General features: G+C 48.9%; 1 long non-coding RNA gene and 3 pseudogenes across 1 annotated transcript; 1 reads left to right on the top strand and 3 right to left on the bottom strand.

Annotated features, from left to right (window-relative positions):
- Positions 1–3,187: 3,187 nt before the first annotated feature.
- On the top strand, positions 3,188–6,556 carry LOC144173380 (uncharacterized). Its single transcript, XR_013323241.1, has 3 exons — positions 3,188–4,028; positions 5,234–5,328; positions 5,414–6,556. It is a non-coding gene; the product is annotated as an uncharacterized LOC144173380 (long non-coding RNA).
- A 41,780-nt stretch (positions 6,557–48,336) lies between these two features.
- LOC144175003 (uncharacterized) lies at positions 48,337–50,464 on the bottom strand (annotated as a pseudogene).
- Positions 50,465–50,625: 161 nt separating this feature from the next.
- On the bottom strand, positions 50,626–53,887 carry LOC144175370 (uncharacterized; annotated as a pseudogene).
- An 11,076-nt stretch (positions 53,888–64,963) lies between these two features.
- Positions 64,964–66,125, bottom strand: LOC144175000 (uncharacterized; annotated as a pseudogene).
- Between the last annotated feature and the right edge of the window lie 5,964 nt (positions 66,126–72,089).

Genomic DNA, 72,089 nt, shown 5'->3' with positions numbered 1-72,089 from the left:
GGAACGAGCGCACGATTCTCCCCACGCGGCTGCGAGTTCGCCGCCGATACCAACTGCAGCCCTGCAGCTACGTACACCGCGAAAGGGCAAGGCCAGGCCGCACACATGCGGCCAGGTCATTCGTTCGCTTTTCCAGCCTGTGTCCATGGTGTCTACAGAGATGAAAAAGCCGAAAGAGCTGGCCCGTAGCAGACGGCAGTCTGAGGGAGCGCAATAGCGGAAGTACGTCACCGCTGAGGAGCGGAGCATCATGGGAGGGGAGGCCAACAGCGAAGAAACAGTTGAAAGGAGGAGGAAATACGGCGCGACGATAATTCGCGGTTTTTGATTTACGATTTCTCAGCTAATACTCATCGCTTTAACAAAATTCTTGCAGGAGGAGATTGCTAATACATTGCTTTATTTGGTTACATGTACATCCATGCATCGGCGGAAGGCATTTCAGGACCCCTTTAAGGTTCTCTCCCACACATCCTATGGTTCCGACAAAGAACTCTTGCTTCGCTTGTATACTGCTTTGGTTGGGTCTCGTTTGGACTATGGCAGTGTGGTGTATGGGTCGGCGACTAAGACAGCCTTGCGAATTCTTGACCCAGTTCTACACCTGGGCCTCCGTCTTTCGTCGGGTGCTTTTCGCACTAGCCCTGCTGAGAGTCTTTATGTTGAGTGTAATAAGTGGAGCCTTGAGAACCAACGAACATACATGGACTTGCTTTATGCTTTTAAAATTTCATCGCTCAATAATCATCCTTTTTATCCTGTCTTTAACGACACATCCACATCTCTGCTCTTTGTAAATCGCCCATCCGTTCCTCTGCCCTTTTCACTTAGAGTGAAAGAGCGAGCCTCGGATCTCAGTGCTTTGTTTTTGGATGTGTACAGGTCATCCTTTTCAAACAGTTTACCGCCTTGGCAAGTTCGTCCTGTGTCGTGCGACCTTTCTTTTATGAAACTTGACAAAAATCGGGTACCGCAGGCTGCAATACTGCAGCACTTTCTGTCTCTGCAGTTTAAATACCCACTTGCAGAATTTTACAGTGACGCGTCTAAAACCTCCACTATGGTCTCCTGCGCTGCTCATGGTCCGAATTTCTGTGCAGCCAGAACCATGAGCGTCCACACGACAATTTTTTCAGCAGAGGCGTATGGGATTTTGCTGATTGTACGGCACATACTTGAAAATCAAATTCCAAAGTCTATCATCTACACAGATTCCTTGAGTGTTGTTCGCGCACTGTCATCGCATACACCCCCCAAAAACCACATAGTTAATCTTGTATTTAACACTATCATGTCTGTGTATGCAAAGAAGCATCAGCTGCTCCTCTGCTGGGTTCCAGGACACGCTGGGATCGCTGGGAATGAGTTGGCAGATGAGAGGGCTGCTGCTGCTGCACTCAGGAACACTGTAGACATAACAACCGTACCCTACACAGACCTCAAGCCACACATAAGACAACACCTGCGGAGAACATGGCAAACACACTGGGACGAACAGACAGACAACAAACTACACGTAATAAAGCCACACTTGGGACGGTACACAGCTGACTCACGCAACAGACACACGGAAGTCGCCTTGGGTAGGCTGCGGATAGGGCACACCCATGCGACGCACTCGTATCTGCTGACGGGATCTTCTAGACCCCAGTGCAGCAGGTGCGGAGATGCCCTATCCGTGGTGCACATACTAATCACATGCAAGGCACTTCACACAACACGACGCAAACACTTCCCACAGCTATACAGACTACACGTCCCACCACACCCAGCGTTTTTCCTCTCTGATGATCCCATGTTTTCTTCAAGTGCGTTTTTAAATATTTAGAAGAAGTTCAATTTTTAGACCTCATTTCATACCACGCGTGATCACTCCCTGGCCCTATACACCAGCCATGCTCATTGTCGTTTTGTGATTTTACTTTTGTTTTCGCTGACTGTTCGTAGTTTTTAAGGTTTCACCCCTCATATATGACTATTGTTTTGGCGCTCTTTGCCCTAGTTGGCCTTGCGCCATAAACATCCAACCATCATCATCATCATCATTATCATAAGAATTCTGTCGTCCCATGCCATGACGCAGTGCCTACCTGACAGGGCGTCGTGGGTGAACGTTTAGCCAGCCGCAGCGCCTGAGATATCTGTGTTTTGATGCCGATAAAGCTCTGCAAACCGCCTCCAGCACGGGTGCCTCTGCTCGAAGCGGCACTGCAATTTTACTGGCGCCTGTTTTTTTTTTCGCAGCAATTGATATCCACGCATTGCCGCAATTAAAATCTACGCAGGTTCAAATCGCGATCTGTTTCGGAGCCGACCCGACTGTTGCCATCGCGACATGCCGCCCCAGCCATAGATATGATAGACGTGGTAAGCGTCGCAAGATGTTAAATCCTGGTTAGAGATAAGGCTCTTTCGGCAATGTTAAATTAAAGTTGTGCAAAAATGTCGCGCGATGGTTAGTTTTGCATATTTTAAGCAAATTTTAAAATATATCAGCTTGAAACATCAATTCTTCGGAGTAGATATTCGGCCGCCGGCAGCCGGCCTACCCGCTCGAGTGGAAGTTTGCCGGCAGTCTCCCCTTATTAGCTTGCTGCGGTCACATGATTAGTGCCGGCATGCTGTATGAGAACGCGCTTTGCCGGCAGACAGCTGGCCAGTTTTCTTTCGCGAGCTGCCGTGGAGCGAAGAGTGCCGGTCTTCCGCGCTGTAAGCTGTTATTAGCCGGCAGCTTTCTTGACAGTTTTCTGTAGGAGCTGCCTAATTATTTGGCGGCTGCTTGCCTCAGCCGCGGCGCATCAATGTTCCGTCAGGTGAAGGGTGCAGGCCTTTTACGCTAGGGTAATTATTTGCCGGCAGCTTGGTTTAACTAAAGGTCATATTCTAGACCCAATTTTAATGCGCTGTGGCGGCGCAAATAACTGAAATAAGCCACCCGGCCGTGCTCTCACGGCAAATAATTATTCTGACACGAAATGCCGGCACTCTTTGCTCGCGAAGGACACCTTCCGTGACAGTACGACCGCGTGGGTTATTTCGGTCATTTGCGCCTTCACAACGCATTTAAAATGGACCTAGAATAGGACCTTTACTTAAACTAAGCTGCCGGCAAATAATTATATCCTAGCGCAAAAGGCCTGCACCCTTCACCTGACAGAAGATCTCTGCCGTGGCTAAACGAAGCAGCTGGCAAATAATTAGGCAGCTCGCGACAGAAAACTGCCGGTGAGATCGCAACCGGACAGCGGCCGAATATCGACTCCCTTAATTTTTCCAGGCATGCCAGCGTTGACCTTTTCCTTATTGTCTTAACTGTCCCTTTACAGCTGATAAAAATATTTCATCATTATCACTCACGGGATCACTTTTGTCTTTAATTTCAAAACTGGAGGCTAGTTCCCGCACAAGTTTGAGTAAACGCCAGTTTACCTAAATGTGAAAAACTTTAAGGCTGCCTGGTTGCAAGCGAACTTAATGCATTGTGCCTGTTTGCAGCCTTTACGATTGTACGATTCGTGAAGAGTAATGAAGTGTAGGCTGTGCCGTCATCGTGGGGAGAGAAGGAAGGAAGTGGAAGGGTTGGCTTGTGAGTCCATCTGATGACGATGATGTGGGTTAGGATGCCTGGTTGAGAACAAATTTTACATTCTAAGGGGTATTTAGTTGGATAAAGGTGGTGCAGCCAGGCCGGGTGAGGCAAAGTGTTTGTGTGAATTCTACTGAGAGTAGTTTATTCGTGTTTGAGTAGGTTAGAATGAATAGGGGAGGGATTGCCTAAGGGCGCGGTAATGCTGCCTGATTGATGTCTTGGAAGGTGACCAGGGGTGGAGTGTACAAATCGCCCTCGGTAGCCTTGCAAAAACGGCCGTGGGCCTGCTGGTGGGCATATAGTCGCTGCCCACCAGTGAGGAATGAGCTAGAGTCCAAAGAAAACCAATGTTCGAGTGGAGTGATCATGGCTCAGTAGTTGGAGGGCTTTTGGGACCACTTTACCCAACAAGAAGCTACAACAGGCAGCCTGGGAATCCGTGAGTATGATCGGTGACGTAGTTTGGGTGATTGCCAGAGGAACAGTGAGTTCTCGGCGACCCAGGAGGAGGGGGTGTTAAGGGAGGCGCAAGTAATGAACTTATGTTGTGTAGTCGCCACTTCCAGGTGCCGAGACGGGGTGGGGTACGAACTTGCATCCGTGTACGCGATGTCATGGTGTTTTCCATATACCCGTTGGTGGGCTTCGCTACGAGCGAGACATTGACCTCAGTGAAGTGTGGGATGCATGTTCTTGAGTAAAGGATAAACTTTAATGCGTTGCCGCCAGTGGTGAGGATTACTGCTCGTTAAAGCCCATTAGTGGAATTTTGTTTCATTGCTGAGGCATAGCCTGCACGGCTAAGACGGCTAAGAGTTGAACTCCCTACGTCTACAGTGGCACTGAATATGCACCACCGTGTCTTTGTTTATAGGTCGCGCTGGGGTAGCCGTTTAGGGTAGCCGTGAGCAGAGTTGTGCTGTCATTTATACTGATATGTTTTGACTGTTTCACTGGAGCGAGACCTAGGCCATAAAACATAAAGTAGCTGTCCCTCTCCGTACATCTGCAACTGGTCTGCATTGCGCGTCTTTGTATTGTTTTACCCATGCAGCTGACAGGAAGCTCATCATGAAGGAGCTTGCTTACGTACGGCAGCAAAATGAGCAAACTTTTTTGAACCGATGGTGCGAGAGGCCTCACCTGAACATGGACTACTGGAGCTTTCCCCTGAAGTGTGATGAAGATTTAGAAAGACTGGAGGACAGCCTTCAGGAAAACAAGGACCTCGAACGCAGCCTGGCAGGCCATTCTAAAGGTGTTTGAAGTTCCCGCCTCACTTGCTGTTTATTTTCATATCAAGCGACTTGCAGGCTTAGGTGGCATACCCGTTGGCCATGCTGTGGGGCTCAGTTGCGGTTCTTAGTTGTAGACGAATTGACGGCGAACTTCAGCTACTCGGGCCAGAAAAACAAGGCTTGTGCCGCCTCGTCAGAGGTTAGTCAATAGGTAGTTTGGGCTGTCAAGCCTGCAGTGTTAAATGAAATAGCACGTGCCATGCTTGCTGCTTCAGCTTGCCCTGGTTCAACTTTTTATGATCTCATTGCAACTGCACAGTTTAGTTAAATTTATCTGGTAACGTACAAGAGGCCGTAAAAAAAGGAATGTTCTCTGAATTATGCGTGCGTGTACAATTCTTTCTAGGAGGCTGTGAGAGCAAATATGCAAACACGAGGAGCCATGGACGCAGAAATGAAGACAGTCATCATGATCCAGCTCAAGAATGCAAAGGCGCGAACGTAAGACCCACATTGACTAACACATAACACGGTATTTTAAACGGATTGCACATCTAGGCGTCTTTATTGGATTTTTTTTCTGCAGTTCATCCAGACAACCTGAACAGCTGAAGGTACGACCAGTACAGCGCAGCTAAGGAAAGTGCAAGAAACGGGAAAGGCGTCGTCGACAGAAAGGTCCCAGAGGATTTGCCCCTCATCAGTGCAGAGAAGAGCACCCCTGTATCTGTTGTGGTTGTTGAGGATATTTTTTTTCAAGCATGTATGAACCATAAAGTTTTGGCATTTAAGATGGGTTCACTACTACTGGTGATATTTGCTAGTCGTGCTGCACATGGCTTTTTCTTTGTTTAGAAAAATTGTGCATTGTTTTCTTTTTTTTCAACCATGTATGAACCATGTGTATTGAAGAAAAGCGTTTGCATTTAAGATATGTTCACTTCCGCTGGTGATGCTTTGTTAGTCATACTGCACGTGGTGATGCTTTGTTAGTCATACTGCACGTGGCTTTTTATTTGGAAGGAAGTATTTAACACTGCTGGCTCCAGGCGACCACTGGTATTCTGCCTAGTAATTTCGTGGTACATTTTTACAATGTGATCTATCAGATAAACGCAGTTCAATTGTTTCACTTTCCTAAGTTGGTATCATTTTTTGTAGAACAAGCGCTTGCGTCTGATTGTTTCAGTTTAAAAACAAATGTACAAAGTTGTGGGCCTGGTGGTACAATTTTCTTCTATTTATATTTTTTCGTGAAAGTTTTATTTGTGCTGCATACTTGCTTTCAAATAATCATACACAACTGTACAAGTTGTGGACGTGATGGTGAGAGTTTGTTGCGTGTGCCTTTTTTGTAGTGTTTTATTTGTGCTTCATTCGCACCTTCCAATATCCATAAGCAAGTTCACACAGTTATGGACCTGATTTTACAAGTTTCTTGCATTGATTTCTTTTGTTTTTGTTTTCAGAGTTCTGTTTGCCCTCCATTCTTTCTTTGAAAATAAGAAAGTGTAGAGTTCTGGACTTGTTGCTACAAGTTTCTTGCATTGCTCTTTTTTTTGTTCAATGTTTTATTTGCACAGAATTCTTTCTTTCGTATGACCACTGTAATGTTTTTATATAAGATGCTTCTGGCTGCTGGAAAGGACGCTTTCACCGCATTGTGTTCTGAATTGTAACCGTATTTTTCTCCTCAGTACATTACCCCCATGGCTTGGTCTCAATAAAATGTTTGCTCGAGCCAAATGGCTTTTAATTGCGAATGCATGCAGCAAAGCCGCTGCATTCGCCCCCAGCATCACCTCCGGGGGAGGGGGGTATGGGAGCCGTATTTTATACGTCTAAAAAGCGGCTTTAAATATCCCAAGAAAGGGATTCTTAGCATCTTTCTAAGGCCCTTTTCTAGACCAGAATTATAAGAACGTCTTCTAACCCTCTAAAATGCGGATTTAAAGGTCACATTAACAGACTTATACAGCTCTTGTAAAATCCCACTTCTAAACCGATTTTCGAGGATGTTTTAAAGAGAGTAAATAAATCGTCTAGAAATAGTAATACCCGCTGGACATTAGACGTGATTTAAGACCTTTCGAAAACGTCGCGAATGCGTGATCGGATTGTCTGGGATGTTTGCAAGCCGTTTCTTTCGTCCTGAAAAATCGCGGTAGTAGAAGACTTTAAGCTCTTTTGTGCTACCTGGGTAAAGCCACACTTGGGACGGTACACAACTGACTCACACAACAGACACACGGAAGTCGCCTTGGGTAGGCTGCGGATAGGGCACACCTATGCAACGCACTCGTATCTGCTGACGGGATCTCCTAGACCCCAGTGCGGCAGGTGCGGAGAGGCCCTATCCGTAGTGCACATACTAATCACATGCAAGGAACTTCACACAACACGACACAAACACTTCAGAGAACTCTACAGACAACACATTCCCCTACATCCATCGTTTTTCCTAGGTGACGATGCCATTGTTTCCGTCAAACGTGTGTTTGAGTATTTGTCAGAAGTCAAGTTTTTAAACCTCATTTCCTATCACGCATCATGAAATCTGGCCCTTTACACCAGCCATCCTCACTGTCTTTTATTGATTTTACTTTTGTTCTTGCTTACTGATTTCAGTGTCTAAGTTCTCACCTCTCATATTTAACCACTGTTTTGGCGCTCTTTGCCCTAGTTGGCCTTGCACCATTAACATCCAACCATCATCATCATCATACTCGCATCTTGACTTGGCTATTGGTTCCGCAGTTCTCTTTCCATGTCTTGAGTGGGGTGTGGGCACGGACCCATATGGTAGTGACCATTTCCCCACTTCATTAACGTATATAGGTATAGGCCCGAGCCGTGCATCTTCCCATAAAAGGTTTAATGAATCAAAAGCAAACTGGAGCACATTCACACAAACATCTCAACTACACCACACATCCATAAAACACCTACACGTGGAGGAAGCCGCCCAACTCGTCACGGCGCACATCCTCGACGCCGCCGTAAAGTCCATTCCCCAGGCCTCCAGTGGGTCCCGCACCCGAAGGAGGCCCTGGTGGAACGAGGACTGCAGGCGGGCGCGAGAGGCCCAGAACAAGGCGTGGGGTGTCCTTCGCTGGTACCCCACGTCAGATAACGTCATTTCTTTTAAACGGGCAAAGGCTCTTGGGAAGCGAGTGCGTCTTGAGGCGAAAAGGGAGAGTTGGCGCACCTTCCTCACTTCCATCAACTCATACACTGACACACACAAAGTCTGGACACGAATACGAAAACTAAAAAGACAACAGACACACAGCCTGCTCCTGGTTAGTACAACAGGGGACACACTGGAAGACCAGGCTTACACACTTGCACAACACTTCGAACACGTGTCCAGTTCAGCACACTACACAAACACTTTCCCCGCACGGGGCACCTTGAGTATTCATGGTGACGGTGAGCAGCGACACCGCGGACCCCGAGCTCCCAACATAAGCCGTGTCCAACCGTGGCGATGTGTTTAAAGGTGAAGGGTAGAAGCCGTAAACGGTGGCCGTCGGAGCCTTGGTCAAGCTCCGGCCGATGGGCTCCCTGCCTGTCTACCAGGCAGGGAGCTCCGGGACCTCTTTGACTACCAGTTTAAGGTCAAAGGAGAAAGTACCCCCGTCTCCCTGCTTTCCAATGTATCATATGGCATTTTCCAAACCCCCCCCCCCAGACGTGATCGGCCCCCGAAAAGGGGCCGCACCGAAGTTTCCTTTCCGCCACTTCCTGACTTGAGTCCTCCGAAACCGAATAACTATCCTCGCTTCATCGTGATGGAATCTGTAGACCAATCAAAACCTCTTGCTTCACAGTCTGTATTTCTCATTTCAAAGTTTCTTGACGGTATTGTAGGAGGGTCGTATAAGGCCAAAAAACATCGAACCGGTGAAATTCTTGTCGAGGTCAGTAGCCAGGATCAGGCCAAAAAACTTCTTGCTCAAACCAGCATCGCCGATCTGCCAATCAGAGTCACGCCCCACCGCAGCCTAAACAGCTCCCAGGGCGTGATTTCCGACTATGACCTACTGAATGAAACTGAAGCCGACTTGCTGGAGGGCCTTCGTGGCCAGGGCGTAACAGCGGTCAGGCGAATAACTATACGAAGAGATGATAAACACATACCAACAAAGCACCTCATCCTAACGTTTGACAGGTCGAGCCTTCCGGAATATATCAATGCAGGTTTCGTGCGATGTCCAGTCCGGCCTTACATCCCGAACCCGCGGCGCTGTTTCAAGTGCCAACGGTTCGGGCACGGCACGAACTCCTGTCGCGGCCGACTTACCTGCGCGAAATGCGCCCAGCACGACCACGCGTCCGAAAATTGTAACGCGCAGCAGTCTCTTTGTATAAACTGCCAAGGTCCACACGCGGCCTACTCCAGGACATGTGAAAAATTTCAACTCGAAAAGAAAATCATAAACATCGAGGTAACCGAAAACATCACCTTCTCAGAGGCGCGGAAGAGGTTCGCCTCCTTCCCTCTGGGCAGGTACGCCGACGCAGCTCGCCGGGGGGCGGAGCGGCGTCTGGTTTCGGCGGGGACCCAGTACCGCGAGTCGGACTTGGTCCCGCCCCCGCCCCCTCCTGGGTTGCCTCTGGCAGCCCAACCCGCCTCCGCACCGCTCGCTGAGCCAGCAGCGGTTGTGGTGGCAACCTCTTCCGTCGGGACCGGTGCCGCTCCCGTCCGTGCCTCCCCATCGTCCAGTGCGTTGGAGGGTGCCATGGACACCACGAGCCCCGCACCGGCTCCCACCGCCACCACACCGCCCGTGCTACTTCTGGTGCCTCCGACACCACCGGCGGTGGCGGCTCAAACGAAGGGCCCCCGAAGGGGGGCCAAGTCCGGGGGGCCCGGTTCGACGGGCACACCCAGGACATCAGACGACGAGATGGACGTCGTGCCGTTCTTGCCTGCAACGCAGCGCAAGGAGTGGCCTCCGACGTCCAAGCCTTCAGATAGGCCGCCCAAAAAGCCCAATCCAAGAGTCACAGCCCCGAAAGACGACACATAAACATACACACTCCAGTAGCTCTCACACTAAATAATGGGAAGAGAAAATACTGTTCAATGGAACTGCAGAGGCCTTCTGAATAATCTTGACGACGTGTATGAGATTCTGCATACCAATCAGCCAAGTGTAATGTGTGTTCAGGAAACACATTTGAATTCTAAACACACAAATTTCTTGAATAGTTACCTGGTATACAGGAAAGACAGGGATGGCTGCACACACTCTTCTGGCGGTGTGGCCATAATCGTCCGGAAATCCTTAGCATGCCACCCTGTTACCTTGAACACTATCCTTGAGGCTGTAGCAATACGCACAATAATATTCAATAGATTGATAACGGTGTGCTCCATATACATTCCTCCTGATTATGCACTTTCTAGCTCTGACTTCGAGGCGCTGTTCAAACAGCTGCCCGAACCATACATCCTAACAGGCGACCTTATTGCGCAAAACTCTCTTTGAGGCTCCTCCAGAAGAGATGCCCGAGGTCGCCTGATAGAGAAATTCCTTGCATCTTCAGGAACATGCCTTTTCAATGAAAAACGGCCTACATACCATAACTTAGGACACAATACATACTCACATCTTGACTTGGCTATTGGTTCTGCAATTCTCTTTCCATGTCTTGAGTGGGGCGTGGGCACGGACCCGTATGGTAGTGACCACTTCCCCACTTCACTAACGTATATAGGTAGAGGCCCAAGCAGTCCATCTTCCCAGAACAGGTTCAATGAAGCAAGAGCTAACTGGAATGCATTTACAGACATCCAAACTACACCCCACATCCATAGGACACCTACACCTTGAAGAAGCTACCCATCTCACGGCGCACATCCTCGACGCCGCAGAAAAGTCTATTCCCCACGCCTCTGGTGCCCCTCGCAACCAGAGGAGGCCGTGGTGGAATGACGACTGTAGGCGGACGCGAGAGGCCCAGAACAAGGCGTGGGGCATCCTTCGTCGGTACCCCACGTCGGGAAACCTCCTCTTGTTCAAACGGGCCAAGGCATTAGGAAAACGTGTGCGCCGGGAAGCAAAACGAGTGAGTTGGCGTACATTCATAACATCAATAAACTCCTACACAGACACACGGAAAGTATGGACACGAATACGCAAACTCAAGGGACAACAAACACACAGCCTGCCTCTGGTCAGCACTACAGGGGACACACTCGAAGACCAGGCTGACACACTCGCACAACACTTCCAACACGTTTCTAGTTCAGCACACTACACAAACACTTTCATGAAACACAAACAAACGGCCGAAAAGAAGCCTATACTAGATAACAATAGGTCAACATCTTCTTATTACTCAGAGTTTTCACTGCATGAGCTGAGGGCTGCTTTGAGCACGTGTAAACCCTCAGCTCCAGGCCCAGACAACATCACATACACAATGATACAACACCTGCACGCAGACACTCTTCTAACACTGTTACACCTATATAACAAGATTTGGCTTTCGGGGCACATTCCAAACTCTTGGAAGGAGGCTATAGTTGTAGCTTTCCTGAAGGAGGGAAAGGACCCGTCGTCCCCCTCAAGTTACCGTCCTATTGCCCTGACGAGCTGCCTGTGCAAGCTCTTCGAGAAGATGATAAATCGCAGGCTCGTGTACTTCCTTGAGTACAACGGTCTTCTCGAGAGCTGCCAAGCAGGCTTCAGGGCAGGGCGATCCACGAATGATCAACTTGTAGCCCTTGAATCGTATATTAAGGATGCCTTCGTGCATAAACAGTATTGCGTAACTGTGTTTTTCGACCTCGAGAAGGCCTACGACACCGCTTGGCGCTACGGGATCCTCAGTGACCTGAAGTCATTCGGTGTCTCGGGTAACATGTTAAACAGTCTTGTCAGTTACCTGTCAGAAAGAACGTTTCGAGTGAGAGTCGGTGGTGCATTCTCAAGGGTTCACGTACAAGAAAATGGCGTGCCACAAGGTGGTGTGTTAAGCTGCACTCTCTTCATAGTAAAAATGAACTCTCTTGGTAAGGCACTACCACCCACAATCTCTTATTCCATGTATGTAGATGACGTCCAGATATCCTATAAATCATGTAATATGTCAATCTGCGAACGTCAAGTCCAGCTTGGTGTCAAGAAACTTGCCGGCTGGGCAGACAAGAATGGGTTTAAATTGAATCCTGCAAAAAGCTCCTGCGTTGTGTTCTCCAGAAAGCGCGGGGTCCATCCGGACCCAGACATTACTCTTATCCTTTTCAAACATCCTTTTCAAACAGACATTAAACTGTTTGAAAAGGATGACCTGTACACATCCAAAAACAAAGCACTGAGATCCGAGGCTCGCTCTTTCACTCTAAGTGAAAAGGGCAGAGGAACGGATGGGCGATTTACAAAGAGCAGAGATGTGGATGTGTCGTTAAAGACAGGATAAAAAGGATGACTAAAAATGAAAGGATTTATGCGTAAGTCCGTCTTTTGTCCACGTGCTTGCCTTCAAGATTTTTGTTGTCGGTATCGGTAATTGTCGCAAAAGCATCCTTGTCTGTAGCAGGTGTATCCTTATGCTCGTCGTGCTTTTCATCTTTCGTTCTGGCGTTTGATGCTACCTCGCCGCTGGCCTCGGCCTCGTCATTTTTTGCTGAAACGATGTCCTGATCCTCAATGGATTCTTCATAAACGTTTGTGGATGAGTTTCCCAAGATGTTGGTATCGGTCGTCTTTTTGCCTTCTGGTAGGCACAAGATTCTCTTCCTGGGGTGTTCATGTTACCCATCGTGGTAAGCGGAATGTGGTCTTTCACTGGCACCTTGGAGTTGTTGCAGGGCTCCATTCCAAGGCTCACGTTATCTTTGTTCAAGGATGTGGGCGTCGTGATGTCTGAAAAGTGGTAGGACCCGTCCTCACTTCGTTCTCTGGGCGGGGTAGGTGTGAGCGCCACCACATGCGGCTGCTTCTCCGCCAGACGTCTTGATTGCAACCGGGAGAGCGAAGAACGGTGAATGGTGCTCCTCACATTCATGTCGTCGAGCTGCTGAGTTGTGCCCTGGGGATGCTGCAGAAGGACCTCGTCGCCAACGCAGCTGTTGACCGACGGGGGACGGTGGCATTCCTGGAACAACTACAACTACAACTACAACTACAACTACAACTACAACTACATCCTGCGGCTGGCACGAAGGCGGCAGCTGTCTTACTGTGGGCTTGTTGAAAGACAGCTGCCGCCTTCGTGCCATCCTGCGGCTGGCACGAAGGCGGCAGCTGTCTTACTGTGGGCTTGTTGAAAGACAGCTGCCGCCTTCGTGCCATCCTGCGGCTGGCACGAAGGCCGCAGCTGTCTTACTGTGGGCTTGTTGAAAGACAGCTGCCGCCTTCGTGCCAGCCGCAGGATGGCACGAAGGCGGCAGCTGTCTTACTGTGGGCTTGTTGAAAGACAGCTGCCGCCTTCGTGCCATCCTGCGGCTGGCACGAAGGCGGCAGCTGTCTTACTGTGGGCTTGTTGAAAGACAGCTGCCGCCTTCGTGCCATCCTGCGGCTGGCACTGCGGCGTAGCTGTCTTACTGTGGGCTTGTTGAAAGACAGCTGCCGCCTTCGTGCCATCCTGCGGCTGGCACTGCGGCGTAGCTGTCTTTCAACAAGCCCACAGTAAGACAGCTGCCGCCTTCGTGCCATCCTGCGGCTGGCACTGCGGCGTAGCTGTCTTTCAACAAGCCCACAGTAAGACAGCTGCCGCCTTCGTGCCATCCTGCGGCTGGCACTGCGGCGTAGCTGTCTTTCAACAAGCCCACAGTAAGACAGCTGCCGCCTTCGTGCCATCCTGCGGCTGGCACTGCGGCGTAGCTGTCTTTCTTCCGAAGCATAATCAGTCCGCGCTTCATGAGCTGCGCTTTTTTTTCTCGACTATTGTGTTTCTATTTGCTTTCGTGTTTGTGTTCCTATTCTTGCCACTGTTAAGCCAGGTTTCCCGTTGTAAATTTGATGTGCATAATAAAAACAACTACACAGAGGGACCCCTTGATTTGTTTCTGAATTGTTTTGCAAGTCCCGTAATTGCTTCGCAAAATTGATGCATTTTGTTTATTGTGCCTCGCGGTCCGATTTTCGTTTTATAGATGCATTGTACAGGAAATTATTTAACGAGTGCGCATTAAATAAATGAGTAACGTTAAATAAATTCCTGTTAAAGGGCATGTATAAAGCAGAAATCGGGCAGCGAGGCATCTTATAAAATAGGCATTGGTCATAAAGACTGGCCACAAAGCCAAAAATGTGCATGAGAATTCACGGGGTGCACCCATAGGCATTATCATGGCAACATACTTTGCCAAGATTTGTTCAATATTGGCCTTCCAGAGCTTGGCCATTTGTTGGCTTGTCAACTTTCCCAAGCGCCAGCAAATAATGGCGGCCAAAGTATTGCCAAGCTAGGACACATTGATTGGCCACTGATGATTTGCCGTGCTTGGGCTTGGCAATTTCTGCTGTTTGGGAACGTCTTGTAAACAGTGAGGTTCGTACGTCTTCTAGTCATCTTAGTAAAGATGACTTATCAACATCTCACGGAGCTCAAGACGTCGGAGATCTTGCACAATTGTCCTGTAGATATCTCTCTTAAGACATCTTTGAGACATAAAAAATAGACGTCTTATAGCTAACTCGCATAGTGCAAGATGTCTAAGACCTTGCAAGACCATGGTGGACATCTATAAGACGTTTTGTGTTCAGTGGGCTTTTAGGGCTCCAAAATTGTGCTGGGCAAGGTAGTGTAATTAAGTTACTGAGTAGTTACTACAACATATTTTACTTATTTCTTGCCTAAATATTTAGCGCGTGGGCAAATTCTATTTTGCAATAGGCAGTTTTAGCATATCGATACCGTGTTTGCGTTACCGTTTACCGTGTTGGTGCACAGCGCGAGAGTTACCGCGAACGGTAACTTACTGGCACAGGCTTCACCGTCACCAGCGGCTTCCGGTAACACGGTAAAGGGTAAAGAAAACGTGTCGGAAGGACCCTTTAAACCTAGTCGAGTTAGAGACTCTACTACGTTTAAAGGGTCCTTCCGACACGTTTTCTTTTTAAGCTCTACAGGTGATGGCTATATTGCCAAAGCAACTACAGTTATTGTGAACGCTTCACCCGAAAATTGAAATATTCCAGCTACTTTAAACAAAAGCAAATAGATATCAGCAAAAAAAAATATGCGTGATCAGATGTCGCTACTTGCGCCGCGGCGGCCGAAATACGCAAACCGCAAACGGTGTGCCGTTTTCAGCGGCAAACGGAAACTCCCGCTCCCGGTAACACGGTAAACGCTGACGCAAACACGGTAACGATATGCTAAAACGCTATTACAGACGGATAACTACCTAAATGTGTGGTTTTGCTTTTCCACGCACTGCGTGCCCGCTTATGTATTACCCGTAAAAATTACACGCAAGAGAAAACGGCTTGGGGTACGTGTTCTTAACGCCTGGATGAAAAATATGTGCGAACCGTTTCCTCCGAGGAAAAATTTCAGCTGTAGACTTCAATGGCCATTCTTCTACAGACATTTGCATATAAAGTGACCGTTAGCGACGTACACATTAAAATGGATCGTACCACCATGGCTTGGCCCTTTCACGCTTTCATAAAATAAGTTTTTTCTGTAGTTAGTTAAGATTTGGTAATAATATTTCGCGATATATTTTTCCTGCAAATAAAACAGTATACCTGTACTACCCCTAATAAATTAATAGTTGCATTTGTTAAAACCCCAACTTCATTCTTGAGAAGAGCTGCGGGCGCTACAGACTGGCACTGCGACCGCGGAAAGGTTCTATTTTGTTAATTCTCGCTCTTTCTTTTTTTTGTGTGCGTTGCATATAAGTGCATTCGTTTATGCAACCGTACGGACTGGCACCATCACCGCTGCCGCGGCGTACGCATGCGAGTAACACGTTCCAGACCGCGCTCGACCAACGCAGAAGCAGACAGAAGGTGTGCTGTACCGGGTCGAACGTAACGCAGCAACCTACGTGTTGTTTTTTAATTGGCGCCGCGTATCGTAAAACGGACCATTGCAAAAAGGTTGCAGGTTCATAGGGCGTCTTCATACTTTGGCTCCGCCAGCCGTAACGTTTTTTTACGGTGAAATACGTTTGACGTAACTTCAATTTAATTTTCAGGTTACGGCGGGCGCAAGTTTCTGACTTTCGGTTACGTCGAACGTAACTCAAAACATGAGGTAAAATACAGTCGGACGCAACTTTAATTTTAAAAATCGCACGCCTCGGTTCGAGTCACCTGAGTCAAAACTGGGTGCGTCATTCCGGGAAGGGGCTAAATGGGAAAATACGAAACGGGAAGGGCGTTTGTTACCGGGTTGAAGCGGCAGGGAACAAACGAGAAGGTTCAAATGGGGACGGGTTCAAATGGGAACAGGGGAAATGGGAAAGGCGAAGAGCTCTGATTCTCATCGTTTTTTCGCGTTCGTTGTCATCTGCATGCAATTTTCTGCAGCCAGAGCACCGGACCGGAGCTCGCCGGAACATCAAGAGCGCTCGAATAAATTAATTAAAGGACTCGTTTTGGGGACGCAGCGTGCGCTGACGCTTCGTCAGCTGTTACATCTCGCTCTATCCCGCTTCCGTGTGCTGCCACAACAGAAACCCTGCCTGACGACGCCCCCGTGGACACGCTACCAGATGGATATTCGGGACAGCCTGGAGCGGTGATCCTTGAAGACAAGCATGATGGAGGTGTTTATGTTGACAGCAGATCGGCGTCAACCTTGTTGACTACAGAAAAAGTTAAGTGGAAGAGGAAGGAAAGCGACCTCATGAGTCAAATTGTGCGACTAAACCGCTGCAACAGCTGAGAGAGGATTCCTTCAGTGCGGACCTTTCGTACATACGGCAAAAGGCCGCTGAAAACGTGTCTTCCGCATTATTCTTGCTTGAACAAGTAAGGAATTTTAAGAAAGTAAGGCCGACATGGTCCGAGGAAACAACTTGTCGCTGTGTTGTTCTCAGCCCCATATATCTACAAAGGCATATGAACGTATACGAGGTGAAGCACTTCTGAGGCTGCACTGCAGAAGTGCTCAGTCCGGGCTTATCTGCATCCAAAGTGGCGATATGGGCTTCACAAAACTGGTTGCAGCTCGCCTTAAGACTGAGGCAGAAATCCTAAGCAAGGGTGTAGCCCGAAAGAAGCCATTCCCGTTTGACCCCTTCCCGTTTGAACCCATTTCCGAAACGCCCTTCCCGCTTGACCCGTCCCGTGTGCGCCAGTTCCCGAAACGACCTTCCCGTTCAGCTGGTTGGCTGCCTAATAGTCTTACTATGATGTCTTCTCGCTGAACGTCTGAAAGGCCCTTAGAGGTAGTATTCCCGCGACAATTTTAAGTTTCTCTAGTAAAGAAAATTTAGGCTAGAGACGACCCTGCGCTGCTTAAGTTCTTGAAGGTTTGCCCTACTATGCAAACTGAGTACGCCAGAGTGACGGGAATAAACAGAATCAATAAAACGCAAAGCTAAGTTTATATTTTTCGCCGCTTCTCATGACGGCGATTTTTTATAGCCAGATGTGGCATATGTATCCAGATACATAGGGTTACTTTATTTTTATACATCTTTTTATCTTTTATGGACGATGCTATATGTACTACGTAGTGGAGCCCCACCGGAAATTGCTATACGCACTACCCGTATAGCGCCATCTATGAGGCTTTGTCAGAAACACTCCCGAGCTTGCTTGGTGGCGGGCTGACGCGACCTTCGTACGAACGGCAAAGTACCTGCGTACCTGGCTTCGGCCACAGCAAAGTTTGCGCTGTAGTCATGGGCGTGAAATATATTAAGGCTGCCCACAGGGCCGTTTACGACACGTTTGAGCATTAATCGAGGCAGGAACAGAAATTACGCGGGCAGTCGGTGCATAACATACGGTGTTGATCAACATATCGTATTGTGTCGGGCCGCCCGAGTCATTTTTTTTATTTTACTTTTGAGTTTTGTGTAATCAAGTATGTATCTATAGTAGCCTCAAGCTGTCTATTCCTGGGTATCGTCAACTCTCTAAATAATATCCCACGGCGGCTTTATTCGCCTTAATAAGATTCTGAGATCCTGAGTGCCTCTTAGCGCGATGTGGTTTCGGCGGCGCACAAAACACCAATTATAATTGACTACGCAGCAGTTAACTAAAGCATGTTCTACAAGAACTCTTGAGTACAAATGGGGGAACGTGCACCTGTGCTTTCAACTCGTATGTGTTCGTACACCTTGCCTCGAGCTGTTAAAGTTTGCTTTTCCGCATGGCTGTTAAGCTGTGCAAGAAAGTCACCGGGGCTAAACGTGATGGTAAGAAACGCTTCTGATGTAAATCAGCTAATCGATAGTGTTTGCGAAACTCTTGACACATTCTTTTGCAGTGTGACCTTTAAACGTTTCACATCCCTCCTCCCACTCAGCTTTATTTTGGCAAATAAAGGCGCTTTCAACATGCAGACACAGGAAAAGGAAACCGGAAGATGTATAGAACTTTTATCCTGCATTCTTTCACGTGCATGTCACATGCTAGCAGTGCCGTTTGTCCAACACGGTTTACGTTGTGCATTGAAGCAGTTTCTTACCAAGCTCCAAAGACTCGCCTAGGCAATTTCACATCACGAATGGCAAAAAAAAAAATATCTGTAAATTAATTATGTGGAAGCAATGCCCATTTCTTCATTATTGACATTTTCTAGTTTATCAGAGCTGCTGCAGCCAAACATTGTTATTTTTAAAGTAGAAAATACAGAAAGGCCATTTCTAAGCAGAAGGAAATATATATTGATTAGCGTCTGCATTGTTGAATTGTATGTTTTCCAACTGGCAGGGCAACTGCTATTATTTCTATGCCACACAAGATGCCCATGATTTTGCTCAAGTATGTGGACTCTTAGGTGGTTACATGCTGATAAAAGAAATCTGTGCTACCTTCATTCACACCCTGCAACTCGTCCGTGCCCAATGGTGAGCATGCAGCTAGGGTGCACGTGTGACGCTTAGCACGATAAAATTCAGGCGACGTCAGCTCAATTGTACTGAGAGTATGTCTACTCCAGAATGCTTAAATAACTGAATCAATTATGAAAAACAGTCAACTCAAAACAACCTGAAAGAAAAGAAGCACCACCTACCCTAAAAGAAAAAGAAGACAAGAAGAAACGGGTTAACTATTTTACATTGTTTTCAAGTTATCCAAAAATAAGTCTGCATGCAAAAGGTCCAAGAAAGGCTGTTGTTTCTTACACTTTCAAGAAGACATCAACACTGCTATTGTTTTACAATATGAAGTAAATTTTTATTACACCACATCCTCAGCTTCAATTGAAGTTGTCCTTTCTGGGTGACCTGTAAAACCAAAGGTGAAATACAATTAGCAATACGGCTATGTTGCTTGTATACGATAGAAAAAAGCACAAAAACAAACATGGCAAAACCCAGGACCTTTGTTATGTTTTGTTCATTTTGTGCTATTTTTGTCTTACTGGCACAATTTGAATTCTTGAAACCAACTTTCGTGAAAAACCTATTGAGCACAATTTTCCATAACAACCATTACTACATTAAATGGCTGCACAATACTTTTTGCCTGAATGTAAATGTGGCTAAGAAATTTATTATTTTGAAGCAGCCAGTTTTTATGGCCAGTCACAGAAAATGGGAGCAGATGCCGTTGGTGCAGGGCTGCATGCGACCACACCGTGTGAAGTGTTGTGCAATTTTTTTGCAAATCTGTTAGCCCGACAGGAACCACACCGCATGCAGAAGCTGTCGTAGTTTTGTTATAAATTGACGTGAACCTTTTTTCTCCTCACTTAGAACTGATCTTTTTTTGCTGTTTGGTCCCGTTTCCAGTAAGAACTACATTTTTTTTTAGGAAAAAGAAACTGCCACCCAAATAAAACCAGTACTTCTGAGTCAAAAGAGCAATGCACAAGATTAGAATCATACTACACAATGGGAACATATACATGGTGCCCCCCCATCTTCACGCTACCCCAGCACTTGCACCCTCCCCCATGCCCTCTCCCTATTCTTGCCCGAAACAATGGATTTGCCCCCTCAAGATAAAATTCTGCAGACGCCCATGCTAATACATACGGAACCAGTAAAGTGTGCAGCTGGTCGAATTGGTTCTCAATGCATAAATACAAGGCTGCTTCAAAGAGAAACAAGGCATTGGTGCCTTCCTGGTCTGTTCCACCACTTTCACTACAACCTGGAACGATGTTTTGGCCCTGAGAAAGATTCAGTACACTAATTATACGGCACTAGAAAGCGGATACAAGCGTCATCACTGACTCCCCCCATCTCCTATCATTAGCTTCACACTTGTTGATTAAAAAAGTGCTTGTCCTTATGCGTTATCCCACTTGTAACAATGCATAAGGGAAACGCGCTGAAGGTATCCAATACGCGTTCGCACCGTTCAGTTGCTCGGGCCGGCTGAAGGAACCACGCGACATGCATGCATGCATGCTCGCGCATCGGGTGTAAAGGTTGGTGACGGAAATATAAGCTCGGTGGTCGAGGCGGGTCTACAACTTCAACATCAGTAAAGCAAGCGTTACGGGACAAACCAATGAGGCCAGAAATACCGGTAGCATTTCGGCTGGCGTACCCGCAAATTTTCCCGCCATTTTTTCGCGGGGCTACCATGGTTGCCAGACCAGGACTGCCCTCTGTTGATTAGCTCGCATCATCCGTAAAGGCCACGGATCTGTCAGCCCGCTCTGGGTATACTAACCCCTGCGCGCTCGCGCCGCGGGCTCGGGCTCGAGCCTGGTTTTTTTTTTTCGCTTCGGCCCCATGGTTGCCAGACCAGGCACTTTACGGACTGCCTTTACGGGCCCCATACGTTTGTAGTACCTCCCGTGGGGACGAAGCGCGGGCTCGGGCTCGAGCCCGAGCCCGCGCGGCGAGCGCGCAGGGGTTAGTACACCCAGAGCGGGCTGACAGATCCGTGGCCTTTACGGATGATGCGAGCTAATCAACAGAGGGCAGTCCTGGTCTGGCAACCATGGTAGCCCCGCGAAAAAATGGCGGGAAAATTTGCGGGTACGCCAGCCGAAATGCTACCGAAATACCTACCTTCAGACTGGGCAAGCCGTCTTCGAACCACTGCGGCGTGTTGACGGCGCGATCGGGAAGTTACCACGCCAGCTTGGCCCTGGCGCGAATCGTGTGCATCAGCCCGGCCCACGATTCGACTTGCGCTTTATTACCGTGATATGTCGCAACGAGATTGGCGGGGTCGATCCATCCATGGATCGGTCAAAAGCGACGAAAAGCAGCCATGTCGACCGGCCGAACGCTTGAGACCGCGCAAAAACAGTAAAAACAAAAAAAAAGTGCTTCTGACAGCGTCCATAGATGGCGCTATATCGGTAGTGCGCATAGCAATTTCCGGTGAGACTTAACTTTTTCTTCCTCCATGGTAGTACATATAGCATCGTCCATCTTTTATAGTTTTCATCTGTTTCTTTTCGACATTGATGTACACTTGCGCTATTATAACGATTACATGTTAGTCCGCCAAATATGATTTCTTTCAATGTGAGGGTGTTTTTGCGATTTTATATTTGTGCTTCCGTGGCGCTTTTCTGGGCTTTTTTATTTTATCATTTTTTGGCTTGTTAGTTTAAAAGACTTGTTTGTTAATTTAAAAGATTTGTTTATTAATTTGTTAATTGTTACTTTGTTTGTTAGGCTTTGTTAATTTAAAAGATTTGTTAATTGGCATGACGAATTGTAACCAAATGTCGTCGTCTCTAGATTCAAAAAGTGAAGCCCAGGTTTGAAAAGCAGTCAATTGAGGACTCTGGATGTACTGAGCATGCTATCGCAGCGGCTGTGAACAAACGGAAATAAATAAAAAAGAATATGAAACTGTTTTTATAACGTTTCATAAACTGGGTACGTTATTCCGGGAAGGGGCTAAACGGGAAAATGTGAAACGGGAAGGTTCTTTCGCCCCGGGTTGAAATTGGAAGGAACAAACGGGAAGATTAAAATGGGAACGGGTTCAAACGGGAACGGGCCAAGTGGGAAAGGGCAAAACGGGAAGGTCGTATTGCGCCGGGTTGAAACGGGACGGAACAAGCGGGAAGGGTGAAATGGGAATGGGTTCAAACGGGAACCTCCCGTTGCGGCTCCACGTGCCGAGAGGGGAGACGGAAATGTCCTTCCAAGGCCCCCTTCGCGGTAAGTTAGGCGTCCTCAGTGGGCAGACCGTTGAGAACAATGTGGCCTCGCAGCTGCTGCACGCGGTGCTGCACAACGTTTATAGATACTTTTGGTGCTGCACGCAGCTCCAGAAATTCACTGTACGTTCGGAACCATACAGTCAATACAGTTGATATAAGGCAGCGTCTTCTGCCACGCGCGTGGCACCAGCCACGCCCCCCTGGCAACGGCTGCTGCCACGCGTGACGTCATAATGACGTCATAACATTAATAATTGTCATTATTTTGTGTATTGTAGTCCGAAATACACATTTTTTTTTATCTGCAGTACAAAATAACGCACCATTGAACTGATAAAACTTTTCTAAACAAACAATTTTTGTTCTTGCGGGAGCAGCCGGCGATGCTGCTGCTGCTGCCAGCTGCCGTTTCGCGTACATGGAGTCGCGTATCCGAAAGCGTGACGAAGCTCCGATTTTCTCGGGCCGACAACGTAGATAAACCGGAGTTCATATTGTTAGAAGCACTATCTGAAAACGTGAGAAAGTTACTTGTGATTATGTATTGCGTGGGGACCCAGCCAGCCTTTCCAGACCGCAGCAAAATAGCCGCTCTCGAGTAATGTTGACCTGTGACCGCTTGGTTATGCTTGGTGTACGCCGATGGTACCTGCGTACAGTTTCAGCGTACGTGAGACGACATCGCACAGCCGACTGGCCCCGTTCGACCAAGCTACGTTCCACACAAGAAAAGACACCGTCCGAGCGTAATTCTGTGAACCTTCCGACGCATGTCGGCGCGGCGGCATCTGCTATCAACAGTTTGCACCACGGCAAGTTTAGAATGCTTAAATGGGCGACCTGAAATCGCGGTGTGTGTTCTCGAAATGAAGACAACTTAGCAGCGCCAAAAGATAATCAGAATGTACAGTGCCGAGGATGAAGGGTAGTGGCGGCAACTGTTTTTTACTAGGCACATGTGCGCATTACAATTACAGACAATTGCGCCAAGAATAGGAGAGGTAATCTTTGGTGTCCCCACACATGTACCACGTACGTACCACTACAGTAGATCTCCTCTTCTGAAATATTAGGAAGGAAAACTTCCGAAAATCGGGAACTTCTTATTTTTTAGTGGGCGAAATTGTAGCTTAAAATTTGTTTTACACCCACGATACGTTTTATGAGCAGAAAAGTCTTGTGAGCATGCGCCACAAGCATCATAATTGCGTGATATTCAGCGCTTAAAAAGATTTCGTAGTAGAAACCAAAGATTTCGTATTAGAATACATGATTCTACGACAGTTTAGGACCTGCGACCTTCAAAAGGTAGACTAGCTAGACGCTTCATCTCATAGCCACTGCACTGGTATAACTTTCACGTCTCACCGTACCGTGGTGTACGCTATGTTGGCCAGACTTGACTGAGTCCCTCATGCAAAGGAAGTTAATTCAAGACACCCAGACGATAGGGTCAGAGAGGCTGTACAGACGGTAATAGGAAGGGTGTACGCTTGGCCGGCCATCATGTCTAATACACCTACATGCACTCCAGCATATGAAAACCTATGGGTTCTGCACAGGCTCAATAAGCAACGTCAAAGAGAATCTTAAGATGTGCTTGGAACGTGAAAGCATCTACGGATTGTTTGTGTAAACAGGTATAAGCAGCGAGCATGCTGCAAATGTAATTGATAGGCAAACATCAAGGCTGTCATGGGGCGAATTTAACAAAAAGAAATGGTGAAAAAGATCCCAATTTCAAACTACATTGATGTTATATGTGCATGCACTATAAACACAGTCATCAGTATGTTAACTGTACGTAAACACTCAAGTGATATGATCAAACGGAACTAGAGGCCCCACTACAATCGCCCAGTTATGTTTCTTTGCAGTGGAATAGGTCGGTATCTGTTAGTCGCACAAACAAGATTCTCTGATGGCATGGAGAAATAGCTGGAAAGTGGCTATGGAGCTCCAGCTGCTTTACACATTTTCTGTAATACCAGTTATTTGTTTGAAGTTTGCAATAAAATTGATGTCATTTGTTAGTCTTTTTAATTAATGAACAAAACTTTTCGTGGCCACAACACAGTGGTCGATAAACAAATGCTCACTTTCTTTGGTGGCTTGTAACGATTCACTAGAATTTCACATGGCCAACCTAAGGAATCCATGGCTCGTACACTGCAGGGTAGTGCTAGTCTCCAAAAACATTTGACAGGACGACTGGAAACTAGCGCGGCCCACACGCTCCATAGGTGGAAACCAGTAGCCCACCCACAGTGCCATAAAACAGCCAATGGAGTGAGTCTCTGCTAAATATTAAGCAGGTTCAAAGGGTAGGTCCGCATTGATAGATTTTATGCCATCGTTCACAGTGCGTAGATGAACTATTTAATGGGCACAATAGTCATTTTTGTTATTTCGGACAGTTCTTGAAGGGCTGCCTAAATGTTCTTTAACAAAACAAAAAGTGAAAGCTCTCAGTTAGGGATTTTAAAAACATTGTTTAGCCTCTCCAGCAATTGTCCCAGCCTGAAGGAACTCGGCTGACAGTTGGTGCCGACTGTCGTCCTCGCTTGCTAGCTCCCTGACCAAGCACATGAATGCAGTGACTAACAAAGATGGTGACCAAAGTGAGAAGAGAAGGTGGATCCTGTACAACAGCCCTTGATCATCTAAACACCAGAAAAAAGCGCCGATGACTCACAGGCCACGACTAGGGCGTTAAAATATCTTTTGACATACATTTACAGGGCATTTACAACCTTTTATAAAAAAAAATCTTATGATTACACACGGTCCCTCCATAGAAGGGGTTTGTTTCAGACAAGGTCGTTGAAATTTGTTATTAGTAACAACATAAACTCATCATTGGTCCCTTTCATTCAGCACACTTACGGGCTTCGTTTAAAACTTCGCTGTTTCTATTTCACGTATAAATGAACTGCTTATGCAATATTCTCTTATTTACCTATGTTTGAAGTAAACTGTGTTATACCGTAAAATGTGATGTGCCGAGTGCATGCAGGTGTAACATTCTTCAATGGGACATGCAGAACATGAAGCTCAGTGCTGATAAACTTAAATTAGGGAAAATAAAGCGTCCCATGTTGCTTCTTCATTTTTGTAACTATTCTCTCTACCAAATACCTTGGTGATAACTCAACTAAGCTCACCTTTACCCGAGGCCTTTATAATTATTTTGCTCTGCAATTATACATTCTCAGCTGGAGCATGCCTGCTGAATTCAGGCCCCAACCACGCTTTGCTATTTCACATTTGCAGCTGTATGAGATGTTGTTCTTTAGGTTCCAATGATTTCCAACAGGCCTCTTAACTAGTATCAAAACCATTTTATACCTTTAATTGCTATTTATAGCAAACAGTATTATATCATTTTTCATAACACATTTTGTTATAACCTCATTCAATGATTTTGTTACCCCGCCAGCCTGGTTCATAAATCTTTGCGTGAACATGCTTGTCTTGCAGCTAATCTGCAGTAACAGACACCACACATTTTGGCTTTGCAGCGTAGCTTTGGTGTCCGCAAAAAGGAATCTTTTTCTTGGCTCGTCTGCAGCGCTTCGTAGAAAAAGATCACTTGCTGGTTTGGCTTTCCCGCAGGACTCTAGTGTAGTGCAAGAGAGTATTGCTTGCTTATTCCTTTTTTGTCGATGTTTTAATGCTGTGCATCTTCCAGAAGAACCCTGGCATTTTGTTTAGAAATGGAGCTTCACACCACAAACAGTGCACAGAAAGTAGAGCTACTCACTTTTTGCATAGACACGGAAGTTTGGCAGATCACTTGTCATTGACAAGCAAGTGTTTGATTTCTGGCTTAAGGTGCAACGCTGGGATAGTTTACTAGTTGGGGGGAAAAAACGCAGCGCTGATAAATGGTACTGAAGTACTAGGAAAGGTGCCGTGATCAACATGGTTTCCATGTGTTGGCAGCTTTTTGGTCCAGTGTTTTTCATGAATATTTGCCAGGGGGCCGTAACATGGCCTGCTGTTGTGTGACGAAAATGTCAACAGTGAAGCACTTATCAATGCTCACATGCTGCTCATTGATACCAGAGCAAAAGTACGTTCAGCAGTCATTTTATTGTTAAAGCCACCCATAATCCATACACCTTCCAGCTGTACTGCAACTTTCACAAACACCGACAGACATTCACATCCACGCATGTGGCCTTGGCTCCAGTTCTTGCACAAGGTATTAAGAAGTACTCTCAGGAGTGGGCAATGTCACGCTTGACACCAACCATTACCCTGAAGTTGTACTTGATGAACCATTTTTTAACCCTGTTGGCTTAAAGGATTGTTTAAGTGCCCGTTTTGTGGAAGAAAAATAAACAGCTAATGGGCACACAACACACACCCCGCGAATGTGTTTTCTATCAGCTGGCTTCTGACGAGACTTGCATCATTGTGAAGAAATATGGGACATTTTATAATGCCCCTTACCACTAAGTAAATTCACTTGAGCAATTTTCCAAAACAGTTTACACAGTGCGGAGTTAAAAAGCAATAGAATGTGAAACGTCCCCTCACAATTGGAAACTCTTCCTGTTCACTACCCCAAAGGCTTGGACAGTAGACGCTTAAGCACGCTTCACCAGTTGCGAATACAAGCATTAGTGTCAAGTTGAACTCCGCAGAGTGCTTGGGATGGGCCACTTGGAATTTGTGCATAGACTGCAAGCCTCCGAGATAAGCTCTCATCCTCATTAGCCCATCCTGCTGAGAGTGAATTAAAGTATTGTGGCTGGTTTTGTTCAGTTCCAACCAAGCCAAACACAAGAGTAAAGAAGGAACGAGCCTATCAAAATACATACTCAAAGCAGATGCAGGAGGCAGTTTTGTTGCCTAACCAGGTTAGAGGAGGCGAAAGGTACTGGAGCGAAGGAAAGGGAAATAAAAGCCAAGCAGTAATTTTAAGCCTTGCTTATCATTTCACTTTCTAAGTTGAAAGCACAATGGTACTCTAAGCAACAAATCTGAGCATATATGAACAATAACTGAACTGTCACTTGTTAACCTTATGCACACCATAATTTTAAAGGACTATTAGCAGAAGTTCCAAACTTGGCTCACACGGCGATTTTATCGGCTGCACTTCTCCCATGCTCGCACAGTTGGAGCTTGAGCCTCCTTGCACAAGAAGCCAGCCAGTCAGCCAATGGTTTCAGTGGTATCTTGAGTAGATATCTTTGGACGGGCAGTTGGGCTGCACCCACGGAAGTGAAGCTGCGCTCCCTGCACGGATTCTGCAGCACCGCATGCACAGATCGTTTCTGCGGAATAGTCAGGATACATTTCTCGGCGATAGTACTACTGCCCCAGGGGAAAAATTGCAGAAGCTACATGCGAGGTCGGATTGCGTTCGATGATGCCGTGCGCTACCTGACGACACTCCATTCGTGCACACGCTCACTACGTCGCTCGCGTTGGCATGTCATCAAAGACAGCTACCTCGTTAGCCACGGCGCGACGCGATGGAAAATAGTGATCCCCACGTTTTATAATTGAGCCACCACTCCAGAATTAGAACACAAGGCTTGGCATGGGAGAAGCGAGGCACAAGTAGACAACAAATGCAGGCGCGTAAAGCCGATAACACGCGAACTGCAAAACAACGTGAAGCTTACAAAATATTAAACAATACTACAGTTATAGGAGCCGCTCTTTCCAGCCCCTACAGGTGGCGCTGCGGAAAACAGCAATGGCGGACGAGACGGTGATCGGGCCTTCGTAGCAGCATGTGCCCCAGCATCAATAGCGGCCTAAATGAAACTTCGCCGTTCCGCTTGAAACAACTACTTTCTTGAAACATTAACACATGCATACGTTGCCGATTGCGAGACAACATTCGATTCGTTTCAGGGTGTCTGCTGCGGTGTAAAAAGCGCTGCATGCGAGGCAATCCGCTGTGCATGGCTCAGGCCTAACTGAAGTGGTTTGAGAACAATACCGCCTCATTGGGCAAACAACCTAATACATAATGTGCAACGCTAAATTTTGGGAGATTATTGCAGTGTAAGTCGCCGAAGTGCACGTTTTACTTAGGCGTGTTCATTTTGCTGTGTACATACTAAGCAGAAGCCCATGCGCACAATGCGCGGGCGATATGTGCGTATTGCGGTGTTTTTCTTAGATGTCCTAAAACCTAGTTGTGACTTTGGGCAGTAAAACCGCGAAGACGAGGCTCCTATTACGTCGTATCAAGTGGTATACAAACGAACATGCTAGCATTATATATGTAAAAAAAAAGGTAAGCGTACGTGTGATATTGAAGCGTACATGAAAATACAGGCAGTACTTTACAGGTGCGCTTTTGGCTTGTGATAATTAGAGAAACCTCCTGGCTGTAAGTACGTTATGTTGATTTGACTGCCGGTAAGATTTTTAAGTGCGTGAATGCTTATAACCAAAACCAAAACGGGGGCTACAAAATGCATTCAAGAGCTCGTATTTGAACTACCAGATGAGGTTACTATATTGTCATTGCTAAAACATCTCGCTTCGACATATATATGTATTTTTTCAGTCATTCATCAATAAACGCATCCCCACATTTGCTTCTCGCCTTCGCGTGCAAAAACGTTTCATTTGTTTCTTTAGTGAAAATGAAAGCAAGCGGATTGGACAGCCTCTGCTGCTTATATGTTTGAAAGCAGTGGAATGGAGCCAATTTAAGCTCATATAAGCGAAGATTGGTTGACACATTATGCGGCAGTGACTTTAAATAGTATCCGAAAAAGGCGATCACAAGGTTGTACAAAGTTCCTACAAAATCGGCGCCCTCACAGCAAATAACCAATAAATGTGTTAGCCATAATTCAGGAAAGAATAATTTAGGCACCACGCACGCATGTGTGGGTCCGAAAGACTTCCGTTTTTCTCCGCAGCAGACGCCGATGAGGCCTAAAACTCTTTCATTTACCTGCAGCTTCTATAGCTTCAAGAAAGTTGAGAGAATATAAACGCGCGTTCTGCCTGTATTTCCCGGTTATTTACACGGCATTGTCGATTACTATACTTGCGATTACTATTTTCCTTTCGCTTCTGCGAGGCTGCAAGGGTGCCGCCGGCCGCCTCCGCCGGAGCGTCCGGTCCGCCCATGGAGGAAGGAAAAAAAATTCCGCGCGGCGTCACTAGCGTCGCTGGAAAGAGCGAATAGGAGCATGTAAAAAGCGGGGCGAAGCAGCGTGCAGAAAACAATGCGTTAGGCTTACCAAGACGTGCAACAGCAAGTTCACAAAAAATACTCAATCTAAATAATTACAAGCACACCTCCCAACAAGAAAAAAGCGCCCTGAGGCAGCCGCTGTACAGGGAGATAAGGACGTAACGATGCGTCAGGCCTGCCATTCGAACCACGGGCGGAGAACATCGGGACACAAGACGTGAACACCCGGCTGCCGTCGTCGTCGTGCACAAAAAAGCGGCATGATCAAATAACGTAAATATGACGTTTGTTTTGTGACGTCACGGGAAGTCACGTGATTACCTTAGCTTGACGTCACTTCTGCGTGGCAGCAGCCGTTACCAGGGGGGCGCAGCTCGTGCCACGCGCGTGGCAGGAGACTTAACCTTGATATAATTAGCATGGAGGAAAGAATACTTTTCTTTTTGGAGCTAAAAATATGACAATTTTGTTTTTAACTAAGTGTCATTTCAATTTCCAAATTATCAAAGTAAACTTTGAAGACATAATTCTTATTTTTAACAAAGTTTCAATCCGCCACCAGCTTGCCACCGACTAGATGACCACAGCGCCATCGCGCCACTGCGGCCGAATCAGCCGAGTCAACACAACAACAACAAGTGACTTTTCCCGGCGTTTTCGGCATGGGTGCTTGCATTCTTTCCTCCATGGGTGCTTGTGAGGCGCCGGGGTGTTTGTTTAATTATGGGTTTACAAAGCCATATTTAGTTAACGCCACTCCCCAGTGGTAACTTTACGTGTAACTAGAATATTCTAGTTCATTGCAGTAGTCTATGATGAGAGCATAGGTAGAGTATGAATTCGTTGGGAGCTTCCTACAGCACGCTATCTGCCTCGGAGATGGCGACACCGTGATGGCGACAACGAGGAGGTAAACAAATTTTTCCACGTTGTCGTAATTCTGTTTTGGTATATGAAAAGGCGCTATCAGCATAAATGACGTTCACGGCAGCTTTGCCGTTTACTCGAGGGCGGAAATTTCTAGCGACTAGCTTTAGAATGTTGTGGAAAGAGCGCAGATACGACAAACACCGGACTACCGAAGGTGCGGCGACATCAGAGTTTTAGCAGTCCGTCTCTTCGTTCCTTCCCGACTGCGCATGCGCAGTCACTTCAGCGGAACGAATGCGGAAGTTCCCAGTTTGGGCCTACCTGTTCTGTGGTTTGGGTTCCGGTACGGACGGTACATACGGAATGCTAAAACTATTATTTTTCATGACTTCACGTCAGATGTCCTTGAGCTGTTGTCAGAACGCGAAAATATTTTATCAAGTGAAGATACACTCTGGGTTCCAGTCGGCACACTGGTTATTCAGCTTCTTTGTATGCCATCGACGCTATTTTCGTGGGAATTTGTCACGTGTCAGCGCTGAACAAAGCTGCTTTTGCTCGTATGCATGTTGAATTGCCACCTACTATTATACTTGTTTGATGTCACCGCACTTTTCTTGTTGGAAAAGACAATCACTCACAAGTTCTTGAGTTTAGGCAGGTTTTGGTTTTGTGCACCTTCAGATATTCAACTGTTTTTCCCCCCGCGTTCGTTGACAAGAGGCGCCCGAGGAGGAAATTGGGTTGGTGAAGGCGCTTATCAAAAATTCAACACGAATAAACATTATACTGTTCGCAATGACAGTGGAGTCTTCATGATCTTAGCCCACGTCAGAGATTTGTGACCAGCAAAGTGAACTGAAATGTTATGTTTTCGTCCTGACAGCCACTGGCTGTTCACGACCCTGCCTGTACTATTATAAGCAATATGAAAGGGAACACAGGGACGTGTAGAAAACACTCTCAGACCCAGCTATGACTGATAGGCAGTGGCCGCCGTCGGAAACAGAGTGGAAAGGGAGAGGCTGTTCTTGCAACTGTTCCCATTCCCGCCGTGCGCCAAATCGGCTGTCCGACGATACCATACCATCGGTGAAAGGACGCAAGCTGCTGCTTTGTAAAAATGTCAGTGTGGTGGGATTGCCTACAGTAAATGGAAGAGCGCCCTCCTTTCCCCCTTTGGTTTTCACAGTGCCATCCGCGTAAAGTTCCGAGTCTGTTTCAAGGCTGTTCGCCACGCGTTCCTGTGTTCCCTTTCATATTGCTCACAATAGTACATAATTAATGTCTTTGTGTTCTCTTATAATAAGGGCCTTGAGCTAAGCTTGGCACGAGGTCGCGGGTTTGATACCCGGCCGCGGTGGCTGCTTTTCTGATGGAGGCAAAAAGCAAAAACACCCGTGTGTACGAGATTTCGGCGCACGTTAAAGATCCCCAGGTGGTCAAAATTAATCCGGAGTCCTCCACTACGGTGCACCTTATCGCCAACGTTGCGTCGGCGCGTTAAACCCTACAATCAATCAATCAATTGAGCTAAGCTTGGGATCACGCTAGCTTAGTTTGTTCAGCAGGTGCTACTTTTCTTTTGCTAAATATGTATTTCTTGATTTTTGTTTGCAGAATATTGAGCTAGTCGTCGCCAAACTACAGGGGGACCTGGCAGTGTTCAAGTACCAGCAGCCCAGACCTTGGGCGATGGCATCAAACTTGGGTGCGGTGAGAAAGCATGCTCTGCTAACATGGTAATGAAAACAGCTGAGAGGAAAAAGCCTTCAGTTTGGCACCATCGAATACAGATGTGCTGTATTACAGAGCTTCTTGTCATCACATTGGGAAGAGCTTCAAAGCCTTTCACCAGTATGTAGGCATGTGGGTGTGTGACCTGGCCTGTGTTGTTTTGTTTAATTGTGGACAATCATGCACCATGATCATTTTGTTTCCCAGTCTCATTGTAACAAGCAATTTTTTGTTCATGTATTGTATGGTTACTGGTGGCAAAATTAGTCATGGATTCACTGCTGCATGTTCATCTTTGAATAATAAGCTTTTCCTCATTACAAGGGCAGTGAAGTTAATTAATGACAGTCTCATTTGTTGCTTCATTACAAACTTTAACTCGCATGGTTCATTACTTGCCGATCTAGAGGAAGTTACAAGAGCATTTGTTTGTAACGGGTAGCAGAAGAGAAAATGCCATGCTGTGTTAAAAGCTGCCACACCAACTACCGTTGGGACATCAGGCGGGTTTGAGACGTGCCTTCGTGGCATCTTAATGACCAAAATCTAGCCTTGTTGTTCGTTCAGCTCTGTGTGAGCTAACAAAAAGCTGGTATAAATTATGTATACAAATCAAACAGGCTAACATCTCTGAGGGTTTGCCATTACTGAAGTCGGCAAACTGGAGGGGAGAGGATTAGAAAAAAAAAAGCTTGTGTAAGATGGTCTACACATTGTAACTTTATTGCTGTAAGCTCATCAGGCAATGTTAACAAACTTTTTTCAGTGTCTCTTCAAGTCTAGTTTTGCAAAAACTTGTTTCAGTGTCCCGTCAAGTCTAGTTTTGCTTTGCGTGCTTCAAAGAATTTCATGTCTGAGGCTTGTATTAGATCTTGCCTCACAGCCCTCTTCTACAAGGTGGACTCGCTTCTTGGCTGGCGTTCTAAATAACAAGATTTGGTCCTTCAAGTACTTGCAGCGTAGCTCCAACACAATTTATTACAGTCGTTTGCGCCCGGTATGCCCTTACATGTTTATATTGATGGATGTACTTGCCAAGAACCTGTTGGTTTGTGTACGGAATGAGCACTAGAGGTAGTGAAAGGCACGCTGGGCGACGTTGCAGTCCTAGTACATAATGTTGCATAGCTGCAGTGCCTAAAAGCTGTCACCAACTTGGGAAAGCTTGAATTTTTGAGGAATTCTTCAGTCTGCGGAAAGTTGCGAAATGTCCGAATTATCGAAGGAGCAAAAGTGCTGGTTGACTGGCCCTTTCTGAGGTTCTAAATCTCAACAAGCTTGCTGCTTGAAACTTTTATTCATGTGCAGGTGCCACTTTGCCCTTCTTTTAATTGTATTATCGCAGGACATCGGCCTCTCTAAGTACGCACGACGTCACAATGTGCTGTCATGATCACGGTGTGCTTCTCATAGTGATCAGTTATGCGCGGCCCTGCTTCTCAAGGAGAGACTGTGGGCTCATCTCATGACTTCTTATGAGTGTATAAGGGGACAGGAAAGTGAAATGACTGTTGCCTGCATTAACCATACCGATCATGGTCTGTATTTTCGTGTGAGCAGGCAGTGACGAGTTCTCTTTTCACTCTTTCCCAGCATTTATCCACCAGCATGTTGGCTCGTGTTTACATCAGTGAGGAGGGGATTTTAATTGTAGGCAGAGATAATCTTTCTTCGATTTCCCGTGCGTATTGCCACTTTCAGCTGGGATGGGAAATTTTATGGTCAGTTGGGAGGCTGTTTTTCCTTTCATGACGTGGTTCGTGTCTACGCTGCTGCTGATATGTGGGCTTCTTCTCTTTGACCCCAGGTGGCCACTGTGATTGTTGGCGACATCCTGAATGACTCAAAGGTGAGAACCCTGTCCTCCTCTTCAGCTGACGGTCGAGAGAAACCGTAACTGCAGCTTCCAAAGTCTGTTTTTGTGCAGCTAGCGTAGGAGGGACTGGCGTGTTCAGCGGCAGTTGTTTTTAAACTCTGCCTACAGATAGACCCGCTGAGCATATCGCTGCTTGGATCGTGACAGGCCTAGCAACAGACGAGCTTAGATTTGTGATATTGTTGGTTAATTTATCCAGATCTTGCATTATGCATTAGCAGTTATTGGTCTCACCTTGGAGGGCCCTCTTAAGCCAAAGCTCATTGTGTATGTTGTGTGACACCGTACTGTGAAAAGTCAATGCTGAAACAAGTGCAAGCAGTGTTTAGCAAGATGGTTAGGCCTTTTTGGGACTGGGGTGCCTTGGTTCCCCTACAATGTAAGCATGAAGACAGTCTATTGTGGCTGGTCGAACTGTTGGCATCACTTGCCTGCGCTATTACAAATGTCTGATGACTGCATTCAGGCTGAGGGATTATTTCGTGTGGGATATCCTGCTAACGGCACGCGAAATGTCTCCGACTTGGGTTAAGTCAATAGAGGAGGTCGGGCTATGGAATTGGACCCACTGTAACAAAAAAGACGAGCTTTTATGTATTTGGAAAAAGTATCACGGTGGTTGCTAACCGGTCTTTCTGACTTCCATCATTTCAACAGCTGGACTACCGTGCAATAGCAGTAAAAAGCATGTTTTTTTTTTGTTCCCCAGGTTTGTCATTTCAAATGTCAAACTCTCAGCGCTTCGTGGGGACGCTGCTCTTCCGCTAGCATTGTAACAATAGCGACGGCCAGCCGCTTTCGGCAATTCTTTTGTGAGACCACAGAATCTCAAGACTGGGCTGTTGTAGTCGGTCCCTTAGTTCCGTCTAATTTTGTCACTTGAATGCTAATTTGCAGCTAACACACTGATGACCGTTTTTAGTGCTGGCCACTTCTGCATCACTTCTGCCCTTATTGCATCGAAAATTTGAAAGCTTTTGAGTGTTTCTGGCATATTTTTGGTTAAAAAGCGTATTTCGAGGCTGGAATGTAGCTTAGCGAGTCACCTAGGGCTAGTTCTTCTAAGTTGAACAGAGTTGTATTTTGTCATCATGGCTACTTTATTTTCCCCATAGTGGTTCTTTTTGTAAAGTGCTTTCTGTTCCCTGAGGTTTAGCATAAAGAAAAAAAATCAAATCGGGATGGATCTGCATCCGTGATCTGTGGACTCTTGAGAAGCATTTTTTTTTTTTGTTTTTGACCGAAAGAGCTTTGAATAGGGCTTTCTGTAAGAGCCACCAGCAAAAGTACACCACCGCACATCTGGCTTTAGAATTATTCAGTTGTTGTGCATCATGGCCTTTAAAGAAACCTGCTGTCAATTCTAGGCATTAGAAAAAGAGTGAAACGGTGTTTTGGAGAAAATCCGTTCAACAGATGCTCCACTGTCGTCGAGCCAACCAGTTTTGCAGTGACGTGAACAACTTCTTTCCTTGTTGTAATGGCCGCCTAAGCACTGTTCCTGGTGGCTGTTTCGCTAGCTACTGCTATGGTGTTGCACGGCTTTGATGGGTGCATTTTGGTGTCGCATGAGACACCTGTTTAACGTTAACTTGACTGTTGGTGTTATAATAACCTTCTTTTGTTAGGTCTCGATTTTTGTAGGTCATGACTTCTTATAAACCATGCCCTCTGGACTTGTGAGTGCTTTGACTTATACAGTGTGATCAGATTGTGCAGAGAGAATGGTGGCAAGGAAACTGCGAATTTCGACTCGCTTGTCTTGTGGGAAAACGAAGTGATTGCGCAGTGGTATGTTGGCTCTCTGAGCTTCCGTTTTGTCGTATAAAGCGGGGACACCCCCTTTAGCTGGGTGAATATTGGCCATCCGAGGCTTTTAAGGGGGGACGCGGGTCTTAGAATGGTCCAAAATCGCGAAAATACGCATTTTGGGAAAAACACATTTTTGAAGTATTTGTACCTTCAAGCACCTACTCTAAAAGTTTCATCGCTGAATTTGATCGGGAATAATCTCAAAAACGACTTTGAAAACGCAGCGGGAGCCGCAAAACGCCAAAAAACGGGCTAAAAAAGCTTGAACTTCGCGCGCGCGCCACACTCGAAGCAGACTGCCGGCGGCGGCCATCTTGGGCTCGCTTTGTAGCTGATTTCTTCGTGCGTATTTTGCGCCAACTCAAAATGGCGTCGCATGAGGAGAACGAGCGGTACCGCCGATTTACCGAAGGTCGTTTCGGAGCCGCTGATTGGCAGGAGCAGGCGCGCTCGAGTCGAGCCCCCCGTTCCGCGTCTCTGATTGGCCGGCGCCGTTGAGCCGCCATTTTTTTTTTCGTTTTGTTTTTGCAGGCGCGCGTTCGGGGCCGCAGTATTTTCAATTCGGGTGTGTTTTCTCTGCCGTTAGTGACTGCAATTCTGTCACAACGTCTTTACGTCTCGTGCCGCAATGCCTGGAGACCTTTACCTCAAGGAACTACGCGCTGCAAGCGTACGGAAACACGATGGAAGACGCCGTAGACGGCGGTGCCGAGATCGCCTGTCACGTACGAATCTGGTCCGAAAAGCGCCGCGTGAAAACGTCCGGATTTAGTTAGCTGTTGTGCTTTGGTCTCATTTGTGAAAAACAAAGTTGGCAGCACAATATGTTTGTGCTTTTCTTTAGTTTGCATAGACATTGAAGGAAGTGCAAAGTAGGAACTACCGTACTTGAAGTTCAGCAAAAAGTGCAGTTTTCCAGCGCTGTTTACAAAAGTTTTTCATTACTTGCATAGAGCCTTCCTGATTATTTTTGTGGTACGGTCGCATACTTGTTTTTTTTTTTCTTGAGGAACAGAGTGACACGGCGCTTTTTATATTGGGCTATGCTGTAGCAAGAGTTAGAAATTAAAGATGCCTTTCTCTTATTTTGCGATGTCATGCTCTGCCTGAGTGTTTCACTATCAGGCTTTTGACCTAGGATGATAAGACTGGTATCATTTAAGTATTAGATCTAGCAGGTGATGCTGTTTTTATCACTCTGGTATCCATCGCCAACTTGTCTAGCAGGTGATGCTGTTTTTATAACTCTGGTATCCATCACCAAATTGAAGTCCACCTGCAGCTCTACAGTTTATTTTGTGAGGTCACGCTCTTCCTTGCGGGGTGTTTCCTTATCTTACTCTTGAGCCAGGATAACAAGACTGGTATAGTTTCGTTTGTATTGAATTGGTCTAGCAGCTGATGCTATTTGCATCATAAGCATTGATCTCCAAAGTGCATTTCACCTACAGCCTTGCTGTAGATTTGAGATGCATTGCAGGACAATCTAGTTCTGGGTGGCTGCTGTGCTTTAGTCTCATTGGTAGCGCAAAAATAACAACAGCACATGGTATTAGTGCCTTTCTGTATTCTGTAAAGACACAGAGAAAAGGTGAATGAGGATGTACAGTTTCTGAGGTGTAACAGTAGAAAATTTAATTTTCCTTTGCAATTTGTACGGTATTCGTGTGAATTTACGTCAATCTTTTCAGAGTTATTTTTGTGTTACAGTCACATACTTGGTATGCTTTTCTTCGTGAAGAATAGAGCTACAAAATGATGCTATTTATATTGTTGTAGCTATGCTGTAGCAAAAGTTACCGTGATCTGAAACTTCAAATGCAATTTTCTCAGTTTCTTTTTTTGCAAGACCAAGCTCTGCCTTACGGGGGTTTTTGTAATGTTGCTCTTGGGCTAGGATGACAAGACTGGTACCATTGTATTTGTACTGAATTGATCTAGGGGGTGATGCTATTTTGATTGCTCTGTCATTGTTTACCTATTTGCAGAAATTAATAAAAATGAGGCAATTTTATACGAATTGCTGATATCAAATGTTAACCTCTTTCATGCTTTGCAAAAGTCTTCAAAATTAATAAAAATAGCATAGCCCCCCAGAGTAGACCTTTGACATTATGTCCGTATAAATCATCATTGAGTTTGCTAAAGCGAAATTGCTCTAAACCCCCGTAAGAAATGCCTCAATAAATAAATTTCAAAGTGTTGTATTTTTTGAAAAAATGAAGCTATGTCAAAACCAATTACATATTTGAAATCAGTGTAAAAAACTGCTTAAGACTGCCAATTTTCATCTAGCTGGCCCTAATAATAAAAAAAATTGTCTAAAGACCCACCTCCCCCCTTAAGAGAAACCCGGTGAGAATAAGCCATTCCTTGCCCATTTCGTCACTGCAGCGTATTGCAGTCATTGGAATGGATTCTCTTGTGCACAAGTTTGCTGTAGCTCTGTTGAAGCAACTTCGTGGTGTAATTCCGGCTTTTTTACCTGCGCCGTTGTTGTAATAACGGAGGCTAAGATAAGCTCATGGTTGAAAACAATAAAAAACCTAATACAGGGATGGGATTTCAAAATTTTATTAATTTTTCGTTGATACACGCTGCACAAAGGTATAGTTTTGAAATCGCAAATTAAAACTGTGGAGGGGACCTGTTGTTAACAAGTGTGAATATAGTTATCCAAAATAATTGAGACAGTAAACGTATGGGTCATTCTAACGGAACCAGTCAAATATGCAAGCAACCTGCCGCGGTGGCTCAGTGGCTAAGGTGTTGCGCTGCTGAGCACGAGGTCGCGGGTTTGATTCCCGGCCACCGCGGCCGCTTTTCTGATGGAGGTGAAAAGCAAAAACGCTCGTGTGTATGAGATTTCGGCGCACGTTAAAGATCCCTAGGTGGCCAAAATTAATCCGGAGCCCTCCACAACGGCACGCCTCATTGCCTGCGTTGCGTCGGCGCGTTAAACGCTACAATCAATCAATCAAATATGCAAGCACTGCAGGAGAAGTTATGCAATAAAGGCTTCAAATGAATGGGTTTAACAGCTCTGATTCAACGGAATCCGTCAAAATTCGCCTTTCCCGTGGAGCATCGGCCAGCGGCATTGACGCCGCAACCAAAACCACGTGTGCCCGATTGCGAAGGACCTTTAAAAATCCCCTCCCCCCCTCCCCCCATGGCAGAGGAAAGAAACTCGAAAGCGAAAATGATGAAATACCTCCTCTTTTACTCTTTGGATGTTGTTAGTTGTCCAGAAGCGCTCGGAGAGCACCAAAATTTGATTTTGTATTCTTTGATAGCATACTATCGATGGGAATAGGCGTGGTCATGGAAATGTTGTCTTTCGTTACTCCGGAAGAATGGCCGATTTTGAGTGCTTCCACAAAACATTTTTTTTTTCTCTTGAGCTACGTGACACATTTAGTATTGTTATGCATGAAATTGTAGCTTATAGATTTCTCTTTCAAACACATGACAGCAGTTTTGTGAGAGGGGCAATTATTTACTGTTCATTGGTCGAATAAACGGGGATTTTTGACTGCGACAATATATATGGGCAATTTTACTCACCCTAAAAATTATTTGGGAATTCTAAGATGTACAAGTTGTTTCAATGTTGCTAAGCTATGATTCAATGTATATATCAATGCTGTACACCAAGTTTTGGATTTTTGTGGGCCCGTCAACCAAAAGGCCTTGACGGCCGTGCCACTCTGCGAAGCCACTTGAGAGTAAGTCGGTTTCTCTAAAATATGCATCCAAGCATATTTGCTTGCGTTCTCACACAAAATATTTATTACCTCAGTGGTTAAAAAAAATAAAGAAAGAAAATCCAGCGCTCCTGAGAAGCGTTGCACGTCGCTTGGCAGCGCTAATCTGACACAAGCGTCAGGCTACCTTGAAGGTGATAATGCAATACGGCGCAGTGCATTCGGCAAAATATCCCTGCCGCACATTGTCCAGACCCTAGACATAAAAGTAAAACCGCAGCCGTCAGATAGGAAGCATGTTCTGTTTATAAATACAGCGTGAAGTCAAAACTAAAAACTAACCTTACCTTGCAGCACCTGCTGAAGTCTGACGCTGTTGAATGGGGGCGTCTTTATCAGGACTAAAATATGACGAATCCACATTGTTGCAGGAGTCATCACTGCTGCTGGGGTAAAAAAAATCAGCAGCAGCGGCGGCCAGTGTCACTGAAACAGCTGTGTGCCTTTGCGGAGCGCACAGCGAAACGGGACGCCATTTTCTCCCTAATCGCTGCTACAGTGGGTTCATATTTCACTCCCGGCGCCGTCTAGGCACGCAGAATGTAAACAAACACTGATAAAATCGAAAAAGGCGTTGTCAATAGATACATCAGATGGCATTAGTTGTCTGCAAGGCACCGTTTCTAGCTTTTGCCGGACGTTTGAAATCACCGGAACTCCGTGTCCGATGGCGTATGGCACGGTAACGAAAAAGTTAAGTAGTGTACACGGGGAAAAAAGAACAACTACTCTGAAAAATTGTTGAGGAAGAAAGATCTTAACTACTGGAAAAGGAACATTGAGAACGAGACATTTTAACGGCTATTGGTAATGCATTCTGTTAGAAAAATAGAAAAATGTGATTTCTTGCTGATCCAGAAATGCTTACTAGTCGGAGGTTTCCGTGTGAAGCATGGTGGGGCTTTTGCATCCTTCACAGCATTATTTTACTATGCGGGGTTTCGATGGAATGCCACTGCGAGGGGCAGTGTCGTTCCGTCCTGCTCCTTGCGTGAGTGAAGAGGGAATGCGGGAGCAGAGTCGTAATCCTGTTCCCCATTGTGGATGTCGACGGAGGCACGAGTGGGGATCGGGGACCTGTGAAAAACAGCCCCAGCAGCGCTTCCAGTGTTCCAGGAGCATTGCTGAGTAACCGAAGGGGGTTGTGCGGGCATGCAGGTGGACACCATCTCATTCTACACACACCGGAGGCAGCCTGGCCACCCTGGTGGCACAGCCCGGCCACCAGGGTGGCTTCCGGCCTCCAGTAGGGCGGCACCTACATCAAGGCAGTCCACAGCCGCAGTGGTTTCCCCACAGATGGCACGACGCCAAGGCAAGCGGTTTTGACCCCCTTTTGCACGGGACCGTACGGTAATCGGTTACAGACAAGGTTGGGAAGGCTCACACCTCGTGTCGAAGGTGGCGTATCGAGCGAATCGTTATTGAGTTGGTTACAAGAGTGTCTGTTGATGATACGGGCCGTGTAATGTCTACATCACGATCGGCTGCATAAATAGCGACCCGTGCATGCGTCCCTCTCCTACGGGGCTACGCGGTCCAAGAAATGCAGCGACGTTGACGGCGCGCCTCACCAGGTGGCGCCGGGTTTAATCCCCAACTTTATATCGGTGGCTAGTTACTACGACAGTGGAACGCGCGAGATCGTGTAAACCCCATGCCTTTGCAAACATCAGCTGTTTTTTAACACGAGTATTTTATGCCTGGGTACACCAAGATTTTAGTCGCGTCATTTCCGTCACGGAAGTGAAGTCGCCAGAAAAAAAGCTATTGACACTGCAGCGCCCAGATTCGAGCCCATGCCTCTCGAGCCCTCTCGCCGCAACGGGAGGTACGTGGCACTCCACCGACTGTGCCATATGAGTCGAGACGGGACCAGGTCTACAAGCTGGCGCTGTTCCCATGACCGTTGTGTTTCGAGCTGCTGTTTCTGTGCATGTCATTTTTGGTTTTGTTGTCCCGGAATGAACCGGTTATATATATATATATTTTTTTGCTTCGTTTGGCGGGGTCAGGCTCGTAAACCCTTCGCACATGAAGGAGGTTCCTTTAGGATTCAACTGCTCCTGTGGAGGCACCTTTCACTTTCGTGCTTTACCGTAGAATCAACCACAATTTTATTCTTTTCTCCCTGCCCAACTGTATATAGAGGACAGCTACCTCAATCGAAACAACCCATCTGAAAATTTGCTTGGTTGCTGAAGCGACGTTTGCTCCTCCACTCCGGCAGATCTTTCACCTAAAAAAGCACACAAAGTGCTACAAAGGTATTACAGATGGATCACAAAAAATACAACTCCATTAAACACAAGTGTGTATAACGGTCCAAGTTTACTTAACGTATTTTCCGGTCTATAAGTCGCACCCCCCTCAAAATGACAGTTTTTCCAAAAAAAAGTACCGTATTTACTCGCGTAATGAACGCACTTTTTTTTAGGCAAAACTTAAGCAAAGTTAGGGGTGCGTTTATTACGCGGGGTATATTTTCAGAAACATTTTTCGGGATGATCAAAAAAGGCAGTAATCCTAAAAAAAATGCATTAGACAACCTACCTTTTGCAGGAAATATACACAATTTGCACACAGACACCGTTTTATTGCACGTCACTCATCGTTTCTGGACGCTCACTCTTCGTCTGAGTCGCTGGACCCGTCGTCCAGGTCGCTGGCCGCTTCCGCGTCTTGCTCCCACAACTGGTCGTCCTCGCTGCCGTCCAGTGCGTTTGCGATGCCGGTCTTCTTGAAGCTCTCGGAGATCAAGTCGGCTGGCAGCGAGCGCCAAGCCTCCAAAATCCACGAGCACACAAGCTCGACGGATGGCCTCTTAACCTTGCCGGTCGGCATCAAAGCGTGCCCTCCCCCGGCCATCCAGTCAGTGTACAAGCGCCGCACACTGTCCTTAAAGGGCTTGTTGACGCAGACATCAAGGGGCTGCAGCACCGAAGTGAGGCCACCCGGAATGACGGCGATCTCGGTGCGCAGCTCCTCCAGTTCCCGGCGTACGTCTTCGCACAGGTGGCCGCGAAAACTCGAGCACGAGGAGAGACGGGAGAAGCAGGGCGCCAGGTCGCCGTCCCCAGACTGTGTGGACCCAATCGGCCATTAGGTCGGCCGACATCCAGCCCTTCTCTTGGGCTCGTACGTGTATGCCGGCTGGAAGGTTGGCCTTCGGCAGAGTTTTTCTTTTAAAGATAACGTACGGAGGCAACTTCCTTCCGTCTGCCGGGATGGCCAGCATTACGGTAAAACGCTGTTTCTCAGCGCCTGTCGTCTTGACGAGCACGCTGCGTGCTCCTTTTTCATTCACCGTCCTGCTCATGGGCATGTCAAAGTTGATGGGAGTCTGGTCGGCGTTCCCGATTTGTGACAGAATGAACTGTCGGTCCCGCCGCAGACGTATCACGAACCCGTGAAAGTCCACAACTTTCTGTTCGTAGCAAGGAGGCAGTCGCTGGCAGAGCGAGGTGCGCCTCCTCAAACACAGTCCGTTGCGCCGCATGAAGCGGGTTGTCCACCCATTGCTCGCTTTGAAAGCGGTGGACGCGATGCCGTGCTTCCTGGCTGTGGCTCGCGCTTGCGTACGGATCATTTCGTGAGAAACGACACAGCCTTCCTTTCTCAGGTCCCGAACGTATTGTAGCACTTCCTCTTCCACATCAGGGAACTTTCCGGTCTTCGGTCCCCTGAAGGCACGACGATCCCGATTTGTAGTGCGCAGCTTGTCCTCTTGCTTACGCCAGTAGCGCACGCGGACTTCCTCAATTCTGAAGTGCCTACCAGCAGCACGATTACCGTGCTTCAGGGCGTACTCCACCGCCTTTAACTTAAACCCGGCCATGTAACTGACGTTTCGGCCCATCGCCCACGGTAGAACGCAACACAGGGATAGAAACAAGCAGAGAAACGAGCAAACGGATAACAGAAAAAAGTAGGGCTAGAACATCGTCGCTTTGATTGGCTGTCCCACTGACACCGCGGTGGGGAGCGTTCATTTTCCTTCCGACAGATGGCTCTGTTACATGCACTATCATCATCAGCCGAAGCGAGTGAAGTGGGAAAGCTTGTTGACGGGACTGCAGGGGATCGAAGTTGGCGGTGCGTTTATTACGCGGGAGAAAAAAAAAATCCAAATTTTGGCGACTAAAGTTGGGGGTGCGTTCATTATGCGAGTGTGTTCATTACGCGAGTAAATACGGTATATAAGTCGCACCGGTGTATAAGACGCACTTGTTAATTAGGTAAACTCATAGTGAATCAGATCGTTAGGAAGTGCGGCGAAAGTGCATGGTTGTGGCGGCCGCCGCCTATTAAGGGGGGACGTGGCTTTCAAAATCAACTTTTTTATTTCTGAGTGGATTTTGATGAAAATTGGCACAGCCACTGGAAATGCTTCTGTGATAACACCATAAAAATTTCAAGATAATATTTTGATAACTTTTTTATTTATCAAATTTTCTTTCTGTTCCGCTTGTATCGAGCTTGAGCGACTTATAAAACACGATAGAAAACTTGTTCGAAGTGCTTTGCATTCCCAAATGAATGGGCGAGGTCGTGACAGTTTTAGAATTTTTTTTTTACAAAACAATATTTTTTAGTTTTCATTTTTTTAGAGGTTAATGTGCAACAGGCATGTCGACTGTGAACGACTATTTGAATAAAAAAGTCACAAAAAACAAATCTGGAAAACCAAAAGTGTCACGACCTGAACTGTTCATCAAGGAATGTAATGCAAGAAACGGAATCAAAATAGACCCAGTGGTCACGAAGAAATCCCTGGTACAAGCGACATAGGTGGCAAAAAAAACTGTTTTGAGAAAACGGCTTCCGAAGTTGCAACATAGGTTTCACTTATCAAAAGTCGCCACGGTTGCAGCCTTTCATGTCCTTTTGAACATGGGGCTTCTGGAAGGCCTTGCCTTGAAATTGGAGTGCCTTTTACAGCCTTTCTCTTTCCAGAAAACATCATTTTCAGCTCCTCCGTGAAGAGTACATACCCCCTTTGCAAACCAAACGGAGGGGAAGATGGGTTTCAATGGGCTTTCAATGCAAAGTAGGTTAGCTGGTTGGCTGTATCGCACTGGACAACCTCCTTTTGCAGTGTTGTCACCATGGCAACAAGTTAAGCATTTTTTTTACTTAAATTTGAACATTTTTGGCTTTTTTTATGTTTTATCTTGCCTGGCACAGCAACTTAGTACTCATACGTGCACGTGTTCATTGCCAAAAGTTTGCATACCACAAGGATGAAAATGAGCTACTTTGAAGCTTGGTAGAATATTCTGCATAACTCCCAACTTCAATGCAAGAGCATATTTTTTACTACTTTTGACATTCAAGGCATCCAATATTTCTCGCAGCTCAGCCAGTATGCCCTAAGCAATGGTATCAATAATTTCCCTAAAAAAATCACTGTTAAATGCTGCCACAGTAACGTACATTTTTAACGCAGAGAGCATATTTTTATTCCTATATTACTAACTCAAACCTGTTTGCATGAAAATTACAAGTGCACGGGAAACATAGCGCAAGAAAGGCGATATGGCTCGCGCGCATCGCAGCGCACGCTTACCGCGACATATCAAACTTTGATTATACCTGATATGGCTGGTCAGGTCGCTTTTAAGATTAAATCTAACGTCGCAGGCATTAATTACAACTACTGGCGTTCAATCGTAACCGGTTGCCCAGTCATGTGATGCTCCAATGCGCGTCGGCTATGCCGTGCGCGCCGCAGCGTTTGACGCGTTGACCGTTTCTTTCTCAAGGCTAGCGAGCCCACAGTCAAAACACAGCAATAACTAAGCGTGTAAACATCGCAAATCCGACTAAAAGTTCACTTCACGAACCGCTATCGCAAGCGCGCACACCGCGTCACCCTCCAAGGTCTGGCGACGGTAGAGTCACGCGCACCACGAAGCGTTCGATGACCTTCGCCTTTCGAGCCACACAACTTCCCGTAATCTGGCTCGTTATCTCTGGCATTCCCATCGCGATAACGTGCGTGTTGAATACCACAGCTTGAACAGAAACTCGGCCGAGCGAAGCGGCGAAAATGAACTCAATCCGCTCGCTACGCAGCTCAGGCGGCCGCCATCTTGCGTTGCGCCCGCGACATCCAATCAGGAGGGTCGTTGTTCTATGCCCCGACCGGAGGACCAATAGCGCTTCAGCATCTATTTCTAGCTTCGTTTGTGCGTCGTTTCTTTTCTGCCGTTTGTGCGTTTGTGAAAGAACGAAGATACAAGAGACGAGCGGAACCGGAAAGACGATCGCTCGGCCGATCTAACCATATCAAAATGGCCGCGCCCGGTGGCACGGTTGCGGAGATAGAGCGCTCCGAAAATTGCCGTTTTTTCGCCCTTTTGCGCTGATAGTTTGTCACCGCGCCTGACAAAAGTATTTTTTTGTGCCACTTTGCGACGCTTTTCAGCGTAAAAACTTTGCAGACGCACAGAATAGGAAACATAGAAGCCGAATATGTGGGTTTCAAAAAAACGATGTTTTGGTCATTTTTCCGAAGTTGAAAGCCGCGTCCCCCCTTAACACATCCCTCTGTAAGGAGGGCTAGACACGGGCATTTAACATCCAAAGTCTAGACAGAACTACTTCTCAAAAATCCTTTATTGATACACACAGATGGCATGTACTTACGGACGGCGTTTAGGCAAAACCATCGAAGTCTTTTTCCTCAGACTCGCTAACAAATAATTCAGTATCTTCAGTGGGAGTTCCACCAGCACATCACTGTCGTCCTCCGAACCTCTGATATCTTCTTCGCCAACATCGTTACCACTCGCGGACCGGATTAGTCCGGCCTTTTTCAACCCGGCTACAACTGTTTTTGTAGAAATGGAGTATCAAGAGTCGGAGACCTATGGCCACCTCCCCAAACGTCGCGCGTCTCTTGCGTGCTGTCGTAAATCAGCGCAATAAAGGTGTCATAGCGGACGGAAGTGACGTGACCGGAAGCGGCCCGAAAATCAAAACTTATCCGCAAATTGTCATTTTAAAAATTAGCAGCACGTTTACCTCCTTCAGAGTAAATCTCTGTAATAATTCATAAGCTGCATTTTGTTTTTGCAACCCAGTTTGATGTTACTTTGAAATTTTTATAACTGTAGTTACTGCACATGGCATAAAGTGGCGCGCGGTTGTAGCAGGCCATTATCATTGTTTTTGACTAGAAAAAGCTGCAAATTGTTTGGTTTAACTTCCCGAAGCGACATATGGGCTATGAGAAACACCGTAGCGGTGGGCTTCGGATTCATTTAGGCCAGAGAGCTGTGTCTCAACGTGCGCTGGCCACGCGCGGGCGCCGCGAACCGGATTTATTTCAGACATAAGTCGCTCCGGTAGATAAGACGCACCAACGAACATTTCAGAAAAAAAACCGCGACTTGTACATCGGAAAATACGGTACTTAATAAAGGGAACCAAAGTGGAGACTCAAAAATGAAAGACTTTGATTCTAGTCGTTCTCAGCACTGAAAAGAGTTGTTTTACATGTTTTAATACATGCTTGGAACGGGCTAGCAGAAAGAAAGGAGAAAGAATTTGAGCATTTTGCAACAGCCCGGCCATTGTCTTTTTTTTTTTTTTTTTTTTTGTTCTGCCTGCCGTGACGCGAGGCAAGACAGTTAATACCGGGAACCAACTTCACGAGGAACAAGCAGCTTGGGCTAGCTTTTCCTGGAAGCCTAGACAACATTCTCAAAGAGCATAATGCTGAGCCATGCTGGTTGTATCTTACGAGCTATTTTTAGCAGGTCCGCGAGGTGCACACCGACGTGCAGGAAAAGAAGTAGGCTAGCTTGGCTGTTACGGTTTGTGCGCGTACGTACTTGTCATGTCATCCTTTCGAGAGTTCTGGCGCGACTTCTTTGTTTTTAATTGTGGGTTTGTTTTGTATAAACACGCAGTCAGATCACGCAGATTGGTGCGATGAGCTCACCGACCTTATTAAGGCAGTTTTATTTGCGCTAGGCCATCTCGTCAGATTTATCGCGTTTTATGCGATTGGCTGGAGCACCAAAAAAATAATCCATGCAGTTGTTTTTTTATTAGGGGTTTTACGTGCTGTACCTGCATTTGGGCTTCGAGCCACACCATAGAAAACTATGGATTAGTTCAAGCAGAAATTTGGACTCACAGACGTTTTCCTCTTCATCTAATTCATGAATTCAAGCTTAAAGCACCTAAGAACAGACAGACGACACCGAGAACGAGTTGCCAAATGTTTTATTGGCTAAATGAAGCACTAAACCACAAGCACGTTTAGAGAGAGAGTTTGGCCTTCGGAATTATACTTTCAGCACCTTTCGCGAGGCGGATTTGGTTTTCAGAGCCTTTTTGGGGGGGGGGGGGGGGGCACTGTGAGACCATTGGCGGTGTTTGACAAAAAAGGCCTCGTAAATTTCTGCACAATTACGCTGATGAGCTTCGCTTTGTGCGGCACACTCTTGTCCCAGGCACAGTCAAAAAGTGGGCTCTCCAGAAGTGAAGGCAGCGTGACGGCTGAGAACTTCTTGAGTGGCTGAGGTCCTTTTACGAGCATGGAAGCCACTTGGGAGGCAGCTTGCTTAACGTGGTGGACAAATCCCACAAATGTTGAGGGGGGATAGCAGAGACCTCCCCCCTGTCGAGACCAGCAATGAGGGCTGGGGGCGGGGAACCGGAGCACGGAACTCGCAACTTCACCAGGGAGCCCTTGCATTCAACTGTGACAAGAAATCCGTCTGCCAGTGTACTGGACCGCAGACTGTTGTGGAGGGCCTGGGAAAATGAAGAGAAAAGATGAGGTGAATAAGTAGATTTCATAGCCTGCGGTGCCTGCCGCAGGGAGCAAGAAAGTGAAGTGAGCGCACCCACCAGCACAGCAATTTAGAAAAAAATTATAACATCGCGGTGTCCCTTTGTTTTCTTGCGCTGGCTTTTTTCTAACCATAACTGTACACTTAATCTTATGTGTTAGTTAAAGTTGCATAATGATTTAGTCCACACACATGAATAGCGTTCCAGTGTAGCCAGGTGAGGGAGCGGGAGCTTCCGGATGCCGGCTTCATTACATAGAGCTTCAACAAAGCTTCAAAGTGCGAGCGATGAAGCTTTCGTCGCATTAATACATGCCCATCTCTAGGATTCTAACCAAGTTTAAGTTCGAGTTCGCAGCTACCTTGTGTTCGTTTTCATGGAACTTCAACAGGGTAATAAAACTTGCTGTTGGGCTAGTTGGTTCATTCAACAGAGTAACGGCAGAATTTCTTCTGCAATGGCATCAGGCGACGACAAATGACGTCTCTTTGTTGCTGGCTGGACCCTCGTTGAACGGGATCGCGGCTTCGGCTTGCTCAAATACGCTGGCAGCCCGTCGAAGCGCCTTGGAACGGCGTCGGGCCGCAGCTTGGGTTTCTCACGTCGCAAAGAGACGACGTCTCCTTTCACCAAAAAAGTGTCGTTCCAAACAACGTCCGCAGTGTCAAACTGTTTTTCGCAGACACGGACATGCTGCGAGTCAAAAGAAAAGCTGCCGGCTTCCTGTCGCGGTATTGCACGTTTCCACTGCTCGCGCTTGTCGGCATCACTCGGCAAGCAAAACAACGAGACCTTTTCGCTCGTACCCCTGTAGCCGGAGCGGCATCCCGGTACGCAACAAGTCTTGGGCATTTCGCCCAGTGTCCTCGCACAATATCACCAAAGGCGTCACATCAACTGGTAATTTAAATTTCGGAAAACAACGCGCCGATGCTACTGGATTCCGTGGGAGTGCAGCTTCGCCAACGCAGTGTGCAGGTTTCGTCTGTCCCCCACTATGCACTCAGCGCCGCCCCGCGGCGGCTTCGGTGACATAGCAAACTGCTCCCATAGCGTTACGGCGGAGTTTCGTGACCAGAAAAGCATTGCAGGACTCTGCTTCAACCGACAAGTCTTGCACCACTACTACAGCCTTCTCAGTCAGCACAATGCCCCCAGACTCTTCAAGCTTATAGAAGATAACCTGGGTGGGTGAAGCCTTCACATTCCAGTATTCAAACGTCGGACATTTGCCGAGTCCCTGCATGAAAGCGAGCCAGGGAACAGTTTCTAACCTGCTGACTTCGGTGCTTTGTACATCATCCATACCGTCACTTGCCTCAGTTTGGTCACACGAAGCCCATAATTTTGGCAGGACGCACTTGGGCGGGAACCACTGTCCTCACTTTGGGTGGCTTTCTGGCTGCCTTTGGCTTCGCAGATGGTCTGGCAAGTTAGGGAATATACGGGGTACCGCGTTCTCCCTCAGGGTCCACCTACCTCGCGGTATCCTTACGGTTTGACCGTTCACGACATGTTCGTAGCTGCTCACAATGTCTGCAGGTTCGAAATGAATGTCACAAACACATGTTTTTGATGTCACCTTGAAGTTTTTCCGTGGAATCGCGTTTTCCCACGCCTTCAATACGTCGGGATCCTTCGGCGGCTTGAAGAAATGTCGCTGCACGGACCCTGCCGCTGTCGAAGCATACCCTGAACGGCAGCCCGGCGCGCTGCTCATCGGCATGTCAACAAACCGCGCCGGCGCTTCACGCATCCAGTAAATGCGTATGCACGACCACATCACAGAGTTCACGGGTTAATACAGACGGGACGAACACGCGAGCACCAACAGCACAGCAAAAACACACGGCCTGCGCGAGCCTCGCCTGGCCTCGCTCCTAGATCTCAAAGGTACGCCAGCGCCACCATTGGAATGGTGACAAAATGGTGCCGCCTCTTTAGGCGCAGTTTGCCAACTGACCTAATCTAAAAACGTTGGCACCACTGCACGGCCAGGGCCGACGCCGTGTTGCCGCCTCTTACGCCGCACACCAGGCCGGTGTTGCCGCGCCTGCGGTGTGCACTGTATGTTTTCGTGAGAAGAAATCGCTCCATTTTATGGTTCCCTTTCCGAACAAGCGAGCCGCGCGAAGCCGAAGATTTCCACCACCAGTACGCTGCGCTGATAAGCAGCCGCCTTCGACAAACACAACGGAAGTTAAAGCCGTGCTCACTGATTGTAAGACCGCTCTTGCAATGTGCAAGACCCAGAGGCAGCGGCTAATGTGAAAGAAAAAAAAAAACACGATATAAAGACCAGGCCTTCGCTTTTAAGTGCCGTGCGTTTCAGTGATGATAAATAAAGGATGACTTGAGAGGTAGGTTGCGATGTGGTTGGATTCGCGCATGCTTTGGTTATTGTGCGGTACTGCTTATAGTGCGGATTTTCGCGACTCCCGCGACGTACTTTATAAGCGGTCTACACTGTATTGGGACAACCTCACCAGGGAGCCCTCGCATTCAATGTTGTCTTTAATGGCTCTGACGAGAAATCCGACTGCCAGTGTACTTAACCGTAGACTGTTGTGGAGGGCCTAGGAAAATGAAGAGAAAAGATAAGGGGAATAAGTAGATTTAATAGCCTAAGGTGCCTGCCGCAGGGAGCAAGTAAGGGAAGTGAGCGCACCCACCAGCGCAGCAATTTAGAAAAAAATTATAATATCGCGGTGTCCCTTTGTTTTCTTGCGCTGTCTTTTTTCTATCCATAAGTACACCTAATCTTATGTTTTAGTTTTTAGTCCACACACATGAATAGCATTCCAATGTAGCCAGGTGAGGGAGCGGGAGCTTCCGGATGCCCGTGCCAGCAGCAGCTTTCTTTACTTGAGAGGTTCAACAGGCAAAGTTGACACTTCACCCAACGGGGCAGTCGCACCTCCAACATTTCCACTCTCTAGGGAGTGAATGATGCCTGTGGTCAAGATCGTTTGCGAGGCTGGCAGGGCTGCATACGCATCAGTGAGGTCATTTGACCCCATTCAGCTGTCAGATTGCTGAAAAAAGGGATTCCACATCATCGCTTGAGAATTTCCTGGTCAAGACAAAATGGAATCCAAGCTGTAGAAGGTGTTTTACTATACACAAAACAGTAAACAGTGTGCTAACTCTGAGTGCCTCATATGTCTCCTCAGAGAGGAACTCCTGCTTGTGCGATGTGCTTTCTTACCAGCTGGCAAAGTACTCAAGATACACTGTATCCAGCCGCAGAAGTCTGCAAAGAAAGTAAAAACACATTTGTAATCATCCCATCACAATTCACAGCTTAATTTGTTTGAAGGAACTGCCAATACTTCAGATCATTGCATACCTTTCGTCGTTTGCACTGTAGATTGGCATCCTCAGGGCATTTCGACTTGTCCAGTGCAATGACAGGCTTTTGATTTTGTGCAAAGCAAACCATTTCTGCATTATCTCTATAAAGTCCAAAGTTGGTTAACAGTTTTTGAACCAATTAGCCCCGAGGTGATGGCCGTACTGCTGAAGGAACCTAAGGGCTGGAGTGACCTAAACAAGGCTAGTGAGCATTGTGTTAGCTTGCAGCTTAAACATGGAATTAAAGCAACAAAACTCCGCCAGTCTGTTTACCTCTGCACAATAACGAATATTCCTACGGCAATTCCGTAATGTGAGGGCCATACAACCTTTGCACCAGCTGCACATTGAGTTACGCAGCATGCTTTCAGCCACTCACCTGAACCGGGGAGATGTAAACAGCTCTCCCGACGTCCATCTTTTCAAAGTTACTTGGGCTCGGGGGTTCTTTCATTGGGCACCTGACCAGCTGTAATGTGGCTTGGCTTTCCTGGGTCTTGTGCAGCAGCCTACAGCAATGCAAGGTGTTACCAATACAAATACAGAAATTCTAAGGGACAGAAATGTTTGATACTGCCTGAGAAAACCTGGAAGGACGAGCTTTCCCTGGTTCCTGAAAATTTTCTCAGCATCCAGGAACTGTAACCGTACGTTTTGGATGATGTGGCAGTAGTCGAATGACAGGAAGAGCGGTCAACTTGCATCAAGTGGGTGCCTAAAAAGAAATATCCACTAATTTAGATTCAAGTAACACTACTGTCTGTGCACGTTTGCCGGAAAGTAAACGTTACTGCATATTTATGATATAGCATCTGCAGCAAAGGCGCACATCAGGTGTGACTTCATAAAATCCCTGCACTTACACGACAACAGGCTGTATGTGCTGCCCCTGACAAGCTTGAAAAAAACCTTGGTGTTCGTCTTGTGATTATCCCCAACAAGGCGAACCGCTTGAAAGCCTGCATCATTTCAACTGACTGCATGACGTTAACAGCAAGTTGCTCAAGCTGATTCCAGTCAGGGTCTTTGTAAAATAGTAACCACCCAGAAGGAGCCAGCAAAGGGAAATAACAGTCATACTTCAAATGGCAAGATTCAGGCATTCACGATTTGGTGTACGATTTGGCATACAAAAACAAAGCACGGGAGGTGGGTTGCCAATTCGTTTTCCCGGCCCCAGTCTGCCTTCGCACCCTTTAGATTTGCCAGGCCATGAACATCAACCTGCTTGTGGTGTATGGTAGCTTCCTTTATAGACATCTCGTCCATGACCAGCGAGCCTCGGCATACCTGCCGAGGTTAGTGCTGAAATATAAAGTCTCCCAGGCACCATTGCAAATATAACCTCCTTAATTAATAGTGCAGCTTTCTTTCCATATGCAGTCGCTGCTTAATCAACGAAGACACAACCTCCCCTGTGCAGGCCCCTATGTACCGCTTCGAGGTTGAGCGGCAGGCTAGTGCCAAGAGGCCGCTTTCCCATTGTAAGCGGTGGGCACCTGGAGACTTTGAATGCCAAAGCACGCAGTTTCGTATCGTCTCCTCACGCCAGTGGTTCTTTGTAACACCCAAAAACACCAGCTGTTCTTGAATGAAGGGTGCCTTTGGCTCGTTCTGTTCTACTTTTTCCTGCAAACATGTGGCACTTGTTAAAAACTGCCTGAACAAGTCCAAATATTAATTACTTTTATAGTGCTGGTCATACCCGAAAAAGCATGAAGTTGGCTTTTTCCACAGCCAGATCTGCTTTTCTTGCCTCCCGTTTGAGTGCAGAAGCCTCTTCTTGCAAATCATTTTTCTTTCTTGAAAGTGGCCGGCACTTCCTCGTTAGCCTTGTTACCTGCTTAACAAGCTGGAAGCGGCATTCCCGTTTGGGTGCGTTTATGGTGAATTCCATTGAGGGAACTGGAGCAACGGCGTGCAGTGAGGTGTAGGGGGCAGAACACGTGGGAGCAGAGCCACTCCACCTGCCAGTGGAATACGGCACGCACTGGAGAGAAGGTGGGAGAGGGGAAAACGACGAGCGAGGAGGCCTTTCAGCAATCTCACCGCGCTCGGAAGCTAAACGACCCACCTCCTTGTCTGAGTAGTTTGACACCGTCTTTCTAACATATGCCTCTACTTTCGGCCTTTGTTCCAGCATCGAAAACAGGTGGTGAAACGCTGCTGCATACACTTCATCATCATTGTTACTGCTGCTGCTTGAACTTGACTCTGACATTGAGCTCCAGCAGCTATCACTGCTGTCGTTCTCTAGTTCGTCAAGCACTTCGGCAAGGCGGCGACACGTGCTGCCTCCGTCCCTAGTGCATCTAACGACAGGCAAGGTGAATGGGGACTGCCAGAACCTACCACAACGATGTCAAAATCATTGGAGCCCGAGCACCAAACACGCTTGGCTGCCGCCATTGCCTCCGTACCACAGCGCTCGCCGGGCTGGACAACTTGGGGGAAAACCGAAATGCTTAGACGAAAAGGGGAGGATAGGACGTTAAAGGTCATGTAACTTCCTTCCTACATTGCTCACTCCGCTTTTCAAGTGGGAGCTCTGCCACTGGGTCACAGTGCTCCTACTCCTGTTCAACCACTGAAACACGCCGGCTGAGAAGAGAGCACTTTGGGAGTGCTTTTTAGTGCTTCTGCTCTCCCAATGGAATTCGCCATTAGTGGGCTTGGGCTGCACCAAAACAAACCTGGGAGTCTCTTTCAAAGCAGGCTCAAACGTGGAGGGCAAAAAAGAAAACGATCAGGCTCTTTGCACTAGCCCGTGTGGAGGCGTCTGTGAAGATGGCAGAGGTCCTGGCTCAGGTGTCGAGGTCTGCAGCCCAATGAGTCCTCTGCATGCGCTGTGATGCCTGCTGTATCGGCAAAAATGTCATCATCGAATGGGACATCATGCCTGCAAAATGAGTAGACATTCGCTTCAACTGGACACCAGATTGAAATTGCAATAACAGTACAGAACCACGGCAAAAGAACTGCTCTCGCCTGTTCCCGGTGGCTTGCGTAGGGCAATCTGGTGAGACCCTTTTGTGTTTTGCCGGCCGCCGTGGTTGACTGGGTGCCGGCTGCAGGTGTGTCAGAAAGTCGGGAAAAATTATCAGCGCAGCATTAGGTTTCAGCCTTCGGTATTTGGTGGACTTCCTGCAGACTTTGCTCCATTCGTTTGGGAGCCGCTGCCATTTCCCTGGTCCTGTAAAGCGAAGTGTCAACATGAAATGTCGTTTTCCCTATGCCCACAGCACATGCGTAGAAATCAAGCCGAGACCAAACACTCAATATTGCGTCGCCACTGCCCGCAATCGATTTGCTAATAGCAGCAGATCGTACTGTTGTCACATGATCACAGCAAGCATCGAAAGTAAGAAACACGTGGACCAACGTGGTCCATACGCTTCTAAAACACGCGGAGCAGTTTGTTCAGGTTACTTCGGATTTCACGGCTTACCTTCGGCCTGTCGACAAATGTTCTTCAGCCACACGTTCCTCAAATTCGTGACGGAACCCCTTGAAGCGATATTCCTCGTGATGTGGCTGTGCGCCCGCTCGATCTGCAGAGCGGTACGCAGCAATACACCATTGCGCGCGTTGCAGCGTATAACTATTTCATCCAACTTCTTTTAGCCACAGCTAGGAGTTGAGGCAATGCCAAGTAAAGCAACGTGCGTGAAAAAGCACAAGCAAGCATGCTCATCACCCTTGCCCGGCAGTGTAGGCAGTCACGAGGATAGGAGACGTTAGGATTAAAAGCAGCACCACGACTTGCAGCGGGGCTCACGGAAACTATAAATAACACAAGCAAAAAAAAAAAAAAAAAAATTGCGGACATGGCGCGGGCGACGAATGCGCAGGTTGCTATTTATAAAGCCAGTCGTGGCCTGCATTAAAGAAATCAGAGCTAATTAATTCAATGACAAGCCCTCACAGCAGTGCAGCTCACTGATGTTGGGGAGTTTTTTTTCCCCCTAAAGATGGAAAAACTATGCGAACCATCTCCATGTTAGGCGACATAGGTCGAGGTGGGGGTCATCTGCCTAGAAAGCAATGTGTAACGCACCATCAGTGAAGAAAAAAAGAGCCGAAGTAAATGTGAGCATTGAAGTTGCTCTATAACACCAGCATTTCAAAGAAAATAGCAACACGGCGTTCACAGTTCAGACTTCTCTTTTGAAACTACAGTTGACAGTAGCTGCAAATTTGAAAATGAAAGCTCTATCTTATGGCTGCTATGCTGTAGCATGGCCGGGCCTCCTTGTAACTCAGTGGGCTGTGGTTTCCCACTACTGCTGATAATCGGTCAGTGCTTGGGCAAGGACAGATTATTTTCCAGGGTTCAGAAGTCTCACATACAGGACGAGGAGTACTGAATGTGGGAGGCACACATTTCCTTTAGTGCGCATGATATGCTTAACAGGTTCGGTTACTAAATTTTAAATGCACTTTGGATGTGGGGTATTTTTATTTTGAAAGGCTTAAAATTAGAAATGTACAACTCGGGTACATTTAATTAAGCTGGTTCTTAGATCTGAGAATGAAATTCAGGGGGGACATAACCTCTGCAGCCTTTTTTTTTTTTAGGGGAACCAGCTACATTTTCAGTTTTGGCGCCGGAAGAAGATCGCACGAGGCCGCGTAAAAGAACTTTTCGAACAATAAGACGCGACAACGGTGAAAAATATCAGTAGCACATGCTAGGGTCATTCAACAAAATTGGAAGTGTCTTGAATACATTTGTCTTCTCAAGACTTACCGGTCTTCAATTTCTCTTGCTGCCCGCGGAAACTTTCCTCTTCTGCTTTGTGTTGTCCCAGCATTATTCAGTTGTGCCATGTCGCGTTTCACGACACCAAAGATGAAGTTAAAATTCTGTAGCAGCTTTTCACCACTGGAAAGCTTTCGCCACAACGGAAGATGCGTCCATCTTCTTGCACTTTAATTTGCTTCATCATATGTTTACAAGTGACACAAGAGTGGTTTCACCTTGTTGAACCTTGGTGCAACTTTTCTGTGCGTTTCTTGGCTCATTTTGCTGCACACTGTCGTAGCCAGGGTCCGGGGTCTCGGGGCTCACCGCATCGGACCAGGATTGAGGGGCCAGGGCGACAAGAAGAAGAAGGAAGGTTTATATACAAGTAGGGTTACATGGTCAGGATACAGGGTCGAGTGCCAAACAATGGGCCTGCGTGGCCTTAAATAAAATTCCAGGTCCTTCTACGGGGTCTCTGGCTGTAACCGCACGAACCAATCACAGCACAGGCACCGTGCAACCAGGGCCCCTGTCATTGGGCCCTCCGGGGCCTTTCACTGGGAACACACGAACCAATCACAGCGCAGGCTCCGTATCTCCAGGCCGTCGGTCCGGGTTCTCTGGGGTCTGCAAAAGTGGGCCCACGTTCCGGTCACGGCGAAGGATGTGGAGAGGGGTGCCGACCTTGATTGCCAGGCTTGCCAGATGGGCGCGTTCCTTTTCGTTGTTGTGCAGTATTCTCGGTGTTTTCTCAGCGTTCGACCTCGTGTTTCGCGGAAAGACGCTTGCTCGGCGCCCCAGGAGCTCTCCAACCCGGTAGAAAGGGTTGCTGGGCGCTTTGGGGGGATTCCACGAGCCGCACGAAATACATTTACGAAGCAGCACGTGAGGCTCCGAAGTTTTGTTGTCTGGTCTCGGTCGCTACAGCTTCCACCCCCACCAGGAAACTCGACCTGAGGGTGAGCAGCCGGGCCTGGTCACTCAAAGCGTCGGCTGTAGTCGAATGGCGTCAACCACTGCAGACCACCTTCTTCGGCCTTCCAGGTGGTTTGGGGCAGCTCTGGCGTACACTGCTGCGCCACTTTACAGGATAACACAAACGCATGCAAAGCCACACTGTACGATAAGCACCTGGCCCACTCCAGAGCCATCGGGTCGAGTAACGGAGCAAACTGCCCACTGTAAGAAGATCATTTTTATAATAATGAAGAAAACAACACTAAAGCCCTTCCCAGAACACAACGGAAACCGGAAATTTTGTGGATACAAGTTTTCGTTCTCTCTCTGTGTCTGTCTGACGTGGGTTGCGTCAGGACAGGTTACATACCTGCCTCACATCACATTGAAGGCCTGCTCAAGGCGTCAGCATTGCCGTGCGTTTTGCCCTTTTTGTACCGAACATCAAAGTTACACTGCTGAAGTGCAAGACTCCATCTCAGGAGACGGCCATTTTTGGATGACATGTTTTGGAGCCATGTCAAAGGACAGTGATCAATCTCAAAAGAGAAATACGAACCAGCTAGGTAGCAAGCTAACTTGTGTGCGGCCCACACTCTCCTTTTCTGAGGCACTGTAGGCTTCTTCATGAATGGTAAGCTTTCTGCTCATGTATAGTATAGGATGCTCGTTTCCCTCTTTGTCCCGCTGGCACAAAACTACTCCCATCCCGCAATGACTGGCATCGCATTGTACGATGAAAGGCCTATTGTAGTCTGGCGCCTCGAGAACGGGGCGGCCAATAAGCAACGCCTCCAAACTTTGGAACGCTTTGTGCTGTTTTTCATCCCACCCAATTTGTGTGAGCTTGTCCTTTCGTAGTGCATCTGTTAGAGGGCTGGCCATTTCCGAGTAGTTCTTTATGTACCGACGGTAGTAGCCGGTAAGCCCAAGGAAGGCCCGGCGGACGTCTGTCTTAGTTTTCAGTCTGGGGTAAGACGCAACTGCCTCGACCTTAATTTCCGAGGGCCTGTGGTTTCCGCGTCCCACAACGTGCCCGAGATAGGACACTTCGGCTCCGCCTAGCTCGCATTTTCGGGCTTTCACCGTCAACCCAGCTTCACTTGACCGCTGAAACACCTGTCTGAGATGCTCTAGGTTCTCTACCCTCGAGTTAGAAAAGACTGCTATCTCATCGAGGTAGGGCAATGCGAAATCACTCATGCCCCACAACACCCTGTCCATAAGCTGCAAAAAGCAAAATGGGGGCATACTTTAGCCCGAAACTGAGCACAAGGGGACGGTAGGACCCGAAAGGGGTCACAAACGCCGCATAACAGCTTGCGCGAGCTGTCAGAGGCACCTGCCAGTACCCGCGAATTAGATCGAGGGTAGAGATGTAGTGCGCCCGGCTGACAGTTTCTATCCTTTCTTCGATGTTCAGGATAGTTAGAGCTGATCCCTCGTCTTTGCGTTAAGTCGCCGGTAATCTATGCATGGCCGCGGCTCTTTCCCTGGGGCCTCTACCATTATCATTGGCGAGGCATAGTCGCTGTCGCCAGCTTTGATTACCCCGAACTTTAGCATCCTCTCTGCTTCCGTTCTCATCAGGTCAACTTGTCTCGGGGAAACCCGGTAGGGTTTCACTTGGACGGGCTCGTCGGAAGTCAGCTCAATGTTGGGAGTTGTGATGTGTGTTTTCCCCGGCCTGTCTGTAAACAAATCCTTGAACTCTTCTATAAGGTTCTCCAAATCCGCGACTTCGTCCCGTGCTAAGCTCTCGTCTTTTATCACTGCCCAAGCAACTTTCCTAGTGAGGGCCTCGTTGTTCGCACCCCCAAAGATAGGGATGTCAACCGGCATCTCTTCCTACCCATTCAGTAAGAGGCAAATCACTGCTTGCCTGTCCACATATGGCTTGGTCAGATTTACGTGATAAATTTTTACGTTCTTTCTTTGTGCTCCCAATCGTACCATGTAGTTGGTATCTGACAGTTTCTTCAGAACCTCGGCTGGACCCTCCCACTGAACTTCAAGCTTGTTTGTCTTGCAAGGCCGCAGCAACATGACCTTGTCAATTTTTTTAAACGAACGCTTTCACGCTGGGCGGTCGTAATAAAGCTTGGATTTTGCCTGTGCGGCGCTCATGCAAGCCTGTGCCATTTCACGCGCTATGCTCATTCTTTTGAGCAATTGTAGCTCACACTCGACAACAGTTCTCTCCTGTTGCTCCCTTGTCCAGTTGTCCCGAAGCATACGGAGTGGCGACCGCAGTTCGCGGCCATGCACCCGCTCCGCCGAGCTAAACTCGGTAGACTCATGCGGCACAGCGCGCAACGCAAACGTCGCTGCTGGGAGGCAATGCTCCCAGTCGGTAGAGTGCTCATGACATAAAGCCCTTAGCACATGCTTCAGCACTGAATGCTAGCGCTCTACACTGTTTGTCTGTGGATGGTATACCGAGCTGTGTACGACCTTTATGCCGCACTTCTCCAAGAAAGTGGTAGTGAGAGTGCGCGTAAAAATGCTACCCTGATCACTCTGCAGCTCTGCGGGGAAACCTACGCGCGAAAAAATGCTCAGAAGACTGTCCACCACCTCCGTAGAACTAAGCTCCTTAATAAGGGAAACAGCCTCAGGAAATTTTGTCTCTGGACGGAGCATTGTCAGCACATACTTGTGCCCTGAGGCTTGTGGCCGTGCTCTCTACGGCCGTCCAGAAATGAGGCACACTGCGGTTGAGTACAATGAGAAACTCTTTACTCACATCTTCCACACTGTCACCCGTCCGGCCACACACAGACACACCAAAAAACACTCTCTCTCGAGTTCGAGTCCCCGCGCGCGGTTCTTCTTTCCCGCCGCCCGCTCCTCCCCATCGCTGCTTCTGCCCGTCGTGTCCGCCAGCGCCATCTCTCGGGGCCCGACGTCCCCAGGTCCCGCGGCAGCAAAGTGTGCGCGGGGGAATCTTGGAGGCCATGCGTGGCCGGTGGGTGACCGGCGGCGGAGAGGGCCCGAGGAGAGAGCTCGTGGCGAGGGGTGCCGAAGCGCTCCCCACATCTCTCCCCCCCTCAAGCCTCGCCCGCCGTCCCCAGAAGCAGCTGGTCGGCGGTCTCCTCCGACAGGTCCATCTCGTCGGCGTCCTCCGGCGTCAGGCTGGGCGACTCGAGCGCGTGCCCTGGGCCGGCGTCAGTGGCCGCCCCCGGAGGGGCCGCAAACGGCTGCCAGGCCGCCCCGCTGTGTACCAGCAGGCTCCTGGGGGCCGGGTCCGGTGCCCCGATGGGTGGGGCGACGAGTGCGGGCCTGCCACCCGCCAGCCCCTGGCTCGCCGCACATTCCAAGGGCTCCCCGGACACCAGGCCGCGTGCGACGGCCGTGAGCAGGTCGGGGCGGGTGGCCATCAACACCCGCACGGCCGCCTCCTCGAGCCCGGCGGTTAGCCCGGACGGCGCCGACCAGCGAAGGCCGGCCGCGCCAGCAGCTGCGGCCCGCGCCGCCCTCTGGCTCCTCGCCGTCCGCTCCAGGTGCAGGGCGCCGATCCGGTGGGCGTCCCAGCTGACGACGAGGGTGCCGCAGGTGCCACACAGCGCCCTCCGCTCGTCCTCGGGAGAACGCCGGCGGCGGCTCGTCGTCCCGCTCCGCCAGCGTCAAGCCGCGGAACGGTGGCGGCACCCCCTCCGGGTCGTCCCCGCGCTCGGGCCGGGCCTGGTCCCTCCAACGCGACCGCGCGCAGTAAGATACTGCCGCGCCGTCCGCGACCACCGTCCAGGTGGCCGCGCTCCGCAGCTTCTTCGTTCCGGGGGGGCCGACGACGCTGGGCCTGCCGCCGTGGCCTGGGCACCCCTGACCACCCCCCCGGCCATTAGGTCTGACGCTGCCGGGCGGAGTCCGCGGCCGCTCCCCCCCTTGGTGGGCCTGGTTGCCGTTGCCGGCGGGGGGCCCCCGCCGACGCTTGCTGGGGTTTGAACCCGGCGGGGGGTTGGGACCCCGCCGAGTGTTATTCTTTCTGCCACCGCGGTTCCTGCAACGAACGGAGGTGTTACGCGCAGGCGCGAACTCTTACCTCGGCCTGAAATCGTAGCGATGGATGTGAGCCCTATCGCCGATCCTTCTGACAGTCGGAGGGGGACTCCCCCGTTCATTATCGCCAGTGCGAACATGATAGGCCTTGAGATCGCTAACGTGCACAGGACCCACCAGCTCGTCGCTTTCAAGCGACTGCATCTCATACGTGAGCAGAGTCGTCTGCACCGTAATTCTGTATGGCCCTTGCCATTTGTGTGCGAGCGCTGCAGTGAAACCGCGTGCAGCGTTGCTGAGTGGGTGCGTTCTCCTTAGCACTAGGTCACCGATGTTGTACACAAGGTGACGACGGCCTTTGTTATACTGCTCGGCTTGCTCCATGCGCGCCACGTCGAGATTCTCCCGAGCCGTGCGTTGCGCTGCCAAAAGGTGTTCCCGGAGCCTAGCCGCGTACTGCGACAGAGAAGGGGCGTTACCCGCCGCCGCGTACTGCAGTGCATTTTCCATTGGAAAAGCGATCTCTCTACCGAAGTTTAGGTAACCTGGTGTCAAACCCGTTGACCTATTTACGGTAGTCCTAGTCGCGAAAGCCAGCTCAGGCAAACGCGCGTCCCAGTCCTTATGCTCCTTGGTTGTCGCAACCAGCATGCACTTCAGGTTCCTGTTCACCCTCTCAGTGATGTTGCTCTGAGCATGATAAGGACTCGTTTTCCTGTGCCGGATGTGCAGCGCTCGACAACAGTCTGAGAAGACTTTGCTTGTGAAATACGAAGCATTGTCAGTGATCAGGTCGGAGGGGAAGCCGAAACGAGTGAATGTCTCCAACAGCTTCTCTACGATCCGCTCCGACGCTAGCTTTCTAAGGGGAAACAACTCCACCCACTTAGAAAAGTGGTCCGTTATAACCAGAATGAACTGGTTTCCTCGCGCGGATCTTGGGAGGGGTCCCATTACGTCACACGCTACAATCTGCCACGGGTAGCTGCTTTCCACCGGCTTCATGAAACCCACAGGTTTCCCAGCGCGCGGCTTCGCTACCTGGCAAAGAGGGCAAGCGCGGGAATAGCTCATTACGTCTCTCCTCATGCCTGGCCAGGTCGCGACACGGCATAACTTGTCGTAAGTCTTACTGCCGCTGCCATGTCCTGCCAGCGCTGAGTCATGAAAGTACCGCATGAACCGTTTCCGCAGCTTCCTTGGGACCACGACTCGAAAGGGGGATGAAACCGCCTCTTCGTCGTCCAGTTGGGGAATGTAGCGAAGTAATAAGTCATCATCGCCCAGCAGATACGTGTCAAACCCCTCAGCGTTACCGGTGCAAGCTACGCCGCTCGCGAGCCTTTTCAGCACCCGCTGGCACAGACCGTCTGCTTTCTGGGCCTCAATGAGCTCTTCCTTACTCACTACCTCCCCCCAAGACAGATTCCTTTCTGCCTCTGTTCTCGGGGGACGAGAAATCGCCGCTGTGAGATGCCGCTTTCCTTTCTCTTTGCGGCCGGCCTCGACTCCTCCGTCCGGCCCTTTCCTCCCCCTCTCGGGGCGGTGCGCGCCGCCGATGAAACCGCTCAACTCGGCGCGCGCGCTTCCGCCGCCTCCATCGGGGCTGCTCGCCGCGCGCGCACCCGCCTCCAGCGGCGCGCGCGACAAAGCATCAGCTACCTTGTTGGTGCAGCCTCGGCGGTACTCGATTGTGTACGCGTAACGTTGCAACGTCAGCGCCCACCTCGCGAGCCTGCCTGCGGGGTTTTTAAGCCCCTTCAGCCACGTCAGTGCCTGGTTATCCGTCTACACGGTGAAAACCGCTCCATCTAGGTACATGTCGAACTTCGACAACGCGAACATGATAGCCGAGCACTCCCTTTCGGTTACGGAGTAATTCCGCTCCGCCGGTGTGAGCGTGCGGCTCGCGAAAGCGACTGGCCGCAGCTCGCTCTCGTGTTCCTGCCACAAAACAGCTCCCACACCGTAGTCACTAGCATCTGTCTGCAAAACAAACGGTTTGTTCAGGTCGGGAAGGCGCAAACTAGCGGTGTCCGCTATTGCGCAAGCCAAAGAAACGAAGGAATCCTCTTGTTCCTTTTCCCAGACCCACTTACGTTCTTCCCGAACAGCTTGTAAAGAGGCCGTGCGAGTTCCGTACAGTGCGGTATGAACTGCCTGTAGAAAGCAACCATGCCCAAAAACCTTTGCAGGCTTTTCACGTCTAGTGGTCGAGGGTAACTAAGGATGGCCTGCAGCTTCTCATCGTTCGGTCTCAGGGTACATTGACCACGACAAAACCCAACAGATCGACCTTAGATGATGCCAGCTGCACTTTCCTTGGGTTGATCGTCAGACCGGCCTTCCTCATGCGTTCCAGGACGGAACTCAAGTGCACGAGGTGCTCCTCAAAAGTCTCAGAATAGATCACCATATCATCCAGGTAGGCCATCGCATAGTTGTACCTCGCGTCCCCCAAGACAATGTTCATCAGCCGCATGAACGAACTAGGAGCGTTCGACAAGCCAAACGGGAGTCGAGTAAATTCGAAGAGCCCGCGGTGGCAGGTGAATGTGGTCTTTTCGATGTCAGCTTCGGACATTTGAATCTGCAGGTACCCTCTGCTAGCGTCCAGCACAGTGAAGTAGCGAGCGTTGCCCAGCTGATCTATCACCGACTGAATGCTCGGAAAAGGGTACGCATCTCTCTCGGTCAGTGCGTTCAGCTTTCTGTAGTCTACGCACAGTCGTACTGAACCGTCTTTTTTCAGTGCCAAGACTACAGGAGATGCCCAGCGGCTTCGTGAGGGTCTCACTGCGCCTGTCTCGATCATTTCATCTAGTGCGCAGTCGAGGAGCTTCCTCTTATGGGCACTTATCGGCCTCGGGTTGAACCGGAATGGCCGAGCATCACCCGTGTCTATCTCGTGCTCTAGCACATCTGTCAAGCCAGGTCTCTCGGTAAAGCAGTCCGAAAAGGGGAGCAATGTTTCCGCCAACATTCGGCGCTGATCATGGCATCCTGCAAAAGATGCGACAATTGCCTCGACCTCGGCACTCATCTTTCCTGACGCATCCCTCTGGCCCTCTGCGGCACAGTAGAGATTGCTTGCCGGCTGCGGTCGTAAACCGGGCGTCGGCGTGTTCGCGAAAGGAAAGAACTGGGTTAGCGGCCCGAACTGGTAGCCGTTCCTCCCCATGTCGAGCACGATGCCCTCCTTTGAAAGGAAGTCTCTCCCCAGTATGACCGAGGTAGACAAGCCAGGCAGGTAAACAAAACGCTGCCTGCGCTTCTTGCCTTCCAAAGTGAGCGTAAGTCTAACGGCTCCCTCTGCTTTCGCTGAACCTGCTGCTAAGCTCAAGGGTGTCCCAGCGGACCTGACCCGGATTCTTCTTTTCCGGCAGGCTTCGAAGATTTCGTCTCCGATGAGAGAAACCGTCGAGCCCGTGTCGACCAGTGCAAAAAGTTCCTGACCGACTAATTGCACTCGCATGAATGGGGCAGACGAAGGGGGGTCTCCCTGTGCCCTGCATGCGGAGGGGGCCAGTTGCCCGTCGACGCCAGCTTCGGGGTGCCCTGGGGGCTCCCTCGCGCCCCCTCTGTCTGGCCCCCTCTTCTCGCTTCCCGCCGGCGACGACGAGCCACCGTCCCTCACCGTCGCCGGCGATCCGAGTTTCCCTGCGTGCTACGCATTTTCTCGGGGCATTGACGGGAGAAGTGGCCAGGCTTGTGGCAAAACCAGCACAAACGGGCCATTTCGTCCTGCTGCCCCCTTCCTACGCCTGCGTTGTTTCCCCTTCCTACGCCTGCGTTGTTTCTTTCAGAGGAGTTTGGGTGGCCGCCATTCGCTCCCCTTGTCCTCGAAAGCCGGCGTTTTGCCGAGGGGCCGATCGGCGGTCTTCCAGCCCCGAACGGCGCCTTTGCTCGTAGGAGTATGGGTCTAGCGCCCTGATAGTGGCGGAGTTCCCTACTGCAGTTTCTTGCCTCACGGCCATTGTTTCGGCCTGATGGGCGCTAGGCACCGGCGCTCCTGACCAAGCGCAACCCGGTTCGAGCGATTCTCCGGGCCTCGGCGGCAGCCTGTAGCGCAGCTCGGCGAACAAATCCGCCTGAACTATGCGCGCTTCCTGTGCGAGGGCCTCGAGGTTAGAAAAACTCCGACCCCGCAAGTGCGGTCTAAAATGCGGGTGGCATTGCCTGCACACCCGTGCTACTTTGTCCGCGTCGGCTGCCGCTGGGTCGGCCCGTTCGTAGAGTTCCTGCATCGCCCGCACGTACTCGAGGAGGCTCTCCTCAGGGTGCTGCGTGCGAAGTGCAAGCTCGTCCCTCATACGGTGTTCGTAATCGGGTGGCAGGAATTCAGCGCGGAAGCGCTCCTTAAAATCTGCCATCGATGTGAACGCCGGCTGGCAGCGCCTCCACCGCGCAGCAGTTCCCACCAGTGCTACGGGCAGGACTTGCCTCAGCACATCCTCCTCCGATGCGCCTAGCGCCGTTCGGTAGGAATCGAGTTGTTGAAGGAACTCGTACACCGATTTCGCGTCACCTCAGGGGACGCGAACCTCAACGTTAAGGCGCGGCCGCGAACCTGACGCTACTGGGGCTGCGGCGGGGGCCACCGGCGCCGAACCGAGCGTTCGGGTAATCTCCGCGAACATCGCGGTCATCTGCCTCATCATGGAGGCGAGATCTGCGGGCTGCGACTGCTCAGCAGCCTCCCGCATAACGGCGTCCGCCGCCGCGTCTTCCCCCGAGCCCTGCGGGCTCTCCTTTTGTCCCGTCTCACTCCTTGTGGTCGGGGCCATCGCGAGCGAACTATGTCTACAACGCCAAACTGCACACACACCGGTACAAAACACTCCGCGCTAGCTACTTACGCAACGCGACAAACAAACCACATTCGGAAATCTACAACGGGAACAGAGGCATCCAGACAATATATGACGAAAACTCAAGCAAACACACATCAAAATACAAAAAAACTGCAATAGGCGCGCATCAGAATACACGAACGACTTCTTCTCAAGCGCTACATACCTTCCTACAAGCCTACAAGACGCTACGTATATATATACCCACGATGTAATGTAGTCACCTAAGCCGTTACACAAACACAGAATGAAGAACGCAAAAACTTCAGGCTTTCGCAGCTACCGTGAAAACTAAACTAAGAAACCACAACTCCGCCATCCAACAGATTTACCATACATGCATCTATACGGTGGAAAGGTCCATGAAGCCTAGTGCCCAAAATGGCGCTTCCTTTCCGGAACAAAGGAATGTCGGCCCAAACCGCAGTGGGCCCCTTCCCGGGGCCCCACGTTGGGCGCCAGATGTGGCCCTGCTCTCTACGACCGTCCAGAAATGAGGCACACTGCGGTTGAGTACAATGAGAAACTCTTTACTCACATCTTCCACGCTGTCACCCGTCCGGCCACACACAGACACACCAAAAAACGCTCTCTCTCGAGTTCGAGTCCCCACCCGCCGCGGTGGCTCAGTGGCTAAGGCGTTGCGCTGCTGAGCACGAGGTCGCGGGTTCGATTCCCGGCCGCGGTGGCCGCTTTTCTGATGGAGGCGAAAAGCAAAAACGCCCGTGTGTACGAGATTTCGGCGCACGTTAAAGATCCCCAGGTGGTCGAAATTAATCCGGAGCCCTCCACTACGGCGCGCCTCATCGCCTGCGTTGCGTCGGCGCGTTAAACCCTACAATCATCATCATCAGTTCGAGTCCCCGCGCGCGGTTCTTCTTTCCCGCCGCCCGCTCCTCCCCATCGCTGCTTCTGCCCGTCGTGTCCGCCAGCGCCATTTCTCGGGGCCCGACGTCCCCAGGTCCCGCGGCAGCAAAGTGTGCGCGGGGGAATCTTGGAGGCCATGCGTGGCCGGTGGGTGACCGGCGGCGGAGAGGGCCCGAGGAGAGAGCTCGTGGCGAGGGGTGCCGAAGCGCTCCCCACAGGCTGTGGTGGGAAGCGGTCCTACCATGTCAATGACTACACGCCGAAACGGTTCGTTGATCAGCGGAACCAGTTTTAGCGGTGCCTTCCAATTGTCAGATGATTTTCCAACGTGCTGGCATGCATCGCATGACCTTTCGAAATGCTCCACGTCGCAGAAGTAGCCCGGCCAGTAAAATTCCTGGAGGAGTCTTGCTTTTGTCCCTGGGCAGTTGAAAACATGCTACTGGTTCTGGCAAAAACCTAGGTTAAAGACCCGATACCTCATAGAAGAAAAGCCAGGTACTCACCCGTACCATATGACTCTGCTGCGCTGCGCTGATCCTACCGCTCGCCATCCAGTTGTCGTAGCCGGGGTCCGGGGTCTCGGGACTTACCGCAGGACCAGGATTTAGGGGCCAGGGCGACAAGGAGAAGCAAGAAGGTTTATATACAAGTAGGGTTACATGGTCAGGATACCGGGTCGAGTGCCAAACAGTGGGCCTGGACGGCCTTAAATAAAGTTCCAGGTCCTTCTGTCGGGTCTCTGGCTGTAACCGCATGAACCAATCACAGCATGGGCACCGTGTAACCAGGACCCCTGTCATTGGGCCCTCCGGGGCCTTTCACTGGGAACACACAAGCCAATCACAGCGCAGGCTCCGTGTCTCCAGGCCGTCAGTGCGGAGTTCTCCGGGGTCTGCAAAAGTGGGCCCACGTTCCGGTCACGAAAAGGACGCGGAGAGGGGTGCTGATCTTGAGTGCCAGGCTCGCCAGACGGGCGCGTTCCTTTTCATTGTTTTGCAGTATTCTCGGTGTTTTCTCAGCGTTCGACCCCGTGTTTCGAGGAAGGACGCTCTCTTGGCTCCCCACGAGCTCTCCTACCCGGTGGAAATGGTTGCTGGGCGCTTTGGGGCGATTCCACGAGCCATACGAGATACACTTGCGAAGCAGAACTTGAGGCTCTGAAGTTTTGTAGTCTGGTCTCTGTTGTTACAGCACGCACAACAATACAGAGAAACACACATGAAACCAACGAAACGGTGTCAAGAACGCCAACACTAAGTTGCGAGACCCAGGTTGCCAGGTTGTAGTCACTAATGTCCAAAACACGCATGATGTTTTGAATTGCGGATTGCTATTTGTTAAACCAACACATTGTGAGCGATTACTGTGAAGACTTTTTTGTGCAAGTGACTGCTTTGATTTATGACTTGAAATTGCGTATTACAAAAGATGCTTTTCGATCATTCGCGATCCCAGCCGTGTCGGGTGTCTCATTGCTGAAGTTGCTGCGCAACTTGAGTAAGCAAGTCGGCTGCAACGTTTACGAAACGTGGAAACGTGAAGGTTGTCTTGAGAGTGTTCAAGCAGTCTGCTATCTTGGAGCAGACTTCTTGAAGTCGGCCCGCTGCCTAAGTTTAAGATAGATTTATGAACTCCTGGGTTAGAGAGACATATCTGATGGATTAAACATCTCGTGATGCCTACTCTTAGCATCTCTCTCGTTCACCCCCAAAACACACACACACACATCTGCACACTGTGAGGAACTTAGGGCAAGCAATTGTCGCAAATAATTTTCCATCATGTCGCTTTCCATTGTATGGCCCGTCTATTAGACCGATTATCTCGTTGGTGCACATAACCGCCTGGTACTTCAGTATGTGGAACCACTTGTGGCATGGGATCTCTTGCTAGTCCATTATCAGCCAGCAAATACGATGCACTGGGCCATTGATGAACTCTGCAGCAATTTCTTCTAAGTGTGGCACTTAATGCACACCCATTTCATGTGCAAACGCGAATGAATTCTCTCCGTGGCAAACTCTTGCATTTGGGACAGGGTCATTCATATTGGCAAGCAGGTGAGCAAAGTACTGGTACCCTGTGTGGGCGAGCACTTTGTGCATGACGCTGGATATCACAGTCCCATCGTGTCCAAACTTATAACGAACCCACCTGATATACAGCAAATGAGATTCATTTGAAATGTCATTTGCTGCAGATTGGCCTCACACGATGTCATTTACGTGTGATGTCAGTGGCAACCGGTAATTCACTTGGCGCTCTCAAAATTGCATTGAATGCTGATCTAATCCGTATAAGTGTCCATATTTTGAGGAAATTTATTTAAAATACTTTAGCACGTGTTATGCACGCACTCTTTTTATGTTTGAGGCCGTGTTTTTTGTTGCGATAAGTCATGTGAAGCCTAGACAAATAAGAAGCAGAAAAGTCCACTCGCTTCCTGAGAAAAAATTACGCCATGTTCTTGTGGGGGGGAACCCTGTTGAGGATGCGAAGCAGCAGTGGGTGTTGGTTGGTGTGTAAGTAGAGTCGAAGGAAGTAGTGTGAGTAGAGTTGGTGTGTGGTGTTAGAGTAAGGAGACGCGTGGGTAGGGTGGTATGAATGTCTTTAATTAGGCAATATAGGTAACGTCTAGTTGTGGTTGTCGTTTCGCCTTGAGTACGACTGCTTTGTGGTCCGTGAAGGGTAACGTCAGTGGATGTTGCAGTAGCGGTTCCATCGTGACGTTACTGAAGACTAGGTCAGTGCAGGATCCCCGGGTGGTTGTGGGTTGCTTGTGATTGTAGGAAATTCACCGGAGAGAGTAGTGTGACGCCATGTATGACATCATCAAGCCCTTCTTCATGAGGTCTACATTGAATTCACCCGCGAGTATGAACGGCACGGTTTCCTTGTATGTCTTGTCGTATGTAACCATGGCTTTATCGATGTACGTTTCAACGTTTCCACTCGAGAGGTTTGGTGCAAGGTACATGGTCATGATGACGATGTCAGTGCCTGTGTGGAGCGTAATGGCTGCGTGTTCACCGTTGTGGCTTTGACTCGTTAGCGGTAGCTTTAGATCCACTGCAGTTAGTGAGTGCTTAACGTAGATGGCTACACCACCGGAAGGGTGTTCTGCGTTGTCGGTGCACACGATCACTCTGTAGCCATCAATGCTGGGCTGTGGGGCATTCCATGTCTCGGTGAGGCAGAGCACGGTGGCTTTGGTGAGAACGGGATCACGTTCGGTGTCTTTCACGTGACATGCGAGGGATGTGGTGTTTAGGAGCGCCAGGCTGAATTCCGTGTCCGGGTCCACATTGGTTTGCAAGGTGTGTAAGTACCGCTTGGTGATGGTGTCTAGCTGGTGGTTCTCGAGGCGCTGGAACTCGTCTACCATGTTCTTGTCAACATTGCTGACCTTGTGGTAGAAGTGGTGGTCACCGGCGGCATTGGTGAGGTAGAGGTTGTTGAGGTTGGTACAGCGGCTGAGAGCAACGTACACCAACTTTTGCGGGTGGGTCCTGGCATACTTGTACACGACTGCGGAGTACGTTCCCCCTTGGGACTTGTGCACCGTTATGGCGCTGGCCTGCACTAGGGTGAACTGTCTCCGCTTGCAGGCAACGCCAGACTTGCAGTCTATCGTGAGCGTGAGCGAGCGGGGCTCGAGTGGAATCCATGTGCTTTCCACATCGTAACCGTTGCGCTTGGCCTCGTTCACCGCTTGCTTGGAACGCAAACGGGTGAGCTTTCCAGTTGTTGGCACGTCAAACTGCAGCCACAGCCGTCTGGGTAGCACGGGGGTTGGGGCTGCTGCTTCTTCCACTTCGTCATCTACTTCCATTGCCTCTTCATCTTCATTTGCATCTTGACCACTCACACCTCGTTCACACAACTTTAGCGTTCCAACCGCACCGTTGACGAGACCGTCTATGACATCGATGCTTGTGGTGATCATGTAGGGCTTACCGGGCACCAGCAGAATCTCCCGCGGAAGGTTTCCAAACTCGGCGGTAGACAGCTTGTCAACCTTCTTCTTGGCCTAATGCAGTACATGTTGCGTCTTGCAGCCCAGGAAGGTGTCTTGGGCACGCAGGCACACGACCTCCTCTTCATGATTCTGTTGAGTTGCAACGAAGGTGTGTGCACCTCGTCATTCGAGTAGAAGATGTGCACTGCCGATGGGGCACGCAGTAGGGCCTCCTCTGCAGTAACGAATCTACTCTCCAGTAGCTGTACGTCTTCTTCAGTGAGCGCCCTTCCATCTCCGATCTTGGTTAGGAGGCTGGAGAAGGATGCGTCTGATTGCCTGACCGCACGGACGAGCGGGAAGCAGTCGAGGTAGTGCCACTTGATGGTAGTGCCGAAGAGTCCGTCAGTGCCCCTGCATCGGTTGTAAATCTCACTTGCGCGCACGGGCGGCAGTTGCCTCAGGTCGCGGCACAGGATCATGTCCAGCCCTCCGAACGGCTGGTCCAGTCTCTGCGTGATTTGGCGGAGGCGGCAGTCAACTGCGTTCAGGTGGTCCGCAGACATCATGCTGACCTCGTCTATGATGACGCGCTTTACGTTGCGGAAGGCCTCACGGAGCGTGTTCAACTCGCTGGGATTGAGGCCTCCATCCTTGTTGTTGGCCTTGCGAGAGAGCTTGAATGCCGCGTGCACGGTGGTTCCTCCCACTGCCATTGCAGCCTTTTCCGTGCTGGCGCAGATGACGAAAGCATTGTAGGCAGATTCATTGCCGTCACTGTTGCTGTACCGGTTGTAGAGGTCCATGGCAAGCCGGAGGACGAACGTCTTACCGGAACCGGCAGGTCCGGTGAAGAAGACCCGTAATGGAGGCGCTGACGGTGTGGTCTGCCTGGGGATGATCTCGCGCAGTAGCTCGTGCTGTTCTGCGTTTGTCAGCCGCATCATGTTGTAGTACTCAGCCCGGTCCATGATGTCCTGGTGCTTGCGCACGGCCGCGCACGGATTCGTTTGTTTCATCAGGCGCACCAAGTCCTTGGTCGGAAGCAGGTCAGCGTCTTCGTGTTCTGCGTGAATGATGGGAGGAGCTGCTGCCTGTGATGAGCCTCCTTCATCGTCCTCATCTTGCTGCTGGTCACGCTGATGCTGTTCAATCAGTTCGGCTACAATGTCATCATCGTTGGCAGGGTTGTACTCCATTCGTTTGGTGGCGATGAGCTCCTTGCTC

Source organism: Haemaphysalis longicornis, unplaced genomic scaffold (assembly GCF_048455015.1).
Source record: "Haemaphysalis longicornis isolate Haplotype H1 unplaced genomic scaffold, Haemaphysalis longicornis Haplotype H1 scaffold_3, whole genome shotgun sequence".
Lineage (NCBI taxonomy): Eukaryota > Metazoa > Arthropoda > Arachnida > Ixodida > Ixodidae > Haemaphysalis > Haemaphysalis longicornis.
Note: the sequence above shows the minus strand (reverse complement) of the source record. Positions and strands in the feature narration are given on the sequence as shown.